This window comes from Humulus lupulus, chromosome X, assembly GCF_963169125.1.
Source record: "Humulus lupulus chromosome X, drHumLupu1.1, whole genome shotgun sequence".
In the NCBI taxonomy this organism is placed as follows: Eukaryota; Viridiplantae; Streptophyta; class Magnoliopsida; order Rosales; family Cannabaceae; genus Humulus; species Humulus lupulus.
Window position 1 is genome coordinate 227654600 of NC_084802.1, and position 72089 is coordinate 227726688.

The 72089-nt window shown below is 37.2% G+C and overlaps 1 long non-coding RNA gene across 3 annotated transcripts; it reads left to right on the forward strand.

The window, feature by feature from the left end:
- Positions 1–42022: 42022 nt before the first annotated feature.
- LOC133803978 (uncharacterized) lies at positions 42023–45565 on the forward strand. Of its 3 annotated transcripts, XR_009878242.1 has the most exons (5): positions 42023–42894; positions 43721–43799; positions 44424–44534; positions 45122–45213; positions 45295–45565. It is a non-coding gene; the product is annotated as an uncharacterized LOC133803978 (long non-coding RNA). The 3 variants fall into 3 exon arrangements; XR_009878241.1 differs by lacking the exon at positions 42023–42894 and having other exon boundaries at positions 43574–43799; XR_009878240.1 differs by lacking the exons at positions 42023–42894; positions 43721–43799 and having other exon boundaries at positions 44282–44534.
- The last annotated feature ends 26524 nt before the right edge of the window (positions 45566–72089 follow it).

The following is a 72089-nucleotide window of genomic DNA, read 5'->3' on the forward strand; positions in this document are numbered from 1 at the left end:
TTTTGAACAAGGGCTGGTAAGTAATTTGGTTGATCGCTTATTATTGTAAGATCGTTTGATTACTTCTATAGACACGAATTTGTCCCTATTTTATGAGAAATAATAGGCAATGTGTGAAACCTGTTATTCTTGCCAATTATTGTATTTTTTACAAGTGTTTTCTCATTACGTGTGTTGTTTTGCTATATTTTCATACCTTAATTATAAGTACACGAGCCATAAGGTTCGAATAGGTATTGGTCTATGGCAAGTGACCGAGCACCTTAAGCTACTCAATCACTTGGGGGGCATATAAGATACTAAGAAGCAAATAATATGATAATATGTAAACACACGAGAAAAATAAGGGAAATCATGAAACAACAAAAAATGCAACAACACTTAGACATTTTTCAAAATTTCTTAGATTCTGCACAAAAAGTATAAAGTGTTATGCTAAGTTTGGTCATAAGAGCAGATGTTATAATAACAGTTATAATATCAAAAAAGAGGTCTTTACACAGCGAGCAATACTGCTTGGATGTAAATGAGAAACTAGTATAAAAGTATCACTGCTTTGAGCAGTAAATTGTTTCGACACCACAAACAAGTTGATTTGGTGTTATAATTACAAAATAGAAAGAAAAAAAATAAATTCACTAAGAATGAGGGTTTTTTATGGGGCTGCTGGCCGACTGTCGCTCCAGCCTCCTCTTCTCCATCGATCGCTGTGGCCAAAGAAATCTCAAGAGATGCAAGAGCATTTTTCTCCTCCTCTAGTCGGGCAGTGCAATGAGCAAGCTTAGACTCCCTTATTTGTTTGGTAAGACAATCAAAATTTTCACCTTGATTGTTGTTCTAGAACATATAAAAGCAAGTGAAGGTTGCACCTTGAAACCTCTCCAAATCGCTCGCATTAATCTCCATGAGCTATTTCACCTTTTCCTCAAACTCATTTGCCTCCTTCTAACTAGCGACTAAATCACCCTGAAGCTTGACCACCTCATCATGGTTGGCCTTGGACACAGCCTTATATTTTCCTTTTTAAAGTTATGGCCTTGTCCAAGTCCTCCTTACTTTTTCTTATCTCCTCATTGAGGGACTTGTTCAGGTCCTCTACTGCTTTTCGCTCCTGGGCAAATTTGGAACCATCTTCTTCAGCATGGCACCACCGGTTATTCATGGTTAGGAGAGCATGCGGGCAACATAAAAGTGATGTTAGTAAATTTAAAATTTTAACCAGAATTACAAAAAAGTGAAGGTTGCACCTTGAAACCTCTCCAAGTTGCTCGTATTAATCTCTCGAGTTGTTTCACCTTTTCCTCAAACTAATTTGCTTCAATCTAACTAGCAACTATATCATCCTGAAGCTTGACCACCTCATCATGGTTGGCCTTGGACGCAGCCTTGTATTTTTCTTATAAAGTTATGGCCTTGTCCAAGTCCTCCTTAGTTTTTTCTTTTCTCCTCGTTCAGGGACTTGTTCTGGTCCTCTACTGCTTTTTGCTCCTGAGCAAATTTGGAGCCATCTTCTTCAGCACGACGCCACCCGTTATTCATTGTTAGGAGAGCATGCGAGCAACATAAAAGTGATGTTAGTAAATTTAAAAGTTTAACCAGAAATACAACAGTTAGAAAAGACTTACGATGCGCATTTCATTGAAATCACGACCAATGACCTGGTCGGTTCTTAATGAAGGAAGAGAGGCAAAGGCCTCTTTGCTGAGTCGATGTTTGGCCACTTTTTGCAACTTATCTATTGAGGAGCAGAAGGCGTTGGACAACATCTCATTCACAGAAAGATCTCCCATCTGCTCGATGGAAGATTCAGGTTGAGAGGATGGAGGAAGAGTAGTGGACATAGTAGGATGAGGATTCTTCGTTGATCGAGATTTCTTACTCAGAGGTGCCCTGCTAGTGCCTTTGACCTCTCTCTTGCTCAATTTCTTTGAGCCAGTGGTTTTGCCTCATGACGCGTAGATGTCAAAAGTGTTATTCACCTGCATAACTGGAAAAAGGGGTGAACAAATTAGTTAAAGTGTGCACAAGAATTTATAATGATCAACAAGGAAAAATTCTAAGTATTATAACCAAACTAAAGATATTGGTCACTACGTTATCTAAGGTATTACTGTTACAAACATTATCCTCTTCAAATTAATACAGATTAAAGCTACTTGTTGGAAAAATTAAGCTGCCATTCTTGTCGAACATACTACCAGGAATGGGAAATGTATTTAAAAGAGTTGAAAAATCCATACCATTTTTCATCCTCAGACGAATCATATACCCAATGAGGATGATCGTGTAATTTTTTTTTTCCCTTCCCGTGGGAAGGAGGAATAGGTTCTAGTTGAGGATTAGAGACTGGTTCCCTGATGGTGACACCCGTTGGACAACGCCTGGGGGATTGGGAAACATCCTATGGTTGGGAGACATCATGATTACCTTCTCGTGTGGCACTCCTAGTAGTTGTTTCTTTCACATATTGGTGAGGCTACAAAAGGCCGACCAGTCTTAAATTTTTTTCGGTTACCAGTTCCTTAACTCTATTTTCTACATAGGTCATGCTGGCCAGGGCAATGACCCTCTCTACCATGCCTTGGGTAGGCTCTAGTCGGAACCATGGGCCTATTTTGAGCAATGTAAACTAAGACAAAGGAGAAATAAACGACCAGAATTTTGAGCAAATTCAAGAAGAAAAATTACCTCCCCGAGTAAAGGACAAGTTGTCCGCTATAAGATTGGTTGTGAGGAAATACTCTTGGAATTATTTACCCACATTAGACTTGTAGGTTATATCGGTCAAGAATGTACGGGAAGACTCATGATGGCAGAAATGGAAAAACCCCGTGTTATTTTGGTTGGGGTTGGATTTAAGATTGAACAAATAGTTAATTTCATAGGGAGTGGGTACATGCCATTTCTTGTGGTGGTAAAGAATATAGAGCGCCAATAACACTCTATACCTGTTTGGTGTAATTTGGAATGGAGAAATGTCAAAAGAGTTTGTCACTCCTCAGGAAAAATCGTGTAGAGGCAAGGTTGCCCCAGCCTCAATGTGATACCTCGACCAGGCTCTATAAGCGCCACCAAGCACGTTTTCCCTCTAGTCAAGGGTTGGCTTGAATAAAGTAATCTTTGGGAGGCCATATTTCTTAGGATACTTGGCCACCATCCTGCTCGATATAATGCTAGGAGGGGCGATGTACCAAGGTACGTCATTTTTTATGACTTCTCTTACAAGAGCATGGGAAAGGAGAAGCTTGGGAGGCTGCTCAGTTGCTACGGGTTGGTTGATAGTCGGCATTGGCCGCATGCTGATCAATGTGAGGATTGTGGATCTTTTCCTTTCTCTAAGCAACATGCTTTACTTGTGCCATAGAAGGATTTGAATTGGGATGGCTGGTTGATGGTATTGGATGTATTGGATCTTGTGGAATAGGCAAAGTAGGTTGTTCGGAGTCTACAAACATCAAATTTAAAAGATCTTTGTCTATTTGCCTCTCACCTCCCTAGAGATAATGCATGAATATCTGAGAAGAAGAAGGGGAAGTGAGAATCTACGACCAATAGGGGGAGAATTAAGAAAATAACTACTGGTCATGGAAATTAATTAAGTATTTAGCAACAAACAGACTCTAAGATATGAGCAGGTGAACGTAACAAATCAAAAAGTAAAAGTAAAAAGGTTTTTCAAGAAAACTTTTCGATTTTGTCACAGGTGGGAAAAATCCCAGATTTTGTCCGAGGCCTAAAAATCACAATTTTACTTCGATTTTGTACCCAAAATCAGTAGTTATATCCTGATAAAGTCTATCTAAACATCTTTACACTCCTAAATATTACCTAAAACACTCATTAAAATCCACAATCATACACATTCTTACCTATAATCGATTATCTTTAAAAACATACCAAGAACTTCAATATGACATTTACGAAGAAAAGATTATTCCTAGTACAAATGCAAGAAAATTACCAAAAAATAGAAGGGAGTTTGACGAAAACTTACTTGAAGTGAAGATTGCTCAAGAAATTGTGTTGAAACTGCTTGGAAATGCCTGAAAATTCATCTCAGAACACTTGGGAGAGTGCTTGAAACTTTGAAGTTCTTGGAGAGTGAGAAAGTTAAGGTAAAAAATGATGGGAAAGGAAGAAGCCTATTTATACTGCTCAGGGTAGCTGAAAGGTTATTAGTGAAAAGAGGGTTTTGGAACATTGGAAAACGTAAAGCCGTCAATTCTTTCCTTGGAAATCGCGAAATCATGATTATTTACCTTTTCGAAGAAGTAAAAGTGCAGGTGGACGTGACAGGTCTGTGAATGCTGGTCGAGTAAGTTTATTTAATGTTGATCGCATCATAATAAACTTAGGGGGCAAATTTTTTCTAAAAATTTAGCATGATGGCGTGAAACACACATAAGGCACATGACGAGACATTTATAGAGAACTGGTAGACTCAAGACCAGACATGACAATAATTTATGCGGAGCTGCAGGAAAAGAAGTTGATGAAAGACATGCGACCAAAGCTGCTCGGTTAAATGCAGTTAAAGCTCAAAGTTAGTTTAATATTCTAATATTTGTGAGATATCTGTTATTTAAAATATAAAGTGTATTATTTACATATTATTTTATGTTTACTTGTTGCAAAAATTACGCAAGGCCCATGACCCATCTATGTACATTCTTAAGTCTATAAATAGAGGACTATGAATTCATTATTTTTTACGATGTAATTCTTTACTTTCAGAGAATTCTAAGAATCTAAGGCTATTATCCACGTTTTTGTATCCTCTCTCTCAGCTTGTGAAACTTGGTTGACTCTAGTCATCTGGTCGCAGGTTATGATAATTTACAAAAATACGAATATAAAGTGGACGTAAGTCATTACTGATCAGCAGGGTCGAACCACTAAAAATTTGTGCGTCGTTTGTTATTCTTAAGTTTAGTTCTTATTTGATATCGTAATTTTGACTCAGTGTCGTTGACCAAATCTCGGGTCAACACATATTAATTTCAATTCAACACAATAATTATACTAAATTATATTTTTCAAACATTATTATAAACCTAACATATTACATATTACATATTACCTATTCATATTACTAACATATTACATATTACCGACTCTCATTATAATATATTAGTTTCAATTCAACACAATAATTAAAATAAATGAATTTTTTAAAACTTTATAATAAACCTAACATATTACATATTACATGTTACCCCTATTCATATCACTAACCTATTACATATTACCTATTCATATTACAAATTGTCATTATAACATACTAATTTCAATTCAACACAATAATTAAAATAATTTATAGAAACATATTTTCTCACAAATTTAAAATTAATGTATACTCAAAATCCAACCCAAAATTTTACCTATTTCAACATTTTCATATTTTTTTTAAAACAAAATATGTAATTAATAAATATGATTATATATCTTAATATACAATTAAATCTAATGTAATCTAATTTAAACATAATAATAATAATAATAATTTTCAATTCTAACCATTTCCCTGTGTACTATAAATCTAATATATATAATTCAAGAAACCTAATATATCAACCAAATCTTAAAATATATCACATATTTAACAAAAACTAGCTAAAAATTTTGATATTTAACAAACATTAAAAAAAAATATGTGATACCTTATGGACAGGGTGGATACCAGTGGCAACAAGGTGGTGGGGGGGAACTGTACCATCAACCTCCAAAAACCTATAAAATGGTGGGAAATAAAAATCCCAAAAAATGAGAAAAAAATTTATGTGAAAAAACAAAAAATTATAGGAAATCAACGATATAGTTAAATCTAATCAAGAAAATGTGTTTTATTTGCACAAATTAACAAATAAACAAAAAAGAAAGGGGGAAAACGCCACCTGTGCTCGCTGGGTTCAGACTACACAGAGAAGAAAGAAGAAAGAAAAAAAAGAGGAGAAGGGTAGAAGAAAGGTTCTGGAAGCAGTTTTAATCTATTTCACTTTTGCTGCCGCTTTCCAGAGTGCCGAAAAAAGTAAATAATGCGCCAGTAAAAGATGGGTACAGGAAACCTAAAGTGAAACGATGCATTTTCCATTCATGTTCACTTTTGCCTGCACGCCCAATAGCAACAACAAAGGTATTTCCCCCCAAAAGTTTGGCACCAAATTTCCAAAGTTTTCACCAGGCGGGAGTTTTCCCACCAAAACCTTTGCCGACGCAAATTGGCGTCGGCAAAAGGTTAATTTCCCTCCAAACATTTCCCGAGTGTATGACTTCAAAATTTTCCAGTGCATTAGACCTATTACGCCACCATTGCACCCTTTTTTCAGCGCATATTTCCATTGGCAAAACATGGAAGTTTGCCAAAAAAAAACATCCTTTTGTCGGCGCTGGAATGCATGATGCGCGTAGAAATAAAAGCGTCGGCAAAAGGCTACTTTCTTGAAAATACCATTTTGGCCCATGTGTTGTGCAAAAGTTGCCGATCAAACCTTCTATTTTATTAAATGACAATTCAGACCCTGTGATTTGCAAAATGGAACAAAATAAAACCATAAGCCAGATTTTGGTCAAACTTTTTTTTTTGAATATGACCAAAATGCCCTCATAGTTTACTAATTAATTAATTAATAATAAATAAATAAAAAAAATTCACTACTACAAATATAGGCTCTTTCTGCGCTTTTTTTTTCAACCTTAGATAAAAAACGCAGAGAAAAGGTTTGAATGACTCTAAAATATCATATTTAATACACGCCTAAAAAAATACTATGTTATTGCGATTTAAAAAAAACGCAGTGTATATAGTATGTGTTGAGAAGCAGAGAATTCCCCATATACTCGATCACAACCCTTCACTCTTCTCATTTCCCTCATTCCAGTCCCACGTGAGAACGGAAAACCCATTGTCCCTAACCACGGTAATCACCATCTTCACCCTTTTTATGTGTTTTTTTTTATGTTCTTTCACATTAATGCTTTAAATCATGTATATATTCTTAAACATGATTTATTTTGAAGTATTAGGGCAAAAATGAAGAAATTTTGAGTAGGTTTAATGAGATTTTAATGTATGTTTATAGGTTGATTTTTTTTTTGTTGCAATTTTTAAACGTTTTTTAATGTTTTTGGAGGATTAGAAGACATTTTCATGCTTCAATACATGTATTGATATCTTAAACTTGACTTTGTTTTTTTTTTTTTAAATTTCAGATTTTGGGATATTAATACCTAATGTATTTGTTTTTTTAATAATGTCAATATTAATTATGTTAATTATTTACAATATGTTGTTTTTTACATAATTTTTTATATTATAATATTATCTTTTACATAACTTTTTATATTATTTACATAATGAATTTTTTTTTGAGTTTATTTTTGTTAATTATTTTAGGAATCCAAATTTATTATTAATTTATCACTAATTTTGTAATTATGGTTTAGTAAATTTAATTTTAGTGGTTTAACTAATTTATTAGAAAGTTACTAGTTAAAATTTGAGTTTAATTTTAAGTTAATAAGTAATTTTGAATACTCTAAATCATACCAATTACCATATTTACTAATCATTGTTTACACTTTTTTTTTTTGTAGTAAATACTTGTTTGAATTTTAAGTGTGTTGAAATTGTTGAAGATTAATTTTGAAGGTGAGTAATAATTGCTACTTAATATTTTATTTTTCTTTTTGATATTATACAAACTATTGTTAGATGAGTTTGAATATATTAGATATTCATCTGTAGTGAAGCAGGTTCTGAGATAAAATTGTGTGTTGCAGAGATAACAGAAGGTTGAGAACATGTGCGTCTTAGTGAAGTAGGTTCTGGGAATTCTTTGTGCTGTGGTGGTTTATGGACGAAATTATGCATGTTGATTGTTATGCTTGTTTGAATTGAATTTATAGGTAGTAATAATTTGAGATATGCTATAGAAAGAGAGGAAAGTCTACCCAATTATTTTTTAAGATTAATATATTGATTGAACATGTTTTATAGGTTAACATATGTAATAATTATGTTTGTTTATGTTGAAATTGTAAAACATATGAATTTTGGATATGTTATAGAAATAGAGGACACTCTGCCCATTTTATTTTAGAATTTGTTAATTGAACATATTTTTGTTCAATTACAATATTAATTTTATTTTCAATATTCACTTAGGAATTAGGTAGATATTATCATTATGGATAAATCATGGATGCTTGAGAATAGAGAAACACAACAATTCCATGACAGATGCAACCAAATTTTATAATTTTTCCAAACAAATTATAGTGATCCGGAAAGAATTCATTGTCCATGTATAGATTGTGATAATGGATAAAAAGTAAATATTACCATGATAAAGAATTATGTATTTTGTTGGGATTTGATACAAGTTATTGTACATGGTATTGGCATGGGGAATCATTGAAAAATAATAATCCATATCCATTCAGGAGGCGAGGAGTTGAGGATTTGGATTATAGTGATTTCCACGATCATCCTATGGAATTGCATAATGAAGCACAACACGAGTTTGTTGATGATCCTTCAAAATTTGATCAATTGGTTAGAGATGCAGATAAACCATTATTCAATGGTTGTCTAAAACAATGATTACCAATGATTGTTAAATTTTACAACATAAAATCAGAAAATGGAGTGAGAGATAAATGTTGAAGTCAATTTTTAGCTGCTATTAAGGAGATTTTGTCGTCCGATAATTGCTTTCCCGAGTCTACATATGAAGTGAAGAAAACTTTAAATTGCATAGGGTAGAAGTATGAGAAGATCCATGCATGTCCGAATGATTGTGTTTTATATCGTAAAGAGTATGCAAGCACAGACACTTGCCCATAATGTGATTTACCCTGCAACAAGCCTAACAAGAGCAAGGAGATTAGGAAACTTATTCCTCAAAAAGTGATGTGGTACTTGCCTTTGATTCCGTGGCTTAATCAATTATATCGAAGTACAAAAAAGTTTGAAAACTTAGTAGGGCATGAGACTAGGCAAGTGAAAGATAGTAAACTCCGACATCCTACAGATTCGGAAGCCTGGAAAAAGTAAATCACTTATATCTAGAATTTAAAACTGAAGTAATACATCTTCTTCTAGCTGTCGATGGAGTAAACCCGCATAAATCTCTAAGTAGTAGGTATAGTTTGTGGCTTGTCTTCCTTGTTATGTACAATCTTCCTTTGTGGTTAGTGATGAGAAGAAAGTTTTTGATGCTCACGTTAACGATTTCAGGCCCAAAACAACCGGGACATGATATAGATTTTTATTTTGTACCATTAATTGATGATTTGAAAGATTTGTATGAAATTGGTGTTGAGGCATATGATTGTTTTAAGAAAGAAGTCTTTAACTTAAAAGTTATGTTGTTGTGTACTGTTAATGATTTCTTGACATATGGTAATCTATCAGGGTTAAGCACAAAAGGTTACTAGGGATGTCCAATATGTTGCACTAACACATGCGCTCGTCGTCTGCCGAATGGGCACAAAATGTGCTATATGGGTCATAGACGATACTTGCCCCTAGATCATCGTTATAGGAAAAAAAAAATGCATTTGATGGTTTTACAAACAAGGTGTTTCTCCTTTGCCACTATCAAGGAAACAAGTTCTTAAAGAAGTAGAGAAATTTGATTTCAAGTATGAAAAATGAAAAAAAAAAACATAAGAATGCAAATGGATGTTTCCAACGGAAATCAATTTTTTTTCGTCTTCCTTAAAGATTTACTTGTTCGACATTGTTTGGATGTCATGCACATATAAAAAAATGAGTGTGAAATTATTATAAGTATATTACTTGATATTCTCGGTAAAACTGAGGATGGTCTAACTAGTCATTTAGATCTTGTTGAAATGGGTATAAGGACTAAGAGAAAGGTAAACACACAAATTTACCTATTTCTTATTTCACATTGTCCAGAGAATAGAAAAAAGTCGTATGTAAATCATTTGAGGGATGAAAGTGACTAATGGATATTAATCCAACATTCGAAACTTGGTATCCATGGGGGATTTGAAGTTAATGGGTATTAAATCACATGATATTGTCATATGTTAATGCAATAATTACTTTTGATTGCTATCCGGTCAAACTTACCAAAAAAGTTCGAGAATGTTTGACAAATGTTTGCATATTCTTCAATCATTTATGCGAAAAAGAATTAGAAATGAAAAAATTTGGATGCATTGCATGATAAGATAGTGGAAACTATATGCAACTTTGAAATTTTTTTCCGCCATCCTTCTTTGACATTATGATACATTTGATGGTTCATCTAGTAAGGGAAGCCAAGTTGTCTGGACCAGTTTGGGCGAGATGGATGTATCCATATGAAAGTAATATGAAGGTGTTGAAAGGTTATGCGTAATTACTATCATCTTGAAGCTAGTATGGTTGAATGTTATATATCGGAAGAGGCAGTGAAATTTTGCTAAGAATACATGTGTGGGGTTGAGACAATCAAAATCAGTAATCCACAAAATAACTCAGAAGAGATTGATAAAGGACTACGTGGGAATGGAACAGTGATCACTGTATCTAGGGCAGAATTAGATCAAGCACAATTAGTTGTGATGAAAAATAATCTCGAGATTCAATCATATATAATGTAAGTAATTTATTTTAAAGAGAATACCTTTCAATCATATATATTAGAGTAGTGATTTTATTTTTGTTGTTTAAACTTGTTTGTATTTTTTTTTTCTGTTTTAGTGATCACATGGAGTTATTATAATCAATGATTTCAAATAAGGTTAAAACTAAACAGAAATGAGTTATAGATGAGCATAATAAAACGATTTGGCGGTGGCTGAGGAATACAATTTTATCAAAGTTGGGAGAACAAAATCATTGAGTGTCAAGTGAGTTGAAGTGCATATCTCTTAGAGCAAGAATTGAAGTAATAATACACAAAGCTTACATTTTCAGAGGAAACGATTTCATACTAAGTCAAGAGATGCTGCTTGACTAGCTCAAAATTATGGAGTAAGAATAGTCACAAATGCCATACATTTTTCCAGTGCAAAAGATAATAACCCAATTTCAACCACATTGACATACTACAGGGTTGTTGAAGAAATATGGGAGCTAGATTATTCATTGTTTTGTATTCCTCTTCTTAAATGTTCTTGAGTCACCAATACTGGTGTAGAGTACCAGAATATTTACTTAGCTAGCTAGATGGCAGTAGCAGTTAGTATTAGTTTGTAGTATGTTAGTTACCGTGGATTTCGGTTTAAGACACGACTTAGTTGGAAACTCATAGCAACAGTTATGGATTTTATAAGTTTAACCTATAGTTTAAGAATATTAATTATAACATAAGGTTTGATTAAGATTGCTGGTCCTAGATATATTAATTAATATAACCTAAGGTTTAGATAGAACCATTAAGAGTATGACACTTGTCATAATCATGTTTATTATGGGATTAAGTATTTTGGTGAATAGTTTTTAATAAAAGAAAGATCAAGAAGCTCTATAATCTTCCATCAGCTGTTAGGATCATATTATGACCCAGTCAAAGCTATTTATCCAATTCAAATTATGCTGAAAAAGTGCAAATACGTGTTTGATATATCAATGTATGTCGATATATCGCAGCATAGGGGCCGATATATTGCCTATGGAAGATACGAAAAAACACGTTGACTTTAAACGAACGTACGAATGGGGCTCGGGATTAGAGTGGAGCTGATATATCACCCAGGGTAGGCGATATATTGCCCCTGGTGCTTCATTTTTGAAAAGCTCGGTTTTTAATTTTGAAAATTTCCCTTAACCATTTAGACCTACCTTTGAACGATTATGACCAAGTTCTGGGCGTCACTTGAACGAAAACTCAAATCTTTTTCATTTTAAAATCATTTATTTATTCAAATTAAAAGGGGTTAGTTTCACTTCTTGAAATCTATAAATAGGACTAGTACTCAGCCATTTTCTTCATTCTTCAAGCACTTGATCAGAGCCTCCAAGGTGCAAGTGTTACTATAGAGAGATACACTTGGGTTTGGGATAAACAGCTTTATCATTCTAAGCTTTTCTAAAACTTGGGAAGTGAAAAATAGTGTGATTTTGGTATTGAGGTTTAGAACAATCCATAAGATCATTCAAGGTATTCTTATCCCTAAGTTCAATTCTTTATGGTTCTATAGTTTTCTTTAATTTTCTTTTATTCAGATCCTAACTCTTGTTTATGATTCTTGATTAGGTATTTAAGTTCTTGAAATTTAAGGTTCTTCTTGGTAAGTTTCTTCTTGGATGGTTTAGTGTTCTTTTCATCTCTTTTTCGTTAGAAACTCACCATTTTACTGTTGGTTTATAGGAGTGTTCTAATCTCGTTCTTGTTCCCAAATATCCCGGCTTTTGGTAAGGAAAAATAGGATAGATTTTATGTGCTTATATGTTATGATATGTATATGTATAGTATTTCTTATATTCCTTGGGCATATGGCTTGTTTAGATAACAAGCCCCAAGAATATGTTTTATTGTCCTTGGACATATGACTTTTTTAGCTAGCAAGCCCCAAGAATTTATGGGCATATGACTTGCTTAGCTAGCAAGCCCCACAAATTTATGGGCATATGACTTGCTTAGCTAGTAAGCCCCAAGAATTTATAGTCATATGTTTATGAAATAGTGTTATGTTTATGATTTATGATGTATGTGGTTAGTAGATTTTCCTTGCTGGGCATTAGGCTCATTCCTTTATTTTTAGTGTGATACAAGAAAATGATTATGGAAGGCGGAAGGATTCATGGCAGCTAGGTTTATGTGTTAAGGATGAATGGATTGAATGGACTGCATGTCGATCGAGGATGACGTTATTTAGTCTTTTGAATTATGCTTCTTTTGTAATTCCGCAATTAGTATTTAAACAATTAAAGTTATGTTTTATTTTTTATAAACAATGGGATCGCATACCACATCACATTTTATTTTATACTTTTATGTTATTTTGTATTTGATAAAATACTTTTATGATTATTTCTTATGTAGGTTTTCTAAAAAATAGTAGCTATGTTTAGTAGTTTTAATGGTCCAAGGTCTTAGAAGTAGTTGGGTCATTACAGTTGGTATCAAAGCAACAGTTCATTTGCATGAAGTTCTCCTTGATACACACGCTCAAGCTCCGAATCTAATCGCCAATGTAAGTGTTTATGTTATAGATATTATGTTTATGTTATTAGCTAACGTTTTATCCCATATGTTTTCAGTTAGAATGGATGCAGCCTTGACCTATGAGGATATCCGAACCATTAAGGCATTGAAAAGAATTAGAGAGCCAAGGAATACAGTAGGAGTGTTAGAGAGAATCACTCAGAGATTACTCTTATTCCATAGGGAGATAGTTCACCTCTTAACAACTAAGCAAACCATGATGAGAGCAACAAAGCAATATGTTTTAGTAATTAGGCTTTTTAAAGATTATCCTTCTGTAATTGCAACTTTATAAGAAATATGGGAGACTATAGATGATGAAGATGAATTACCGATAGCTATTAGATATTATTTTCTCATACTTAGGTTCACCTCTAAGATGGAATTTCAATTCACTAATGAGCAAAAACATAGAATCTTTACAAATCTTCCTCGAGGGAATTTTGAGGCTCAAGATAATGATGATTATGAGGAGATAGATGATGATATGTTAGATGAAGGGTCAGATGTAGAAGTTCCTGATTTTTAGATTAGTTTATTTCTTTATGTATTTGTGTATTTATTTTTTTGCATTTATGATTGTACTTGGTGAAAACCTTTTTCCAAATGAATATTATTGTTATTTTTGAATGACATGTATGAGTTTGATTTTTATTTTACAATCATAATAAATAATGACCAAGTTCGGTGAGGGTGGATACAAATCAATGGACCAGGTTCTATATTGAAAATTAGGCGGCCATAGTATTGGGAACGATTTTACTGATCCCAACGCCCCCTCAATATGGTTAACTTTGGAACAATGACGAGTTTTGAGCATGAGAATTAAGTTATATAGGATGATTAGAAACAAACTTAGAAAATAATAAAGATGGCTTATTTTTCTAAGTATAGAAACCCACCTTAAAGAAAAAGAAGGCTTATATAATATTTCATAAGAAATCATAATTAGTAGGTCCGAGTTATGTTTGCTTAGATTAAGTTTTTGCCTTAGAGCCTATTAGGGTAAGTTCTCACATATTTTTCTTAACTGTTAGAACTCTACTGAAGATGTCGCTCAGAAGGTCTGCACCCACCAATGCCAATGCCTCTAGCATCGCTCAAGAGACAAATGTAGCCCCTCCAGTTCGCAGAAGGGGAGCGCGTGCTGCCACTGCTGCTGCTAACCTAAGTGCACCGCCGCTGCCAGTTGACAACACTGCAAAAATTTTCAGACTTCGACAACAAGTAGAAGAGTTGCTGCAACAACAGCGACAACAGGCACAGCCTCAAACTCAGACTCAGCCGCAACCGCAGCCTTAGCAAATGGCACCCCAACAAGTAGGTCCTTATGGGGGATGGCCAATGGAAAATTATGCGCCCTACCCAGCTCAGTACATGGAGCCAATCTACGAGCGGTTTCGTAAGCAGCACGCTCCAAACTTTGAAGGGAGAACCGACCCCTTCGAGGTAGAAGAATGGCTCAGAAATGTAGAGCCGATCCTAGTGCACAAGAATCTCAGCAACGTGGACCGCATATCCTACATTTTGTCTTTGCTAAAGAAGGATGCTAGAATATGGTGGGACCTAGTACAACAGACTCATGATGTCACAACCATGACATTGACAAGATTTGTGGAGCTATTCCATAAGAAGTACTACAACTCAGCAATCATCGCCACAAGAGTCAAGGAATTCATAAGTTTGATGCAAGGCAACTTAACGGTAGCAGAGTATGCTCGACAGTTCGACCGACTAGCTAAGTTTGCACCAGAGATGGTCCCAATCGATTTTCTGAGGGTTACCTAGTTCGTTAGAGGACTTAGACCAAAGATTGAGCTAGGGGTTAAGCTAGCAAACCCTAGTTCTACTACATGTGTCGATGTTTTAGAAACAACTATAGAAGTAGAAAGGCTTCAGACAAATGTTAGTAAGGAGGAAGCTAGTAAGCCTGAGCCTAGACAGCAGAGTCAACCTAAGAATGGTCGGAACAACCACCACAACAATCATTAGCCTAGCAACTATAATGGTCAGAAGAGAAGGCATCCTGACAATAAGCAGTCCAACAATGATAAAAGAGCACAGACAAACAATGGAGGTCGTAGGTCAGGTTATGTAGAATACCCGCAGTGCTCTAAGTGCCAAAAGAAACATCCTGGTGAGTGTCGTCCAAACACCAAAGGATGTTACAATTGTGGTCAGGAAGGTCACCGGAAGAGGGAATGACCCTAGCTCAAGCAAGAGGAGAAAAGCGACAACAAGATGGTTCCTGCCAGAGTCTTTGCCTTAACCCAGGGAGAAGCGGACGCTAGTAATAAAGTGGTCACAGGTCAGATTCCTATCCTCAATAATGTATGTTCAGTATTATTTGATTCAGGAGCCACTCATTCGTATATCTCGTTAGGAATGATAGAGAAATTAGACATACCTTGTGAACGATTTAGAACTAGGTTTGTGACAGAATTGCCTTCGGGCGAAGTAGTCCTATCATCATTGATAGTATGAGGCGTACTGATAAAAATTGAGGACGTAGAACTAGAAGGAGACCTGATAGAGGTAGAGATCAAAGACTTCGACGTAATACTGGGAATGGATTGGCTTGCAAGGCATGGCGCAACCATCGACTGTAGACGCAAGAAAGTGATGTTCGAGACTCCTGACGGTCGGAGACTATGCTTTTATGGGAAAAGTTTCAAGACTACGTACGCTGCTTATTTCATCTCTCAAAGCTCAGAGGATGATAGAAAAAGGATTTCATGCATTCTTAGCCAGCGTCACGGATGTGGTAAAGGAAGCGCCACTAATGGTTGGAGACATCCGCATTATAAAAGAATTCCCATAAGTATTTTCTGACGACTTACCAGGGTTGCCGCCAACTCGAAAAATTGACTTCATAATCAAACTAGTACCGAACACCGAGCCTATCTCAAAGGCACCATACCGGATGGCACCTACCGAACTCAAGGAGTTAAAGACATAGTTACAAGAACTCTTACACTTGGGTTTCATTAGATCGAGCCATTCTCCATGGGGAGCGCAGGTTCTATTTGGGAAGAAGATGGATGGAAGCATGCAAATTTGTATAGATTACCGCGAGCTGAATAAGGTGACAATTAATAATAAGTACCCGCTACCCCGGATTGATGACTTGTTTGATCAACTCCGAGGAGCGACCGTGTTTTCAAAGATTGATCTACGGTCCGGGTATCACCAGCTCAAGGTACGGGAAGAGGATATTCCCAAGACAGCTTTTAGAACTCATTATGGACATTACGGGTTTCTAGTTATGTCCTATGATGATACATTAGTGACACATATGGATGCAGCTAAAGAAGCCAAGGCCATAGATTTCTCAATATCAGGGCAGGGGTTCTTGAGATATAAGGATCGGGTATGCATACCAAATGATTAGAGGATTAAGATGAAGATTTTAGAAGAAGCGCACAATACCCCATACTCAGTTCACTCAGTGTAACGACCCAAAATCACTAATGTGGCTTAAGGGCCTTGGTTAGTGTGCCGGGAAGGCATAATTGGTTTATGTGTGAAAATTATTAAATTAACGTGTGATTATTTGATAAACATGTTTGTATGACGATATAAATATAAATGTGGTTGTATGTTATATTTGTGAGAACCACATTATTATGTGGGTAAATCTGCAGCATGCGACTCGAGGCGATCTTAGGGAGCTAGTTAGCGGGAAGTCACAATAGAGCTTAATGTTTGACTTGGGGCAAGTCAAGGGGTAATTCGGGTATTGGATGATTATTTGGGTTATCGGGTTATGGAAATAAATATATGGAGATATATTTGAGGTTAGGAAGCCTAGGCGGGAATACTGGGGAATTTTACCATTTTGCCCTCGGGGACGTTTCCGGTACCCCGAGCCTCGGGATTGACTTGACTGGCTAAGATTAGAATAAGTTAATAGAAAGCAGTAGAACAAAAGACACAAACCAACCCTTTTGACATTTCTTCTCCTCCTTCTCTCCTCTCTCTTTTCTCTCTTAAGAAAACTACAAAAATCTAAGGAAAAACTCAACTGGAAATTATGTGTTTGAGCTGAATTTATGAAGGATTAGCCTAGTTCTGACTAAGGGACACTCAACCAGGATCAAGGTAAGAATTGAATCTCATTCTTGAGCTTTAGAACTCTGAGTTTTGGAGTTTTGGCTGAGTATTAAAAGTGTTTATGGTTTTGATATTAAGGAGTGAACTAAAGCTGAGAAGCTTGGATTTTAGCTCAGGAACCAGTTAAGGAGGTGGTTCATCAAAGAAGGTAAGCTTCAATTCGTAGTTTAGAGCTTTAATCCTAAGTTTGCATGACTGGTTTTTGGGTTCTTTAGTTGCTGGGTTTAAGAAATCAAAATGGGTTTTTAAGCTGGATTTCTGTTGAATTATGCTGTTAGAGTCATGTTAAAAGTCTTGTGATTAATGGGTTTTGGAACTAGGATGCTTTGGGGTGGTTTTGAATGAGGTTAGGATGTTAGAAATGGTGGATTTTCTGGGCACGAAGGGTTGGGCCGCGGCTCTGTTCTAGAGCGTTGCGGCCCTGCGAAGCAAGGAAGAGCCAAGGGGGCTCTGCAGTGGGGAAGCGTCGTGGCACCTCAGGGAAGGGCCACGGCGTGCGTCTGTCTTTAGAGAGGCTTAGCCTCTATTTCAGGGGCGGTCCGTGGCTAGGTTTCAAGGACCGCAGCCCTGAAGAGCATTTTTTTGATCTTTTGGGAGTTTAAGAGCGAGAACCTAACCTAGGGTGCTCGGGATCAATTCCACCACCGTGATTGGTGGAATTTGATGTCCCGAAAGCTAGAACTTCACCCGAAAATATTAACACGATTATTAATGGTACTCCCTATCTTGGTTGTGACTAGGTGTTAAGCTAGAGTTCAGGAAGCGGATCGTGCTCGAGAGGCGTCGCTCGCAATCAGTGAACTTGGAAATTAAAGGTAAGAAAACTGCACCCGGTTGTGGATTTATAATGGGACTAAGGGTTCCCTATCTTGTATGCTTTGAAAGGATGGTATTATGCCATGTATACAGTAAACCAACGGCCTAAGAGTGTCAAAGTTTACACTAGCGCATAGGGCGCGACTCGGCCACTGGTGGCTGAGGACAACTTGTTATGCACTGAGCTCAGTTTAAGCGGGCCCGAGTCAGTGGGGTAAACAGAGGGTGCGACCATAAGTGTCGACCTTGACTATTATGTGATTTGTTTGTTATTATTGTTTGGTGAGTTGTTATGCTGTATAACTGAGTGATGATTAGCTGACTCTCTGGTTGAATCTCCATGCTTTATGAATATTGTGGTATGTTAAGTGTATGAACGTGCTTAGGGGTTACCCAAATTGTAACGACCCAATTTAGCTAATAAGGCTTAAGGGCCTTGATTAGCGTGCCAGGAGGGCATGATGGGATTTATGTGTGACTTTGATGAGTTAAAATGCATGATTATGATTTAAAGCATGTTATATGACTATTTGTTTATCTGAGATGCATGACTACGTATATTAGTATGCATGTAGGCCCGGATCGTGTTAGAAGGGCATAATTGTAATTTTGGCCATGTTGGGCATAACTGTATTGATATGTGATGATCGTTGAGACCACATTGTGATGTGGATGTGTCTGTGATTTGTGACTCGAGGCGATCCCAGTGAGCAGGCTAGCGAAAAAGTCATGACGGGAATTTATACCCGGCTCGGGGCGAGCCTGGGGGTATGAACAGGAATTCAGAGAATAGATTGAGATTTATTTTGATGATGGGGGATACTTATTTGGTGGTTTATCAGGTGTTGGAAGGTAGCGGGAAAATATTAGAGACACTTGAGGATTAGCGGGAATTGGGTAAAATGACTAAAATGGCCCTATTTGGGCAAAAGGATTTAGAGTTAATAGGAAGGGAATTTTGGTCATTTGGCTTTTAAAGATAGGTTTTTATAAGGCTTTATAGAGAGTGAGAATGCTGAAAGAAAAGAAAAGAGAGAAAATAGAGGGGTTCTCACAAGGGTCGGTTTATGCATTTTTGCACCATTTCGCTCCATTTTTCTTGGAGCAAAGCTTAGTGGAGAGCAATGGTAGGCTATGCATCAAGGATCTTGGGTTAGACTTGAAGATTTGGCAAGAACACATCAACTTTTGAGGTAAGTTTTAGAGATTTCAGTTTTAAAGGTTTTTGATGGTTTGAGCTGTGTTTTGAGCTGAGTTGATGGGAATTTTAGGGAATTTCTGAGCAAGCTTTGAGGAAGAGCAAGCTATGGAGGCATAGGGTTGAATCAAGGTCGAAATTTGCATCAATGGTAAGAATTCTAAGCCTTTAACATTGTTGTTGACTGAATTTTTGGGTTTAGGGTTGTTCATGGTGAATTTTGAGATTTGGGTTGAATGTGCTTGGGTTTTGAGTTCTTGGGATGCTTGGGATGAGTGTGAGATGTTTATAAGCTTGATTTTGGGTTTGGAAAAGGTTTGGACAAGTTTGGGGTTGATTTGGTTGAAGGAAATCGTAGAAATGCGATTTTGGGTTTTCTGGGCTGCAACTAGCGCTACAGCGCTAGTCAGTGGGCGCTGTAGCGCTAGCCCCTATTCTGGGGGGTGTGTTCTGCTTGTAGCGCTACAGCGCCCTCTTTTGAGCACTGTAGCGCTGCACTGTTCACAGAGGTGAATTTTTGGGCTTTTGATGAGGGATTTTGACCTAGGGTTCGGGGCTCGATTCCGCCTCTTTGTTTTGGGGATTTAGGACTTCCCGGGGGCTTGGGATTGGTCCCGAGGCTAGGTATTCGGACTTGGGGTTCGGTGTTGACTTTGACCTATGTTTGTGCCTAGGTGTGCGCTAAGGCTCGAGTGGGATCGTGCTCAAGGAGTCAGGTGATCTAAGCTTTCAAATCGACAGGTAAGAAAACTATAACACCCGTAGGATAGGGCATGGGCCCATAGTGTGATTGCGGGGCACGGCCCTATATTGCATATTGCATGATGAGATGATTTCCGGGCATGGCCTATATTGCATGACATGTTAGGATGCAGACTTAAATGAATTATTATTCGTTGGAATGTTGTTGTGTTATACTATATGTGTGATTATAATAAAATGAACGGCAAGGGCCGAGAGCGGCGTAGGCCGGGTGCGGCATCGGGGCCGGAAGTAACACTTAGCACATGGGATACTATAGTCAGGGCAGGGCCCGGTGGATACATGTGTTATCCTTACGGTGTGAACCGATACCCCAGGCTTCGGTAAGGCTTCTGGGGCGGCATGGCCGTGTTTGCTTAGTCTAATGGTTGACTTGTTTATCTGTGGACTATCTGATATGATTAACTGCATATTTGCATATGTTATGTTCTGCATGAGTTTTCTTGCTGGGCTTCGGCTCACGGGTGCTCCGTGTTGCAGGTAAGGGCAAAGACTGAGTCAACCAACCATGAGTACGGAGAGCGTGAAGCGACGCGTACATGTTTGGCCTGCCCGACTGCTTTGGTTGGGGGTTTATTTGAAAATGGCTGTAATAATCTATGATTTTTATAACTGATCAATTGTAAAATTATTTTAAGATGTAAATAGTCTTCAAACCTCATTTTGGGATCCCAAATGTTAAATACTAGAAGTTTTATTGAAACAAAGCATTTTTTCTAAGATTACAGCCTTAACTTTTAATTAGTCACACTTTTGTTTCAAAACCTCGGTTAGCGAGTTCATTGCACACTGTTTCGTCTTAAAACTCACTTGGTAACGGCTCTAAGGTAGTAGGGCGTTACACAAATATTACTGTGGCTTGTTATGTAATGAGATATGTTTTCTTGCTGGGCCTTGGCTCATGGGTGCTACGTGGTGCAGGTAAAGGCAAGGACAAGCTTAATCAGCCCTGATTTGGAGAGCTCTGAGAGCAGAATGTACATGATCAGCTGCTCAACTGCCACGGTTGAGGGGAGACAGGGACAGGGATGCCATAAACTTCTGTTTTGCCTTTAGAAAGGCTGGTGGTTGTCTGTACATTGGAAATTTTGTAATAGACTTTTAAACGCTATTTCTTTTGGGATCTCATATGTAAATATTTAATTATATGGTAAGTATCTTTTGAGACCAAAACCTTTTAACCCTAGCACTCTAATGACTTAGAATTCACGTTTATAACTGTTTGACTTGATTAGCAAGTCCTGCACCTTTATAAACACACAGTGTAGCGGTCTTGAAATTATACATATTTGGTACCCTAGACTCAAATTTAAACAATAAAATTTTATCAATATGACCAAACTATTATCAATTATATATAAATAACTAATTAAATTTTAATTTGAAACTCATATAATTGAACACAGTTTGGTCATATTGATAAAATTTAAGTTCGGGGTACCGAATATGTACGATTTCAAATTATAGGGTAACAAATTAATATTATTGAAAACATAAAGTACCAAATATGTATTTTGATAAAACACTATATATCAAATGAGTATTTAACCATAAATATATTCCCCATATATAGTTTTTTAAAAACGAAATATAATTGATTCAATTAGAAAATATAACAATGGCATGGACTCACTTATTTACTACGGAAGAAATTATTAAATACCTAAAGGTAGTGATTATTATTAATCTCTACTATAGTAGTTATTATGATTTACATTCGCTATTATCTATTTTTTTTTAACTCCTTATTATATATGTGACGAATCATACAATAATTTGGAGTATATAATGTAACACCTTTATTTTCTTGTAAATATAATACAACTTTAGATCCCACTTTATTGAATCTAATTCCTCCCATTTATTGAAAATAACATAGAGTAGAGGAGATCCTAGTTTTACAATAAAAAGATGTCTTTAAAACTAAAATACAGGAGCAGCCTCTTCTATCTAGCACGCTTTTATTTTTAGAAGAGTAAAAAAAATACCAGTAAGAAAAAAAATATAAGTCTTAGATCTTCCAGTAGCTATACGACCCTCACAAATACACAAGCAACTATCCAGGTCCAACTCGCCACCGGTCATCTATCCCTTTTACTTAGTTTAATATGCACAAGTATACTATAATGAGTGAGCTTCTAAGCCCAGTAAGAAAAATACAACCATAACAAGCATACAACAAAATTCATACATATCCCAAATTTTTAATTACTCAATACTAACATAAAAACTATATAATGCAATAATATTGCTATTGTACAAAGAGAATCATTAACATACCAGTCTATACAAATATAAATTCATAATCATAAACTTAATAACTGTCATAATCATAATAGTTATAAATGAATCAGTCAAGTATAGATAAAGTGCTTATAAAGTTTTGGGTATCCAAGCCCTCTAATCATCCTTTAGGTTCTTCATACAGTTTTGGACGTGCTTAGGTCCATAATAAAATCTTGGACATCACTTAGGTCCATATATGAGCTTCACATAGGCCCATCCACACTTGTCTTCTTTTACCTAAAACGTTAGCGTCTTAACATTTACTTAAGATCATAGTCTAATTCTATCTAATTTTTCTTACATTGATAATGGAGAAAATATGAGAATGATTGCGCTACAATCATAAGAGCTTTTAGAACTGCGATGCCAAAAATATACCATTGATCACAAAACCACAACACTTGAATTAGATCCTAAATAATGTATCTTAAAATGAATACTAAACCTTAACAAAACATACCTTAATACTTTTAAAATTTCCAACCCTAGCTAAGCCCACTTTGAGTAACCCAAGCCTTGTAGAAAGTTGGTGCTTGAAACTTGATCACTTTGGAAAATGGGATAGAGGTTTGAAAAGAAACACAATAGGGTCTACTAGCTTAAGGGTTTCTTCTCTGTGTAATTTGGAGAGATGAGATATAGTTTTGAAATCTATTTGGATCTTGAGAGTTTCGATCTTGTGTGGAAGTAAAGATGTATGGAACTTTCATAAGAGATGGGAGCTATTTCGAAGTTGTGAGAAAATGAAGAGCACAAAGAGTCAATTTATAGGATTAGAGTCACAACTTCTCTCCTAATTGTACTCCAACCACTTTCAATTTGAAATTCAAATAAAATAGAATCCTAATCTGTAGAGAGAATATCATTACATTATCTTATTAATATTATAATTAAATAATTGAGGAGTAATCTAACAATAAAACTAACTAGGAAAGAATCTCTCAACCTCTAACTACTTTTCTTTTCTCTCTCACTTCCACGTCATCTCCCTCTCTCTCTCTCTAAAATTCTAGAGATAGAAAGTTACCTTTCCAAGAAATCTCGTAACTTTGGATTATACTGGTACCGTTGGAAAGCAAATTCAATTATCTACAATTTCCTAACAATAGTATTTTTCCAAAATCGTAATATAATGGGTCAAAATTGGGTCCCAAGTTACAGAACCCTAAGGATAAAATATCAACCTAATCCACAAATATTTTAACCATTCATAACTAATAACCCATAGAGATAAAATAACAACCCAATCCACAAATATCTTAACCAACCATAACTAATAACCCATAAAGATAAAATAACATCCTAATCCTAATCCAAAAATATCTTAACTAACCATAACTAATAACAAACTCTAATTCTCTAGGCTGATTTCAAATTTACTAAGCCCGAAATCTTATTGAGCTCTATGTAGACTCGATCCATAATCATAACAATTTTTAATAATACTATAATTAATTTATTATTATGCAATCTGTAGCACACCAAATTTTTTTATTTTAATTAATTTTGTTCTTTATTTTATTTAAAATTCTTAAGTGTTAGGGATTTAATTTTAATTGTTTGGTAGAAATTATGTGAATTTAATTTGTTCATTGATTTATTTAAATATTTTAATTTGTAAGTTCATGAGTTTTGGTTGTGTGCACCAAGGTGCATGGTTATAAGTGATGCACTTGAGCACTTGTGTGTGTGCATGTGCATGTGCATGGTGAGCATGCACTAGTTATCTATGCATATTGTATTTTTCTTTTTATTTATTTATTGTTATTATAAAAAGAGAAAATAAGAAAATATGAAGGAGTAAGTTATTAGTAGCTTTGCGCCCATTTTTTGGAAGTTGGAAAAATGGGAATGAGTGTGAATTGCCTCTCATGGCCGAGTAAGAGAGAGAGTGAGAGGGAGAGAGGTGGTCGACTAGGAGAGTGGAAAAGGAGGGATTTTTTATTCCCATTTAGATTTTAAAATTAAATAGATTAATAAGATGATTTTAGCTAAATTGGATAAGTAAATGATTGACATCTCTTTCATTTATTTATTCCTTTTAATATGAGAAAAATCAAGAAAATAAAGGAAATTGGGTACCTTTTCCCATTGGTTTAGTGGTTAACTCCTTAGGGTTAGGCTTTGGGAGATAAAAGGAAAGAGGAGCCTTTTCCTTGCCCATTGTGTGTGCGGATCGCTCCATAGAGAGAGAGAGAGAGAGAGAGAGAGAGAGAGGAAGAGAGGCTTGTGAGGCTTAGAGAGAGAAGGAGAGAAAGAATGAAAGAAAGAGAGAATGAGAGAGAGAGAGAGAGAGAGAGAGAGAGGGATTGTGAAGAAGAAGAAGGTAAAGAAGAAGAGGAGGGGTTCAAAAGTCTTGATGGGTATGGCCTTGACTTGGTTTTTGATTTGGGTTTGATTTCTTAAGATTAGTCCTCTTCTCATCACTAAGTTTTCTTTTTCTTCTTTGTGATTTTCGAAATCGTCAGGGGTGTGTTCAATGGTGGGGGCCACTTTAAGTTTTGATTTCTATCAAAGGAGGTAGTGAATCTAGACTTATTGTCATTGTTGTGATATTGATTCTAGTTTATGATTGTTGATTTATTGATGATTGATGTCTTGGTTATTGTCTCTTATATTAGTTGGTGGTTGTTTTACCATATCTTTGTTTCTTCTTCAAGTTCATCACAACATGCTTGGGTTGTGTGTGTGGCTCATTTTTTTTTTCATGAATGAATGCATTTATGAACTTATATGTACACGTGTATGGGCGTATGATGTTTTTGGGTAGGTATGTATGAGTATTTAGGCAACCAGGAAGAAAATGTTTGACTTACATGATGTATGAGGTTAACGAGATCTTACAGTTATGTTTCTATAATTTATTTGGTTCTAATGATTTATGTAAAAGCATGCAAGGATGATGGTAGATGCATGTTAGGGTTTTGGTTTTAGTCTACTAATATATGTTGATGATTGTCTTTTATATTTTTAAGCATGAAATAGATTTGTTGTTTTAGGACTATGTAGGTTTTGGCCTAAGGACATTTTTAGCATGTTTGGTTCATTTTTTTATTTTTATTTTTTATGTTTTGCTGTCACTTATAATCTTAGAAACACGTTAGGTTATTTTTAAGATTGAATTTGGTATTGTATATATAGATTTGATTCTTGAAGCTTAAACTAAATTTTATTCTTGGAATGCATGAGATGGTAGAAACATGTTAGGAATGGTATGAACATGATTAAGATGTATTTTTACATGAGTATTACGTGCTGTTTTTTTTTTTTATTTATGTTGTGGGAATTGATTTAGGAATTTAAAATATCCAAGTTTTGCCCAAAATAGTATTTTATAACCAATGTAATCAAAAGGTAATTTTTCTATCATTTTAATGGGACTTTTTAACTAATTAAAAACATGCAGTTTTTTTTTTTTTTTTTGTATTTTATTAAAGAAAATATGGTTTATAATTCAAGTATGTGATTTCAATTAAATAAAATGCTTGCTGAAATTTTTGCTTATTAAGAGAAAATATCATTTTAATTAAGATAAGTAAGACATACACTCCAATAAATTAAGTCTTAGATTTTATATATGAAAAATATAATTTTTCCACATTTATTTATGTATTTTCACACTTGTTAATATGCAGTTTTCTTTTATGACAATTAAAAATTATTTTTGTGAAAGCAATCAAGAAATTCATTTAGTCATTATAAGTAACTACAAAATTTGTCACAATCTTTTAATTGTTATTTAAATAATAAATGAGATTATTATTTGATGAGAAATTAAAAGGATAAATGAATTATTTTAGGAAATTAAATTTTGTAATAAAGTTTTGAATGACAAATATGTGGTTTAAGAAATGATGAAGTAGTAACTAAGTGGTAAATAAATTATGCTTGCTAAATATTTAAGAAAATGTAATGATATAAGCATGTAGACATTATCGACTTAAAACGTTAAATTTTAAGAATACTCCCACGAATGCATGTTACATGCTAGTGTATTTTTACGTTAAAAAATACGCTTATTTTTCAAACATATGATTTTTATTTTGTAACCATGAAGGATTGATGAGTAGAATTAGCATTATTCTTTTATGATTATATGTGAAATTATTGTATGTTTGTAATTGTAATGCAACTTGTGCCACGTGTGTATGACCCATGCATGTGTGGCGTATGTATGTTGGGCATAAGTATTCTTACGTGATTTTGAGGTCAAACGTTTGATTAGGATTATAGGCTCGTTGTGACATTTTGACACTTTATCTTGCTTGGACCTAAGGTAAGGAAGTTAGATAGAATTGTGTATGTTTTGTGCTATGCAAAGTGTAAGTTCTATATTTTGATATGTCATGATAAGGCAAGCATTATGAAAGGTGAAATTCTATGTTTGACATGTTATGATAAGACAAGTGCTATGAAATGTGTAATTTCTATGTTTTGATGTGAACTGTCACGCGGTTACCCAAACCTATCCATGGAATTTCTCTATAAATACTGGGAATATTGGACAGGAAAAGAGGGGGCGATTATTCTCTAATACTGAAACTCTGCCAAAATAAAGAGAAAACAACAATAATATAGACTCGTGGACTAGGTGGATTTTAACCACTGAACCACGTAAAAGATTTGTGTTCTTGTGAATTCATTTCATTTTCCATTATGGTTTATAACTAAGCACTAATCTTCCTTACTATTTCTTAATACACCGTTGGATAAAAACCACGTCAATAGTTTGGTGCTTTCATTGAGAGGGAAATTAGTGCTTCATCAAAATCCCACCCCAACTTCATCATAGTTCTCACTCGTTCAATGCACAATAATGAAATAGAACAACCTGGTGGGCAGGAGGCCCATCATACCGCTGTTCCGAACGAGCATGGTCCTGAAGTCCAGCAACGTCTGGGAAAACAACCGGTGGGTCATGGCGACACTGGGAGTTCGACATCATTGCCACCAAATCCAAACTCAGACTACTTAACTGTCGTTGAGATGGAAAATATGCTGTTAAGAAGCCATCTCGCGAAGGAAAACTTGCAAATTGAGGAGGTTTTGGCTCAATTACCCCCTCTCGCAACCGACGTTAATGTCAGAAAGAGGCAGAGTGGGTCTCACAAGTCCCACATGAATAACCAATCCAAACCAAGTCGTTCAGTCAGAACCACAACCCTAAGTTCTGTGCCTACAGGGCGAGACCGCTAGAATGCTCATCCCAGTGGCCCTCATAGGGGTCATCAACATATCAGTCGATCGGTTAGAACCGCAACCCCAAGTTCAGTGCCTCCTTCACAAGCACCTAGGAATGCCCATGGAAACCCACGAGGAGGGGCTGGGATAGGCTCACAGAGACAAAATGTTCTAGCAAACCCTCTTACATCATGATCAGATTGTCAGGTGCAGAGAGTTAGAAATAATGGGGCAGAACAAAGGCGGGCTAATCTAGTTCGCCCTGATGGGACAAGGATTACCTTGCCAATAAGGCATCCCCCGTCACCTATAATACATCCAACACCACCTCGTCCTACGTGGGACATTCCAGTTTATGGAGACAGTAGGAGAAACCCTCCTCCATCTGCCCATACCTACGTCCCACGGATGCGTGGTGAAAATCTAGATCCTCGACCTCAACCACGAGCTGTAAGCTTCGCAAATGGAAGTTACTGGACTGAAAGTCGTTGAAGTGGAAGGTTCGAGGGCGATCTGAGCAATCAACTGAGTTCGACACAGAGTACTCGATACGATTCACAACTTGATTTGCGTGATCGTCTGAAATCGCAGAGAAGGAATCCAGCTCGGAATGAAGATATTAGTTATACTCAACAAGAGGGAGGTCCTTCCATAGTACGTGATAATGAGAATGCCCCACAAAACCAAGCTCGAGCTTGGAGGGACAATAACCCATCAAACGTGAGCGATAGGATGGGAGCTGTTGAACAGCCCCCAGATTACCTAGGGACCAGAGATAAAACCCTCAAGAGGCTAGCTCTGATGGAAGAGAAAATGAAGAGGCTTTTATCTGGAAAAGATAAGGACGATTGCGACTCAGAAGATGAGCTCGAGCCTTTTGCTTCAAGTATTGCGGTGGCCACATATCCGATAGGCTTCAAAATGCCACACTTGTCAAAGTTTGATGGAGATGGAGATCCGTCAGACCACCTCGAGATGTTTAACACCATGATGATGGCCCACAATGTCGTGCTCGACCTAAGGTGCATTTTGTTCCCTTCAACTCTGATCAGGCCAGCTAGGTAGTGGTTTAAGCAATATAAGAGTCATTCATTAAGTTCGTGGAAGAAGTTTTCTTCTGACTTCAAAAAAGCGTTCCGGGCTTCCCAGACAGCTCGAGTTAATGCTGATTCATTAGCCAATGTAAAGCAGCAACTTGGCGAAACGTTGAAGGCATATCTAAGTAGATTTGCCAATGTCGTTGCACGAGCTACGAATGCCGATGACAGCTCCAAACTCATGGCAATGAGGACAAGAATCCTTGTTGAGGGAAACTTGTGGCAAGAATTACAGAGAAAAGGAGTTAACAGTGTGGATGAGTTCTTGGTACGAGCTCAAGGATGGATTAACCTGGAAGAGGTGCAAGCTTTCGTCGCAGGAACCAGCCAAATCCCTGTCCAACCTGTTGGAGCGGTAACGGATGTTGCAGCTATGACTCAAACCGTTGCCCAGAATAACCAAGGGGGAATAACAAAAGGAAGGGAAATGGTGAAGGCGAACAGGGTGGAACAAAGAAAAATAAGTCAGGGGAGAAATTCAAGCCTGTTTATGCCACTTATACCGACCTCACGGATAGTAGGGAGCGCATCTTCCTGGAAAACTCTACTCGCCTTCCATGGAAGAAGCCAGAACCATTGAAAAACCAAAGAGTGAAGAGAGATCCTTCGAAGTTCTGCTGATTTCATAATGATATTGGTCATAACACCGATGACTGTCGACAGCTAAAGAATGAGATTGAAACTCTCATTAGAGCGGGACCTTTGGCCTAGTACTCCTGGAATCGGGTGGTCCCTAATCAGCCCATTGGACCAAATCCTCCATCAGCCCCCAAAGGTCCAGTAAGTCAAACTAGAGCTCAAGCGAATCATGACGATCCTCCTTCGATAATAGGGGGAGATATAGCCACCATTTCGAGAGGACCTCATCTAGTAGGCATGAGCAGAGGGGCCTAGAAAAGGTACATTAACGAACTGAAATCCCATAACGAAGTAGAGTTTGTCCCGTAATAGCGGTTATCGAAACAACAGTGATTGGAAAGACAACCAATCATTTTTACAGAAGAGGATGCTAGCCACGTCCAATTCCCACATAACGATCCCTTGATCATAACCGTCTAGCTCGCCAACCAGAGGGTCCGGAGGACACTAGTAGATAACAGGAGTTCTGTGAATCTACTTTTTAGGTCCACCTTGGAAAAGATGGGGTTGTCAGTTACCGAATTGAAGGAGACCTCAATGACTCTGTACGAATTTTCTGGCGAGGGCCAGCAGCCATCGGAACGATAAAATTAGAGATAACATTAGGAGAAGGTTCATGAACTGTCTCCGAGCTACTTGAGTTTGTGGTAATCGACTATCCAGCTGTGTATAATGCGATTTTCGGCAGACCTGCACTGATGGCATTCGAAGCCATAACCTCTATCCGCCACCTAGCAATAAAATTCCCCTCAGCTGTGGGAATATGCATCATCAGAGATGTTCAGCTCGCCGCTAGAGAATGGTATAGCATTTTTATGAAGGGAAAATCACAACCTGGGCATCAAGCTATGGTCATAAATGACGGAGGTGAGAAGTCCTAGGGAGTGGAGTTACTTGTGGGATGGAAGAACCTCAAGAAGCAGAGGATAGCGATGTCTCCCCATGTGATGACATTGACCGACGAATAGGCGAAGACAGGTCAGAGCTCGAAGCTATTGAAGAGCTCGAGGAAGTAAACATTGATCCCAATGAAGCTTCAAAAGTCATGAAGATTGGGAAGAATCTAAATGATAAAAGGAAGACGGACCTGATCAAGTTCTTACAAGAGAATCTGGATGTTTTCGCCTGGTCACATGAAGACATGGTGGGAATAAGCCCGAATGTAATCATGCAAACTCTAAATGTGGACAAGAACGTGCCTATAAAATCCCAAAAACAGAGACGCTTGGGAACAGTCCGAGCTGAAGCTCTTGAGAAAGAAGTGGCTCGACTATTAAAGTGTGAGTTTATTCGTAAAGCAAAATACCCGATCTGGGTTGCCAATCTCATGTTGGTTCCAAAGCCAAACAGGAAATGGAGGACCTACATCGACTTCTCTGACCTGAACAAATCTTGTCCCAAGGATTGCTTTCCACTACCAAGGATTGATCAGTTGGTAGATGCCACAGCAAGTCACGAGCTCATGTCCTTCATGGATGCGTACTCTGGATATAACCAGATCACGATGAATCCTGCAGACCAGGAACATACTAGCTTCATGACCCCAAATAACGTACATTGTTATAAAGTCATGCCCTTCAGGCTAAAGAATGCTGGAGCTACATATCAACGCTTAGTCAACAAAATGTTCGCTAATCAGATCGGGAGAAATATAGAAGTGTATGTCGATGATATGCTTGTCAAATCCAAGACTACCGATAACCATGTATCTGATTTGAAAGAATGTTTTGAAATCTTAAGGAGGTATGACATGAGGCTAAATCCCCAGAAGTGTACTTTCGGAGTAGCATCGGGAAAATTTATGGGATTCAGAGTCAATACGAGGGGGATAGAGGCGAATCCTGATAAAATCAGGTCGTTGTTAGAAATGCCCTCACCCAGGTCGCGTAAAGAGGTTCAACCTGACTGGAAAGGTGGTAGCTTTGACTCGTTTTAATTCAAAATACATTGACAATTGCCTGCCATTCTACAACTTGCTCAGAGGAAACAAAAAATTTGAATGGACTGAGGAGTACGAGCAGGCATTCCTCGACCTAAAAACGCACTTAGCCGAGCCCCCAGTATTGTCTAAGCCTATCTCTGGAGAACCTCTATTCCTTTATTTGGTCATGACAGAAAATGCAGTCAGTGCCCTGTTAGTTCGAGAAGAAGACCGTGCTAAAAAACTAGTGTATTATATAAGCAAGAGACTTCTCAGAGTTGAATCACGATATCCACTGATAGAAAAGCTGGCATTCTGTTTGATATTGGCTTCCAGGAAGCTCTGGTCATATTTCTAGTCCCATTCAATCAACGTCATGACCGACCAACCTTTAAGGCAGGTGTTGGAAAAACCTGAAACGTTGGGACGTCTTTTAAAATGGGCAATCGAACTCAGCCAGTTCGAGATATTGTACGTGCCACGGACCTCAATCAAAAGTCAGACCCTTGCTGATTTTGTGGCTGAATGCACTGAATTTCAAGAGGAGCTTTTGAAGGAACCGGTGCAGGAGTTGTGGAAGATATTCGTAGATGGATCATCGAATGAGAACGGATCAGGAGCAAGGATCATACTAATCTCCCCAGAAGGGTATCGATTCCATATAGCTCTGAGATTTGGATTTGAAGCATCCAACAACGAAGCCGAATATGAAGCCTTACTAGCTAGGCTGAGAGTGGCAAGGGAGTTCAAAGAAAAGGTTGTTCAGTGCTATAGCGATTCTCAGCTCGTGGTTAACCATGTGTTGGGATAATATCAAGCTCGAGGTACCAAGATAGCGGCCTACCTAGCTAAGGTGAAGGGAGAGCTGTCCAAATTTGAGTACAGTACTGTTGAACAGATACCTCGCAAGTAGAACTCTAATGCTGACGCTTTGGCAAGGCTTGCCACCACCAAGGAAGCTGAGACCTTGAATGTAGTGCTAGTGGAGTTCTTGGAGAGTCCAAGCGTGATAGAAGAAATGGTAGATGTCAAGATGATCGACACAAGATCGACCTGGATGACACCCATAATGGAATACCTCACAACAGGAAGGCTACCTGAGGATAGAAATGATGCATGAAAAATACTAGATCAAGCTCTGAGGTATGTGATAGTGGATGGGAAGTTGTACTGATGTGGTCATTCATTGCCTCTCCTACGATGTGTTCTGGCCGAGGAAGCTAAAATCATATTGTAAGAAGTGCACGAAGGTTTTTGTGGAGATCATGCTGGGGGATAAAACCTAGCACTAAAAATACTGAGGCAGGGCTATATTTGGCCCACTTTAACAAAATACTCGATCTCGTATGTTTAGAATTGTGACAAATGCCGGCGTTTTTCCATAGTTTCCCAAGCTGCTCCAGTCAAGCTAACGATGATCTCATCCCCGTGGCCATTTGCGGTATGGAGAATTGACCTAGAAGGGTCCCTACCTATGGGAAAGGGAGGAGTTCATTACGCGGTGGTGCGATCAACTATTTCATGAAGTGGGTAGAAGCCGAACCTCTGGCAACAATCACTTCAAAGAGAGTCCTAGACTCTGTGGTTAAGAGTATTATATGTCGGTTGGGCTTCCTAAAAAGATCGTGTCAGACAATGGGACACAGTTCGACAGTGATCTCTTCACTGACTTCTGTGAAAAATACGGCATTATTAATAGTTTCTCCTCAGTAGCGTATCCACAGGCCAATGGACAGGTCGAGGCTGTAAACAAAACTCTAAAGGCAAGCCTGAAGAAGAGGTTAGATGAGGCCAAAGTATTACGGCCCGAACAACTCTCGAAAGTACTTTGGGCACACCGGACTTCTCACAGAACCTCCACGGGACATACTCCTTTTTCCCTAACTTTTGCAAGCGAGGCCGTCCTTCTAATTGAAGCCATGGTAGACACTCATAGGAAAAATACATTCAGCCAGGAACAGAATGATGAACTACTTAATGCACTCTCAACCTGATTGAAGATAAAAGAGAGGACTCCCAGTTACAACTCGCCCATTATCAACAAAAAATCACTCATTACTTTAATTCTAAAGTCAAAAGGCGTAGATTTGGATCGGGCGACCTGGTTCTCTGAAGGGTCTTTCTGGCGAATAAGGATTCCAGGGTGGTGTCTTAGGCCTGAACTGGGAGGGACCATATCAGGTCGTTGAAGTTTTCCGTGAAAGAACTTTCAAGATAGCTCAGTTGAATGGGGAGATAGTCCCGCAGACCTAGAATGCCTTACATTTGAAAAAGTATTATCAGTAGTACCATCATCCATGCCCTAATTTAAGCACGATTTCCTTCACTCAGCTCGGGTACAGTGGGAAAATAAATAAACGGAGAAAGAGCCAAGGAAGATGTTTATTTATTATCCACGTATGCAGCTCGACTTGCAAAGTGGTCATACGAGCTAGGGATGCAGAAGTTGTGAAGTGCGAGCTCAAAATATTCAAAAAACTGTCGAAGTACGAGCTTGGAGGGTATATCCAGCTCGTGGTTATCCTAGTATATTGCATACTCAAGGATCCCTGGGGACTCGGAATCCCATTATACAGTTGTTTATGACAAGGCTGCCATATTTTTTGTCCGAGATAACAGGAACCTGTTTATTCTATTATCAATTCATATCCCAATATAAATGGGAATTGTTTGTATTAAATGTAATAAATATGTATATGCGTGATTGACTCATGCGGTTACCCAAACCTATCCATGTAATTTCTCTATAAATACTGGGAATATTGGACAGGAAAAGAGGGGACGATTATTCTGTAATACTGAAACTCTGCCAAAATAGAGAGAAAACAACAATAATATAGACTCGTGGACTAGGTGGACTTTAACCACTGAACCATGTAAAAGATTTGTGTTCTTGTGAATTCATTTCATTTTCCATTACAATTTATAACTAAGCACTAATCTACCTTACTATTTCTTAATACACTGTTGGCGAAAAACCGCGTCAACAGACACATTATTTCATTTTTTTCAACTATTGGGCCCAGTATGCATGTTTTTACTAAGGCCCCATTAATATTTTCCTTAAAATGGTATTTTTCTATTAACTAAGAGTTGAGTGACGTTTTATAAAAGAATAGAATTATGGCGCGCTTTATAAATGGTATCAAAGTCGGTCGTAAGTACTTGCTTTAATTATTATTTGTTTTCTCTGTTTCAAATTTTAACTTTTGTGATTGCAGTATAGAAAGATGTCCCCTACCATTAGGACCACTAAGAAACAACTACTTAAGGAGATCCACGCTATACCTAAAGTGCAACTCGATGAGGAGAACAATGATTGGAGGATCGTTGTACTTAAGACGACTACAGCAGTGTGCGAGTGTATTAAGGGAATGATTAACAAGAGAGGAGCATAGCTTTGTCCCATTGACCATTACTGGGTGCTAAGGGAATCACTGTCAATATATCCCGAGGCTCTCCTTCAGTTGACCCTAGTGTGGCACGACGTCGTCTAGGACATTATTTATGACCTCGTGGACAATTACAATATTTATCGTTTAGAGGTGGTTCTAGTTAAGAAGGACGATGGAAAGATGGAGGAATGTTATGAGATGATACATGACATGGAATGGGAAAGGGCACGTTAGGAAACAATACGCGCCATACAAAAAGTGAGCTTCAGGACGACGGCGATGGGTAGCGCCCTTGACTACTTCCACATCTCGAAAAACATTTTCGATTACGATTCAGGGGACGAGTCTACAATCGAGGATTAGAATCCATCTCAAAAAAATTTCCATCAATAAATCTTATTTAAATAAAATGAGACTTATTTTAAAAGCCCTTAAAAACATATGGATTCTTATTATGGTTTTTATTTGGACACTTTGTTGGATGTTTGATTCTAGGGAAATTCTGAGAATTTTTTTTGGATATTATCATTTTATATTTCTTTCTCACATACAAACTCTAAATGTTGTGTGGATATGAGTATGTATGAAAACTTTTATGATTGGCTTTAAGTAACCAAAAACACTATGTGTTTTATCTCCTCATATGATTTTCTTTTGGTGACTTAGAATTTCATAATGTCATCAAGAGTAAGAGGAACAAAAGTTGGAAGGGGAAGAGGTCGAGGAAGATGTGCCTCCAAAAATCTGAATGCTTTAGAAATCCCTGACCTAAGAATGCCACTAGCTCAACCAGCAGCCCCAGCTGCACCATCTAATGATTTGGCTCCAGAAATAGCTAGATTGAGGTAGCAGTTAAGGCAAAGAGATAAGGAGTTAGCCAAAGCCAGACAAGTACCCCAAGCGTCCCAAGTACCATTGGCACAACCTGAGCCTCCAGTACCTCCACCATCACCTTTACCAATACCCTACAGTTTCGAGCCAGTCTACAAATGCTTTAGGAAGCAATCCCCACCTAGTTTTGAGGGGACAGCCACCCCTATTGTGGTGAAAGATTGGCTAAAGTCAATGGAAGCTATTTTTAACAACATGGAGCTAAACAACCATCAAAGGGTGTCGTGTGATGCTCACCTACTCAAAATGGATGCAAGGATTTGGTGGGATGTGCTGAAAAAGACTCGTGACTTAAACACTATGACCTAGGCAAATTTCATTCAAACATCTGGCAAAAAGTACTATAGTGCAGCAGTATTGGCAACCATAGTGGATGAGTTCTTGACCTTAGCTCAAGGGTACCTTTTTGTTACTGATTATGCTCAAAAGTTTGACAGGCTGGCAAGGTTTGTACCAGAAATAGTACCAACTAAGGCCATGCGGGTCCAAAGGTTTATGAGGGGACTTAAGCCTATGATTCTATAGATGTCAAGATGACCAGTGCTAAGGTGGTTAGTTATACTGAAGTTTTGGATAAGGCACTTGAAGCAGAGTACTTGGAGGACCGCATATGGAAGAACACTGCTGCAAGAAAAGAGGCCAACAGAAACAAGGGCTTCCATGAGGGCAACAAGAGGAAGGCCCATGAAGGACAAAGCAGTGGCAATGACAAGAGCCCTAGACTCCTGGCCACGAATGGAAAGAATCACAACAATCATAACCACCACAACAGCTGTAACAACATCAACAATGATCGTAACCGCAGAAATCACCAAAACAACAAAGTTGAGCACCCCAGCTACACTAAATTCCCGCATTGACATGTGGGAGAATGTCAGGCCGGCATAACCTAGTGTTACATGTGCGGTCAGACAGGCCATCTAAAGAAGGGTCGCCCACAGTGGAAAGCAAGGTAGAGGAGTAACAACAATCTAGTGCCAACAAGAGTCTTTGTATTGACCCAAAAGGAAGTTGCTAAAAGTAACACTGTGGTCAAAGGTCAGCGCCCTATTTCTGGTATGATACGTATAGTCCTCATTGATTATAGAGTAACCCACTCTTATGTTGCTATGAATATAATTGATAAACTAGGTATGCCTTGTAAAACGTTTTAGCGTAGTTTTAGTACAATGTAACCATCAAGAGACTTTATGTCATCAACTAGGTGGTTACAGTTAGCCTCTGTAATAGTTGAGGGCAGAGAGTGCGCAGCAAACCTCATAGAGTTATACATACCAGACTATGACGCCATACTTGTCATGGATTGGTAAGCCAAATATGGAGCAACGATAGACTGTTGGCAAAAGACCGTAGAGTTCAGAATGAAGGAAGGAGAACTCTTTTCTTTTAAGGGAGAGGTGGCAGGATTTCGTACACCCATTATATCAACATTGGAAGCTCGGAACATGATTTAGCATGGGTGTTCAACATATTTAGAAAATGTGTTGGATAAATCTATGGACACAGAGTTGAAACTAGAAAAGGTCCACATTGTTTGTGAGTTTCCAGAAGAGTTTCTCGAGGATTTACCAAGTTTTCCCTTGGACAGAGAAACAGAATTCGTGATCAAAATTGCACCATAAATAACACCAATATCTAAAGTGCCCTACCGAATGGCACCTTTAGAGTTGAAGGAACTCAACACCCAACTATAGTAATTGTTGGACAAGGGGTTCATATGACCTAGTCATTCACCATAGGGAGCACCAACCCTGTTTGTGAAAAGAAGGATGGAAGTATGAGAATGTGCATCAATTACCGAGAACTCAATAAGATCATAATTAAGAAAAAATATCCTTTTCCTAGGATAGATGACCTTTTTGATCAACTGCAAGGGGCAGCAGTGTTCTGAAAGATTGGTTTGTGATCTAAGTACCATCAGTTGAAAGTGAAGGAATGAGACATTCGTAAAATAGCTTTCTGAACTCGCTACGGACATTATGAGTTTCTAGTGATGTCTTTTGGACTCACTAATGCCTCATCGACATTCATGGACATGATGATCAGAGTATTTAAGGACTACTTGGATAAATTCGTAGTGGTGTTTATAGACGACATCCTTTTCTACTCAAAGACTGAGGAAGAGCATGAGGAACACCTGAGGTTGACTCTCAATAGACTACGAGAGCATCAACTATATGCCAAGTTCTCTATGTGTGAATTTTGGTTGGAACAAGTGACATTCCTAGGGCATATAATGTCCAAGAATGGAGTAGCAGAGGTTCCAGCAAAGATTGAGGCCATTAGAGATTGGCCTCAACCAAAGAATGCCTCAAAGGTTCCTAGCTTCTTAGGGTAAGTGGGTTATTACAGGAAGTTTTTCGAGGGCTTTTCTAAGATTGCCACACCCTTGACCAACTTAACCTGCGAACACAAAAAGTTCACATGGACGGAAACGTGTGAAGAAAGCTTTCAGACTATAAAAGATAAATTAATCTCTGCCCCTATCCTTTGTGTTCCAACAGAGGCCAGAAAGTTTGTGGTGTATTGTGACACATCTGAGAATGGTTTAGGTTGCGTGTTGATGTAGAATGGGAAGGTGGTAGCCTATGCCTCAAGGACTATGAACATAGATATCCCACACGTGATCTTGAGTTTGCAGCAATGGTGTTCACGCTGAAAATATGGAGACATCTCCTTTATGGGGATAAGTATGAAATTTACACTGGTCACAAAAGTCAGAAGTACTTCTTCACTCAGAAATAGTTGAATATGAGACATCGGAGGTGGTTAGAATTAGTAGAGGACTATGATTGCGAAATTCTATACCACCCAGACAAGGCCAATGTGGTGGGAGGTGCATTGAGTAGGCAAGGATATGGGAGTGTCTCAGCTCTCTGCACAATAGAGACACCTTTGCAAAAAGATATTATAAACACAGTAATAGAGTTAAATATAGGAGGCCTGGCAAACCTCACTCTATAGTCCTCCCTATTGGAACAGATTAGAGAAGGGAAGAAGGTTGATAAATCCCTAATGAAGCAAGAGACTTTGGTATAGGAAAGTGGTGGCGGTGACTTCACGATGTCCAACTGTGGGTTGCAACGATATAAAAATAGGATCTGTGTGCCTAATAATGATGTGATTAAGGAAAGTATTATGAAAGAGGCGCATACAACACCCTATTCCTTACATCCAGGATCAACAAAGATTTACCAAGACCTTAAAGCATTGTATTGATGGCCTGGAATGAAGAAAGATGTTGCTGAGTTTGTTGCCAGGTGTTTAACATGTCTGCAAGTCAAAGAAGAACACCAAAGGCCAGCTGGGCTACTTCAGCCTCTCTATGTTCTTGAATGGAAATGGGAAGACATAGCGATGGATTTTGTGGTAGGGTTACCTAGGACCACAAAACAACATGATTCTGCCTGGGTTATAGTGGACAAGCTCGCTAAATCTGCCCATTTTATCCCATTTAAGACCACCTAATAGGCAGATCAATATGCAGAGTTGCATGCACTACAACAATTTTTAGTATATATTACATTAAAAAATGACAGATATTTAAAAGTGTTATTAATAAGCAATTAAACAAAAACACGGATCCCATATGTGAAAAATTATTTGGCGCCATATGAAATGTAACTAGGTGCCAAATGAAAATAAGACACACGGAAAACTTGTCTCAGCCTCCGAACCCCTAAGCCTCCATTGAATCCCTAAACCTAATTTTAGGTTTCACCTCTCTGCCTCTCTTTCTTACACTCAGCTTCTAGACAACCACGTTATTCTCTTCCACTCACTCTCGTCTACACAACCACGTATCTACACTAATTTCTGGTTTCGTCTCGTCATTCCCTGCCTCACGCGAGTCTCCAGAGCACACAACGTCGGTGAGAGCTTCCACTGTTTCTCTCTCACACTCAGTAACTCTCTCTTGCTCTATCTTTCTCTCTGAGCTACTCTCTCGTTCAATCTTTCTTTCTTTCTCTCTGTTTGCTGGAGGTGTGTAACAAGGTGATGGGGGCCCACGGCTTGGGTCGTATGACAGGGAGGCTCGACTCGTGGGTCTACGGTGTGGCTCGCTCGTGGGTGCGACGGTGCTTGCAGCGGTGGGTCTACAGCGTGGGTACAACGGTGCTTGAGCTCACGATCTCCGAGTAATATATATGTGCTCTTTTGGTGGCTGACCTTGCCATTCATGGTGGACGTAGTCTTCGTATGAGGGTATCAATCTTTTTACAGTGTTTAATTTTCATATGTTGTTTACCACATTATATGTTTGTTCTTGAATCTAGGTATATCTTCTTTTTGAATCTTGTTATTATCTATGGATTTCTTGAATCTGAGTGTTGTATATTGAGGCAATCTTTGATTGGAATGGTGCTAAACCCTCTTCATTATATATTATTGCTTCCGTAAAATTTTAATATTCATTATATATATATTGAAGTATTGGGTGTTGATGATGTTGTGATGATATGTGTATGCGTGTATATAATCTGAATGTGGGGTACACAGAAAATAGCATCTGTATGGTCTAAACTACTCTTTCAAAGTTTTCTTGGTTCTCATTTTCAAGCTTATACACAATTAGGTTTTTTAATCTTATATTAAAGATTTGTTTGACATTGCTGATTGTATTGTGAATTACTGGATGCTTGGGCTTTTGTATTTTGTTAAACTGCAGGCCTTGAATTAGGGGATTACTTGATTTTTAGTTGTCATGTTGTGCGATTATTAATGAAAAACAAAAAACTATAATCAGTTTTAAGTATATAATTATTCTATTGAATTGACTACAATGAAGGTCATTTTGTATTTTTGACAAATGACTGAGTTGCTGCTTTGAACTGTGAAGTTTTAGATTTTTTGACAAATTACTAAGTTGTTGTTTTAATGATGTTCAATTTTATCAACATCTGGACTTCAGTTGAGAAGAAGGTCAATTGAGCCAGTTTTTTAATGATGAGAATTCAAGAAAGCAATTCTTACTTGAAGCTGCTCACCAGTGTCAGGAAGCTAGATTATATGACAAGGTAATGCTTGCATGTTTTTTTTTTTTTTTTTGCAGCAATGCTTAAATGTAATTTTCATACTTATTTCTCTTATGTTTTTGCCTCTATGATATTCAATTTTATCAACATCTGGACTTCAGTTGAGTTGTTTGAAAAGAAATATATCTTTCTGATTGTTTTACTTTTTCAACTACTTGGTCCTCCTTTTGGTGTATTGGTTATTCGAGTAAGTTTTATTGATTATATAGGTCGACTTGTCTTGATGTTTGTTCTCTTAGCTTTGTGCATTGAAATGGTGAGTATTTCAGCGGTCCTCGTTGTATTGTTGTTGGTCTAATACTCACAGTACTAACTAATTTGAGTTATTGGGCTTAGTGTATCAATTAGCATGATGTTTAATAAAATGGCCAAATAAGTATGTATTTCTGATTGTTTGTTTTGGATTTAGACAGAGTTGGAAGTTTTACAATAGGTTTTCTTTCGTTTGTAAATCAGGTGTTCTTGATTTTCTTAGTTGTTCGAAGCTTTTTTTTCTGATTTTGTTTCTTGTTAATTAGGAATATTTTAGTTGATTTGTTTTTTGAAATTGATTTGATAATCTGATATGGGTAAATCATTTGCTTTGAGCCTTAGTTATGTATTAGTATTAGTATTTTGTTTGTTTGTTACTTTAACTTTTTGTTTTGCTTTTTTGATTTATTCATATTTTTCTTTCAAAGCTCCAGTTTCCCCTTCCTCTGTTTTTTCGTTTCCTTCTATTTTTTTCTGTTGACTGTTTTTTATTTTTTTCTTTAACATCTTTGGTGCATTTTGCTACTGGTTTAATGGCATAGAATATGTAGTTTTCTATTGGCTTTGGTGTATTTTGTTACTGGTTTGTGTTGTTTTTTTACTGCTACTGTTGGTCTATTTTTGTAAATTTGGTAATTTAATCATGCCACAATTACATAGGTCTAATTACTTTAACAATTTCCTTGTTTCCTAGTAGTGCATACAATGGAATAATACCAAATTCTTATTATATTACTAAGTTATTGGGAATTCAGTAGGAATATGCTTGCTCTTATATTATAATACAATGACAGGGACTAAGTTAAACAGGAGAGAATTATATTATAATTGTTCGTTTAATTTGTGTTTTGAGTCATTTAATATGTCTAATTTTCTATGAAGGAGTGGCTGTTTCATATTGAGTTATAGAAAAAAGTGTATAAATTGACTTTGAAGTCTTGATCTTTGCTCCTGGTGTAAATTTATTGTTTAATTTGTTCTCTATGCTTAATCTATCTCTGTTTTGAATTTTCTCTCTCTCCACTCTTTTGTCTACCTAACTCCCTTCCTAGACTTTCTCTCCTCTTTAAATTAGTTTAAGTATACATAGGGTGCAATGATATAAACTTGCCCAAGTCTTGTCAGTAGATTGTAAGTTATTGTAATAACAAATTCTTTTCCTACCATATGATATAAACTTGCCCAAATTGCAAATTCTTTAACTTACAGCAATATATGCTCGTAATTTTATATATATATGTGAATTAATAAGTTCTAAATGTGTATAAAGTAAATAATAATAATAAAATTAGATATGAATACTTGGAATCCAAAAATAAGTAAATAACTCCATGATATACTAGTTCGGAACTCTATTTCAATGCAGAGTATGTTAGCAAATGTTTCCACACTTAAAAAATCTATTGTTACTGCGTACCTTGTTTTTAATCCATTTATGTATACGTATAAGAATATAAATATAGATGCTTTTAGGGCTATATATTCCAGCAGAATGTAAAGGTTCAAAATCATAATCCATGTAATTTGATCTTTAGTGTAGAGATTACAATAAGTAATAAGCTTGTTGTTGGTTATTGGTTCCAGTCAGCTTAGTTGACTTAACCGTTTTCTGTTAAGTTTAGTTTTTTTTTTTCAGTTATGATCTCTTTTTGTATATATAAGTCTCTTGTTTAAGTTTTGAGACTTAAGAAATCCATTCTACTATTTTGTACAGACTGAAACTTGTAAAGAGAGTTTGAAAGTTGTAAGAGAGAGAAATTGAAGAAGTAATAAGATTGACTGCCAGTGGAGTAGGCCAGAGATACTTTGTCTCTGTGTTCAAACCACGTATATCTTGATGTTCTGTTTTTGTTTTCGGTTCTGTGTTTAATTCTTATCTTGTGTTGGATAAAGGCTTGTGTTCTTGACAGTAAGTTCTCTGCACAACAAAGCTAAACAATATTGCTGCAGTCACTTGAATAAAACAGAACAGAGAGAAAAACTTAGGGAGAACTAAAGCAAACAAACCAACCCTTTCTTTGTTATATTAGTAGTTAGTATTTAGTATTTTGTCCAAATTATTTTTGAAGTTTCTAATACTTATGGTCGTTCCACAGCTTGTATGTTTAATTCGTGAACAAAGTAATGTCCTTGCTAGACAGGTAAATATCATAAACCTTTTTTTTTATTCGCATAAAGATGTTGATACTCTTTTTTGTTGATATGAGTATTTTTTTGATAGTGATGATAGTATACTTTATAAACTTGTTCTTTTTTGTTGAATTAGCTATTGTGATTTGTGTCAAGTTGCAGGTTTGTTTTCTTAAGTATCAAGTTCTATATATTGTGATTGTGTCAAGTAACTTAAAGGAATTCCTGTTTGCTTAACTAAACATTCCCCTTCACCCTTTTTCTTTTTTTCATACTTCACATTGAACCTAACTGCAATGACATCCTCAATACATAGGAGTTAAAAACGTGATTTGATCCATGTTTTGACTTTTGTGTAGTCAATATTCATGGTGATGTATGTTTCTTTGATCTGTACCAAATGTGTTATTCATTTTATCTTATTTTCTTTCTGTTCTGATGTATCCATCTTTAATATGTAACTATCTAATGCATATATTTCATTTTGAAGTTTCTTAACTTGAAGCATGTAGTACAAAGTAGAAACAGAACACAATTACAAGAACTAGAAACAAATCTCAATAGTTTAGCAAGAAGAAAAACAGAACACAAAGGAAGATGCACCAAACCAGAAAACTAGTTTTTGAATAGTCACTTTTTTTATCTTGTATTCACTACAACATTTTTTAGCACCAAATCAATTCAAGTCTTGCTGAATGCCTTGAATGAACTTCGATTATGTTATGTCACATATAGATCTTATTGTGTACAATCCAAGTAAGGAAATACTAAGGTTTATTATATTATATTATTTTATACAGTTTCTTATTTATTTGTTGAAATTTCTGTTGTTTTGAGGTTGTTGAGTATTCTACTCACAATGCATACATCTTCTGGAAAGGCTACAATGTCATTGTCGACTTCTTTATGGAAGAAGGTAATTTTTCATGCGAATATGCTAATGCAACACTTTTTTTTGGTTGGTTTTGCTTTTTTCTTTGGAACTAGCTACAACAACAATTTGGCCTTCAGTTTTGTTTAATGCATTAATATTCTAAGTTCATGATGTGGCTTTTAGTTTCTGTTACTTCATACATCCTTCATCCTTGGTTTTTCCTGTGTGGAGTTGAAGACCACATCTTTGATTGACCTATTAAATGTAAAGCAGGCAAAGAATAGTCATTTGCATCTAGCCTCTAAGTAGATTTTATTCTCTTTATATTTTTAACCATTTACCATACTTCTTGTAAACTTTAGTTGTCTTTACTCAGAAAATATAGGTATACATGGGTTCTTATAGAACAAGGGCTATAGACACCAACAGGTAACTAGTACAAGATTAGAAAACTAAGGCATATTTACAATAGTGAGTAATACTATGTACAACAATTAATAAAAACACATTCAGTAATATTATTAGACATACATGGGTTCATGAAATAACCATGTACTCATGGTTGTCCCTTTTTTTTTTCTTTTTCTTAGGGGTGATATCATTATCAGCTGACCTCTCTAGTGTAGTATTTACCATCTGTCTTTTTGGTCATCAATTATTTTGCAGTATGAGGCTGCTTGGCATGCTGGAAACTGGAATTTTTCCTTGCTTTACATGGGAGATAATTCACAGAGTGAGCAAAACTAAAAGTGGCCATTTCAATGAAAATCTGCACAGGTACAATGATGAGTTAAGATTTCTTTTTTACTTCAGTATAATTCTACCATCTATATAGTAGAACTTCTGGGGCATAGTTTATCTCTACTACAAGTACTTTCTCCACTATATAACTGAGATGGTCATACTGGACTTGAGGCTGTTTATTGTTACAGAAATATTTCTTTCTTTTTTTAAAACAAAACTGCCTTGTATTTCTTGTAGAATAAAACATAATACAACCATTACATATATATAGGGTTTATACAACTAATACTCTTAATTACAGAATAAAATTTAATAAACATAATTAACTACAAACCCTATAAAAAAGGAAATAACATCTATAATCCTTAATTTCCTCTTACTTCTTTCCAAGGATACTTTGGTAACATGCTATTATCTGGCTCTCAAAGTCAGCTAGAAACCTTTTGCCTGTTATTGTCTTTTATATCTGGCTATCAAAGTCAGTCAGTTACCTTTTGCTTGTTATTATCTTTTATGTTATATACTGCTGAAATTGTATGATTTTTAGTTGAAAGGATTACACATGACATTGTCATTGTTGTAATTGTTATTCCTCAAGAAACTAACAAGTGTGCTTACAGATATTTCGACTGGTTTCCCTGTGGTTCACTCTATCAGATAGACAAGATATCATAACTAACATTGCATGGCCGGCTGATAAAGTCATAATTAGGTAATTAACTTTTTTTTATGTACTCTTTTAGTTTACTATTAATTTTAAGTTGAAGCATTAATTATTTAAATTTTGTTGTAGCTAAGAAAATGGACTCACAACAAAGGCAAGTGCACAAAGGATGATGAATTGAAGGATGGAGCAAGTTTCATGCATGGTTTACTTTTGTGTATCTTGTAATGTTTCTGTTTTTCATTTTTGAAGTAAAAAATTTTCAAGATTATAAAATTTTATTATGTTATGCTTTCAAACTTAAGTTAGAACTAAGATCTCATGAAGTAGACACATTCATGGTTTGAATTAGTTATTGTTTAATGTAATACTTATGGTTTATCAATCTATTGAGAATTACATTTTATGATTAATTTTGATTTTTTTTTTATCAAAATAAAATAATGAAATCTTTTAATTAAAAAAAAACCTTATAAGTATCCTTATCATAATAAAATTTAAAATATATTATCCTGAATAAAGTAACAAAATTTTATTACTGGACTTTTAATATGTTATGATTTCGAAACATATTATAAGCGTAACAAATCGTTATGATTTATATAATATAACAAATTAAAAATGCTATCAAAATAATCAAATGTAACAGTTAAAAAGTGTTATGCATAAAGTATAAGATTAAATTTCAAATTTATAACCAAATACTCTAACTAAATGTTATAATTTGAATATAATAGCAACTAAAAATGTGTTATAGAAAAGACAGGACTTTTAATAACAAGGGCTATGTTAGCATTTTCAAAAGCATTATCAATACTCCCGGTTAGCAGTTTTTAAGTGTTATGAATACTGTTTTTTCTTGTAGTGATGTGAGAAAGATAGTGAGACTTCATGGGGTTTCAAAGTCAATTATTTATGATCAAGGGTCAGTGTTCATATCGAACTTTTGGGAGGGATTGCAGAAAGCTAAGGATACAAGGTTGAAGTTTGGTACCACTTTTCATCTCCAAATCGATGGGCAGTCTGAGAGGAGTATTCAGATCCTAGAAGATATGTTGAGATGTTGTGTGTTGGACTTTTCGGAGTCTTGGAGTCGATATCTACCCTTAGTGGAGTTCTCCTGTAATAATAGCTATCAGTCCACGATTGGGATGGCTCCCTATGAGATGATTTATGGGCGCAAATGTAAATCTCCCCTGCACTGGGATGAGGTTGGAGAGAAGCAAATTTTAGGCAATGAGGCAGTTAGGGAAGCTAGCGAGGAGATTGAGAAAATTCGCCAAAGGATGCTTACCGCTCAAAGTAGGCAAAATAGCTACGCCGACCTTAAGAGAAGGGACATCGAGTTTTCAATGGGCGAGTTTGTGTTCTTTAAAGTCTCATCAATGAAGGGTGTTATGCATTTTGGGAAGAAAGAGAAATTGGGCCTGAGATTTATAGGTCCATTTGAGATTTTGGATAGGGTTAGGCAAGTTGCATACCGTTTAGCACTTCCCCTAGCATTAGCATAAATGTATAACGTCTTTCATATCTCGATGTTGCGTAAGTACATGTCAGATCCCTCTCATTTTCTGAGTTAGGAGCCGTTACAATTGAAGTAAGACCTGATTTATGATGAACAACCAGAGCATATCATCGAAAAGGGAATCAAGTAACTAAGATAAAAAAAGGATTCCATTAGTTAAGGACCTATGGAAGAATAGCAAGGAAAGAGAAGCACATGGGAGCAGGAGGAAGACATGAGAGAAAGATACTCTGAGTTATTTGGTAAGAAATAATTTCAGGACGAAATTTCTTTTAAGGAGGTATATTGTTGCACACCAATTTTTTTATTTTAGATAATTTTGAGCTTTATTTTATTTTAATTGTTAAGTGTTAGGGATTTATTTTTAATAGTTTGGTAGAAATTATGTGAATTTAATTTGTTAATTGTTTTATTTAAATATTTTAATTTGAAAGTTCATGAGTTTTGGTTGTATGCACCAAGGTGCATGGTTAGTAGTGATGCACTGGAGCACTTGTTAGGAAAATATGTATTTGCCTCAATGGAAATAAGTAAGAATAATTACAACTCTATGCAAAATATTACAATCGACAAGGGTTGATTAAATAAAGTGTTACAACTCTATAACTGAAAATACAAATGAACAAAAGAAGAAGAAGAAGAAGAAGAAGAGAATAGTAAAATACAACTCTAAGCAAAAGATTACAAACAAAGTAAAGTGTTTGAAACAAAAGAAAAGAAAAGATTACAACTCTTAAATAAGAAATACAAGTAAATAGAGAAGAAGAATATAAAGATGAAAAGCAATAGAATGAAAGAAAGGAATAAGAAACAAAAGATAAACAACTCTCACTCACACTACCAAAGTGAAGAGTGTTGGGGATCACCAACTTGAACAAGGTTTGAAACCTTTGTCCAAAAGCTTATTTACCCCTAACTCAAGCACTAAGGGATCTCTCATAGATATAGGAAATGCTTTCTGGAATTATCAAGCCTCAAGGCGTTTCTAGCCAAGTGCTCTAATGGATAGAAAATGTTATGTCTTTCAAGTGAGTTATAGGCTCCTATTTATAGAGTTTAGAGAAACCCTTTGAATTTTAAATTCCACCAACCCCCATGGATGTTACCAATGTTTAATTGGATTAATATGGAATTAAAAATGAGATTTGGGAGTTATTTGGGTTTTTGGAACCGTTTAACACATTTGGAAAAAACTGAAAAAATGGCCTGAAATGCACCTGTGGTCGTGACCAAGCACATCAGTGGCCGCTGTCATTGCTCTCTGTCCCCCAGCCCACGGCCACCATTATTCAGTGGCCGTGGCCACCGCCCAGTTTCGGCACTTGAAAATGTGATGTTTTTCCAAACTGTTCCAAACCCTCCCAAATGATTTTGTAACTCCCAAAACACATTATTGGGGTTAAAATCATATCTCTAACAGCCATTTCACACATGGTTTTATGAAATTCATCTCAATATTGTGTAACACCAAATTTACACAATAAAGGGTAATATTTGGAAGTTACAAATTTGTAACACCAAATATGTTACATTATTTGGATATATCTCATATTTCTAAATATTGTAACTCTCTATTATATGTTACAATATGTGACACTCTTTGTCACATTTATTTAATCTAAAACATTATATTTTATAATATAATATTACATTATATTATAAAATAATATAACATTCCCACTCTAGATTAAATAGTAGTCTATTGTAACACTTATTTAATCAATCATTATATTTTAAAATATAACATATCCCCCACTTGATTAAATAAGAACTCTCTCTTATAGGAGTCACTGCATTAGTGCATAAAGCAAAGTGTTTTTCTACTTGAACTTTACTATAGTGTAATTATCACAAAATTTGTCGAAAATTTGTTTGCACTAGGCGTTGAACCATCTTTTCATGATAACAAATCGGTGATAACACACACACCTTTGTGATGTTCACTTGAGACCTCTATCTCTCGCTTTGCACCGTTAATGGCCATGTGCACTTTCCATTCATGGACGTTCTTGAGAATACTCCCAATTCTCATGAGAGGCGGCACCACCCCTAGGTCCATATAGGTAGAATTCTTACAGTATTTTGTTACCAAAAATACTTGTCTTCACAAGATTGAATTCTATTAAAAAACCTTTCGGTTTTAACCCTCAACTTGGTAACACACAAGTACTCAATATCTCAGATGGGACATGTTTTAAGTACAACTAATATTCACTTGATTGACTTGTTGTTACCTATTGAACCTAACACTAGTTGAACAACTAGTGTTAAGATAGGTTACCATCAATCGTGAATCTCTTTAGGGAGTTTAAGTCCCATCCCTCGAGATCATGCAACCACTAAATCCCTCGTTAGTGGCTTAGTGAAAGGATCCGCCAGATTTTCACTTGTTCTCACATAGGATATTGAGATGACTCCTCTTTGAATCAATTTTCTTACATATCCATGTCTTAGACTAATGTGTCTAGACTTCCCATTATACACTCCGTTGTATGCTCTAGCCAATGTCGCTTCGCTATCACAATGTATCGATATAGTAGATACATTATCTTTGATTAGCGGAATCTCTATCAACAGATCCCTTAACCATTCGGCCTCTTTACTAGTAGCAGCTAGAGCTATAAACTCTGCTTCCATAGTGGAATGAGATATACAGGTTTGTTTCTTGGAACCCCAAGAAATTGTACCTCCACCAAGTGTAAATAACCAACCAGTTGTGGACAAGTTGTCCCCAAGATTGGATATCCAACTTGCATCTGTATATCCTTCTAAAATTGAAGGAAATTGGAGTAGTGAAGGCTTAGTCCTTTGGTTTTCTTGAGATAACCTAGGACTCTTCCAATTGCCTTCCAGTGATCCACACTTAGATTACTTGTAAACCTACTAAGTTTACTTACCGCAAATGCTATATCAGGTCTAGTACAATGGGCAGCGTACATTAGACTCCCTATAGCACTAGCGTACTCCAATTCAGCCACCGCTCTTCCTTCATTCTTCTCTAGTTTTACACTAAGATCGAATGGAGTATTGGCATCTTTAACCTTGAGATGGTTAAATTTGTTCAATACTTTCTCAACATAGTGGGTTTGCCCTAACGCAAAACCCCCCACTATGTTCCTTTACTTTGATACCGAGTATGGTATCAACTTCTCCAAGATCTTTCATCTTGAAGGTTGATGATAGAAACCTCTTTGTTTCTTCTATCCCTTTCATGCTATTACTTAGAATAAGCATGTCATCCACATATAAGAAAACAATGATCACATACCCCTTACAAGTTTTGGAATACAAACACTTGTCTCCATTGTTATGTCTAAACCCATGAGACATGATGGCTTGATCAAATTTCTCATGCCATTGCTTAGGAGCTTGTTTCAATCCATATAAGGATTTTACAAGTCTACAAACTTTATGTCCATATTTTGGTAGGGCAAACCCTTCGGGCCGTTCCATATAGACCTCCTCATTGAGGTCACCATTAAGGAATGTCGTTTTGACATCCATTTGATGAACATACAAGTTGTGTATAGAGGCTAAAGCGAACAAAATTCTTATAGAAGTTGTTCTTGCAACAGGCGCATAGGTATCGAAATAATCAATACCCTCTTTTTGACTAAACTATTTAGCTACTAATCTAGCTTTAAAGGTTTGGATAGTGCCGTCAGTGTGGTATTTTCTCCTAAATACCCACTTACACCCAATTGGCTTAGACCCGGGTGGGAGGTCTACCAATTCCCAAGTGTTATTGGAAAGAATGGAATCCATTTCATCATTGATGGCTTCTTTCCAAAATGCACTATCTCTCGATTGCATAGCTTCTCTATAAGTCTTAGGATCATCCTCAAAGAGAAGTACAATAGGAATTTTCCTAATAACTTCCTCTCTATTTCCTTCTACCATGTAGAACGAAATTCGTTGAGAATCTAACTCATCCACTACTAGAATTTTATGATTTTTAAGCCTTTGACTTCTTCTAGGTTCAAAGGGTTGCTTTACATCCTTTTGAGAATTCTCCTCTTGAGAATCAACTTTGGATGTAGAAGCTTGAGAATTGTTCTCATATAACAAATTCTCCTTTAAAGATGTTGAAGCTTGAGAGTTGTTGTCACATAACATATTCTAAAAAAATTCAACTTCTCTAGATTCAATCACAATAATAGACTCTAAGTCTAATAGCCTATAAGCTTTACTATTGTTGGCATAACCAACAAAAGCACACTTTATGGCTCTTGAACCTAACTTTGTTCTATTAGGTTCGTTTTTCTTGCAATATGCAAGACACCCCCACACTTCGAAGTACCCTATGTTGGGTTTTCTTCCTTTCCATAACTCATACGGAGATATCTCATTTTTCTTCATCGGTATTCGATTAAGAATGTGACAAGCGGTTAAAAGTGCTTCACCCCATAAGTTGAAGTTCAACTTAGAAAGCACCAATATAGAATTTATCATCTCAAGATAAGTCCTATTTTTCCTTTCGGGAACACCATTGTGTTGTGGTGTATAAGGTCCAGTGCACTCATGAATTATACCATTTTCTTCACAAAATGTATTGAATTCATTAGAGAAGTACTCTCCTCCTCCATCACTTCTTAGCACCTTAATCTTTTTATTTAGTTGATTTTCAACTTCTAATTTATACAATTTAAAAGCATCAAAAGTTTCATCTTTATGCTTTAAAAGAAACACATAGGTATATCTACTAAAATCATCTATAAAAGTAAGAAAATATCTTCTACCACCTCTAGTTAAAACACCATTTAATTCACAAAGATCACTATGGATTAAATCTAGTAAATTATATTCTCTTTCTACACTAGGAAATGGTTTCTTAATCATTTTTGCCTTAACACATGTTTCACATTTACCATAGTTTTTAATATCGCATGCAATCATACCACATTTTACTACTCTTTTCATGGTTGAAAAACCTATATGCAATAGTCTAAGATGCCACAAAAATAAAGAATCATACTCAACAATATAGGCGGAATTAGCATTTTTGTTGATAGCATTGAAAGTTACATCATTGGTGCACAATTTAACCATACCCTCACAAGAGTACCTCTTTCCCAAAATACATTTGATTTGGTAAGTATAAGTTTACCGGACTCAAAAACGGCTTTAATGCCGGGCTTGCCAAGAAAATCTCCACTTACCAAGTTTCTACTCATTTCGGGAACATAAAGTACATTCACTAATGTAACTTTCTTCCGGAGGTGAAAAGGACTTCAATGGTACCTTTGCAAAGTACCTTGGATTTGCCCTCATTGCCCATTTGAATCTCATGGTTGCCCTTTGACTCTTCAAAGGTCTTGAACAATGATTTGTCATAAGTGACATGGACGATGGCACATGTATCATACCACCACCCTTTCACCTTGCCTTGGACCGCATTCACCTCACTAAGGGTAGAACTATGTTTTCCTCTTGAGTTGCGTTCACCTTAGGTCCTTGTTGGTCTTTTCTATGCCTATACTCTCTAGCGTAGTGGCCCTTTTTCCCACACACAAAGCAAGGACCTTTCTTTCCCTTAAACTTGTTTGGGTTGGTTTTTGGACCCAAAGGTTTCTCGTTACCCTTTTTCCCTTTGTTTTTGGGATGTTTTGGTTGTGACACCGCATTTGCTTTGGAAGTCTCTCCATTAGACCCCTCCACAAGTTTATCTCTACATATTGATTCCTCTTCGATTCGAATATGCTTTTGGATTTCCTCCAAAGAATAATCCTCATTTTTATGAAGGATTCTTTTCCAATAGCTCTTCCAAATTGGTGGCAATTTAGCACTATAGCACCAACTTGAAAGGACTCGGGAAGCTCAATCTTTAAAACTTTCAGTTTGTTAACAATTATTTGCAATTCATGAATTTGAGGAAAAATAGGTTTATCACCAAAAAATTTGAAGTTGAAGTACTGATATATCAAAAACTTTTTGGTGCCTTCCTCTTCCGCCTTGAACTTTTTCTCAAGTGCATCCCATATCTCCTTGGCTGATTTGGTCTTGGTGTAGAGTTCATAGAGCCTATCGGATAGGGCGTTGAGGATATGACCCCTACAAAGGAGATTGTCCTCCTCCCTCTTCCTTCTTTTCTCCGCCTCCTTGGGAGTGTCCTTGTCGGATGATGTTGGGAGAGGTTCTAGAGTGGATTCTAGAATGTAGGCAATTTTGAGAGTGGTCAAAAGGAATCTCACCTTGTCTTGCCACCTAGTGAAATTGGACCCATCAAACCTATCCAACCTCACTAGGTCTTGATTCATGATTTTGATGGTCTCACCTTCCATTGAAACAAACAAAGGGATAAGCTTTTGAATGTTAGGAAAATATGTATTTGCCTCAATAGAAATAAGTAAGAATAATTACAACTCTATGCAAAATATTACAATATTCAAGGATTGATTAAATAAAGTGTTACAACTCTATAACTGAAAATACAAATGAACAAAAGAAGAAGAAGAAGAAGAAGAGAATAGTAAAATACAACTCTAAGCATAAGATTACAAATAAAGTAAAGTGTTTGAAACAAAAGAAAGGAAAAGATTACAACTCTTAAACAATAAATACAAGTAAATAGAGAAGAAGAATATAAAGATGAAAAGCAATAGAATGAAAGAAAGGAACAAGAAACAAAAGATAAACAACTCTCACTCACACTACCAAAGTGAAGAGTGTTGGGGATCACCAACTTGAACAAGGTTTGAAACCATTGTCCAAAAGATTATTTCCCCCTAACTCAAGAACTAAGGGATCTCTCATAGATTATAGGAAATGCTTTCTGGAATTATCAAGCCTCAAGGTGTTTCTAGCCAATTGCCCTAATGGATAGAAAATGTTGTGTCTTTCAAGTGAGTTATAGGCTCCTATTTATAGAGTTTAGAGACACCCTTTGAATTTCAAATTCCACCAACCCCCATGGTTGTTACCAATGTTTAATTGGATTAATATGGAATTAAAAATGAGATTTGGGAGTTATTTGGGTTTTTGGAACCGTTTAACACATTTGGAAAAAACTACAAAAATGGCATGAAATGCACCTGTGGCTGCGGCCAGGGACATCAGTGGCCGCGACCACTGCTCTCTATCCCCCAGGCCATGGCCACCATCATTCAGTGGCCGTGACCACAACCCAGTTTCAGCACTTGAAAATGTGTTGTTTTTCCAAACGGTTCAAAACCCACCCAAATGATTTTTTAACTCCCAAAACACATTATTGGGGGTAAACTCAAATCTTTAACAGCCATTTCACATATGGCTTTATGAAATTCATCTCAATATTGTGTAACACCAAATTTACACAATAAAGGGTAATATTTGGAAGTTACAAATTTGTAACACCAAATATGTTACATTATTTGGATATATCTCATATATCTAAATATTGTAACTCTCTATTATATGTTACAATATGTGACACTCTTTGTCACATTTATTTAATCTATAACATTATATTATAAAATAATACAATATAATATTACATTATATTATAAAATAATATAACAACACTTGTGTGTGTGCATGTGCATGGTTGCATGGTGAGCAAGCACGAGTTATCTATGCATATTGTATTTTTCTTTTTATTTATTTATTGTTGTTATAAAAAGAGAAAATAAGAAAATATAAAGGGGTAAGTTATTAGTAGATTTGTACCCATTTTTTGGAAGTTGGGAAAATGGGAATGAGTGTGAATAGTCTCTCATGGCCGACTAAGAGAGAGAGAGTGAGTGAGAGGGAGAGAGGTGGTCGACTAGGAGAGTGGAAAAGGAGAGATTTTTTTTCCCATTTAGATTTTTAAATTCAATAAATTAATTAGATGATTTTAGCTAAATTTGGTAAGTAAATTGTTGACTCCTCTTTCATTTATTTATTCCTTTAATTCTATAAAAATCAAGAAGATAAAGGAAATTAGGATTTGGGACTTACCTTTTCCCATTGGTTTAGTGGTTAACTCCTTAAGGTTAGGCTTTGGGAGATAAAAGGAAAGAGGAGCCTTTTCCTTGCCTTTTGTGTGTGTGCCCACTTCACCATAGAGAGAGGGAAAGGAAGAGAGGCTCGTGAGGCTTAGAGAAAGAAGGAGAGAAAGAAATAAAGAAAGAGAGAAAGAGAGAGCGACAGGGATCGTGAAGAAGAAGAAGGGAAAGAAGAAAGGAGGGGTTCAGAACTCTTGATACGTAAGGCCTTGACTTGGCTTTTAATTTGGGCTTGATTTCTTAATATTAGTCCTCTTCTCATCACCAAGTTTTCTTTTTCTTATTTGTGATTTTTGAAATCGTTAGGGGTGTGTTAAAAGGTGGTGGAAATTTTGATTTTTGATTTCTATCAACGGAGGTAGTGAATCTAGCCTTATTGTCATTGTTGTGATATTGATTCTAGTTTATGAATGTTTATTTATTGATGATTTATGTCTTGGTTATTGTCTCTTATATTAGTTGGTGGTTGTTTTACCATATCTTTGTATCTTGTTCAAGTTCATAACAACATGCTAGGGTTGCGTGTGTGGTTCATTTTTGTTTTTTATGAATGAATGCATTTATGGACATATATGTATATGTGTATGGGCGTGTGATGTTTTGGTTAGGCGTGTTTGAGTATTTAGGCAAGAACGAAGAAAACTTTGGGCTTACATGATGTATGAGGTTAATGAAATCTTATGGTTATGTTTCTATGATTTATTTGGTTCTAATGATTTATGTAAAAGCATGCAAAGATGATGGTGGATGCATGTTAGGGTTTTGGTTTTAGTCTGCTAATATATGTTGATAATTATCTTTTACATTTTTAAGCATGAAAAAGATTTGTTGTTTTGGGGCTATGTATGTTTCGGCGTATGGACATTTTTAGCATGTTCGGTTTATTTTTTTTATGTTTTGTTGTCACTTATAATCTTGGAAACATGTTAGGTTATTTTTAAGATTGAATTTGATATTAAGTTCTTTACAAATGTTAATTTGGTCTTGTATATATTGTTTTGATTCTTGTAGCTTAAGCTATGTTTTATTCTTGGAATGCATGAGATGGTAGAAACATGCTAGGGAATGGTGTCAACATGATTAAGATGTACTTTTACATAAGTATTACTGGCTGTTTTTTTTATTTATGTTGTGGTAATTGATTTAGAAATTTAAAATATACATGTTTTGTCCAAATTAATATTTTATAACTGTTTACCGAGTTTTTCGGAAACGAATACAAACAAAATAATAAGAAGATAAGAACTGTAGAAGTGCAGAAATATAAATAGACAAATAGGTTTTTTACGTGTTTCAGGCGTTAACGAGCCCTAGTCCACGAGTCGGTGTTATTATACTTGTAGAGAATTACAGTAAAATGGCTGGTGTACAAGAACCTCACAAACTCACAATGTTTCTCTCGGGTTCTCTTGAAGAAGATGAAGCTAGAGAGATTTTGGCAGAATTCTTGCTCTTTAATCTGTTGGCCTCCCATCCTATCGTAAAATGAGGAGGTCTTTATAGCTAGGGTTTTGGATTAAGGTTTTACTCTGCCCTCATGAGTCTTAATTACACCAGTCGTAAATAGGGAATACAATTACCGTCGTAGCATGGCTACCAGGCTCTACGCAGGTATAATTACATGAAAATATGGGGAGTGACAAAAGGCAGCCGTCTTTTCCAGGCTGTCAGCGGAACAGTAGGCGAAAAGGCACTTTTAGGCGTGCTGGGATGTGTGCGGCCTCGACCTGTCGGGCGGGATCCTGTGTCAGGTGAGTATCATTCCAACTATGCCTCCTCCATGACTCGACCGCTTGGTCTTCTTCCGTGCGAGGCACGGAACTGTATCCGCGAAGGTAACCTGAAGAGCTTCTCTTGGAAGGACCTTCCCCGAAGGATATCCCTTTGGGAGTCCGGGAGAATTGACGAGCTTCCGGATCGCGGTTGCTTAAAAGAGTGTGCTGGACACTAAACGGGTGAGGCGAAGCCTTTCTGTCCATCCGCGAGCCCTGGTCATTCTTCGTGAAAGACTTTGATAATTCTGCTTCCCCGAGGCTATCCATCTAAACGCTGTCCGGAAATCTGGATAACAATAACCAATGTAATCAGAAGATAATTTTTCTATCAGTTTTTTTTTTTTGTATTTTACGAAAGAAAATATGGTTTATAATTGAAGTATGTGATTTTAATTAAATAAAATACTTGCAGAAATTTTTGGTTATTATTGTTAGAGAATATATTATATCCATTGGGAATAGAGAAACCAAAATACAACTCTATGCAAAAGGTAACAATAGACAAGATGATAGATAAACAAGTGTTACAACTTTATTACTCAAAATACAAGTAAATGGAATGATGTAGAAGAAGAAGATCACAAACTCAAAACAACAATAATACAAGTAAATAAGAACAAGAATAAATTAGAATAATACAAATTCTCACACAACCAAAGTGTAGAGTAGTGGGGATCACCTACTTGAACAAGGTTCAAAACATTTGTCCAAAAGCTTATTTCTCCATATTCTCTAAGCACTAATGGATCTCTCAAGAAAATAGCTCTTTGGAATTATCAAGTCACTATGAGGTATTTTCTAGCCAAGTACTTTGTGGATAGAAAATTGTGTGTCTTACACATGAGCATTAGGCTCCTATTTATAGAGTTTGAGATACCCCTTGAATTTCAAATTCCACAAACCCCCATGGTTGTTACCAATGTTTAATTGGATGTTTATGGAATTAAAATGAAGATTTAGGATGTTAGTGTTAGGAAACTTATACAGGATCATTATTTATTTTCATGTAGATCTAATATTAAACAAATTAATATGGGACAACCAAGAACATGTTTCTAAAATTGAATTCAAAGAGAAATAATGATAAGAATACTTACCTTATACGCAGCGGAATGAATGAGTCATTTGTTCAGTTTCTCTAACCCTTGTATCCTTTCTGTCGCAGAGTATTATCAAGAGACTGAACCGATCTTCAATTTTCTTCACAACCTACCAAAGTATCCTTAGAATCTCCTATACTAGGGTGGGAAATTCTAAACACATGAGATAGATACAGAGAGAAGAAGAGAAAAGAGCAACAAGGCTTAGAAAAGGACTTATGCAGTAGAGAGAATCTAAAACCTAATAGATCTTATGATCTTCTCAGAAACTTGTTTCTGTCATCTTTTTTCAACTCTCACTAAGCATTCCTTTTATAGACTCAATTATGTCATTTATTTAATAAAAAAAATCCATAAAGTAAAATCCAATTAACAGCCCTAGGTTGAAATTATCATTGGCTTTAGGCCCGTGAATTTTCCCATTTGATTAGAAGCCTGTTGGACTTAAAATCAAGGCCTGTATTATTTTCTATTGATTTAATTATTTAAATACTTTATCAAATTAATTATTTATAATTTGAACCTTGATTTAAACTTATTTATTAATTTAGATACCAATTTATCTTAATTAATAAATCTGCCCTAATTTCTCTTTTCTTCTCTAAATTACACAACTCTGTGAAACTATCCAATATTGACATGGTCAACTTTGATAATTCTAATTGATAATTAAATCAATTAATTGAGACTATCTAGATGATTTTATCCAAGGTACGGTAGGGACCATAGGCCTATGAAATCAAACTCCAATAAGTTATCATAAATCTAACAAATAAATTTACTAACTTATTAATTGTTCGTGACTCCACTAAACACTCGGAATTGCACTCTTGAATTCATAGAACGCTTTATAAGTAATATAAATACGTTATTAATTATCCATTTTTACATCCATAATTGTCACTCAATCCTTTATAGACGGTCTACAATGAGATGGGACTAAAATACAATTTTACCCCTCATTGTATTTTATCCTTAAAACACTTAGTTCCTTGTAAAAGATATTTCAGTAAACTAATATTAATTATTGAAATGAGATCTCTATCATTTAGCACCATGAAACATACTAAAAGGAAACCATCGTTTCACTTCTTCATCAGAAGTAATAGATGTTCATATCAATGATTAACACTCCTACTCAATTATACTACCGAGTTCCCAAGATGTAAGTATGGGCTAGTTCGTAGGGTAATCTAGTAACTAACAAGTCAAAGAACTCAAATAATACAACCAGTTAGAATACTAACCACTCAGAATTGAGATTGAATTGACCTATGGTCAACTATATGATATGACTAGAATAGATAATAACGGTATGTTTACTTATCCTATATACTGTCAATATCGATCCAATCTGATGCAACAAATACATCCAATCTTATCTACTTTGCTAATGTTCTGGAAAGAACATGACACTATGATGTGTAAGTAGAACATATCATAGATTGGCAAGTCAGTGTAAATCTTATGCGCTTACTAATCTTAGGACTAACTTATATTTGAACATATAATCATATTTATATTCCACTGTGATTACGTCACTATAAATATGAGTAGCTATATGCTCGAGATTTAATAGAATTTTATATTAAAAAAAATAATCATGAAAATAAAACATGTGTGCAAAGTGATTGACCAAGTCAAAAAAATGATTTATATTCTTTTATTGATAATAAATGAGATTGCAAAGAAATTGGGTTTTAATTAGGGCATAAACCCCAACAAACTCCCACATGCACTAATTGAAACTGATGCCTTAATTTTACTAATCTCATTTCTTTGATATGCTTATCAAACGTAGCTTCTGGTAGTGTCTTTGTAACTTTGAGGTTCTTTTGAATTGGCTATCGCTCCTGTATTGTCACAAAACAACACAAGCGATTTATCCATTTATGGAATAACACCAAGATCCGAATAGAACTTCATTAGCCAAACTATTTCCTTAGCTTCTTCTGACGTGTCTATGTACTCAGCCTCCATGGTGGAATTTGAGATAGTAGACTGCTTTATGCTTCTCCATATCACAGCCCCACCACCAAGAGTAAACACCATTCCAGAAGTAGAGTTCCTGTCATCGACATCAGTCTGAAAATCTGAATTGGTGTAGCCTACAAGGTTTAGAACACCACCCTTGTAGACTAACATATAATCCCTAGTCCACCTTAAATACTTCAGGATATGCTTAACTGCTATCCAATGTTCCGGTCCAAGGTTTGACGAATACCTGCTCACTACTCCCACTGCATAGCAGATATCTGGTCTAGTACACAACATAGCATACATCAAACTTCCAACAACAAATGCGTAAGGAACTTTTCTCATTGCATCTTCCTCTTCAGGAGTCTAGGGAGACTACTTCTTTGAAGGATGAATTCCATGGCGGGACGGTAAACGTCCTTTCTTGGAATTTGTCATTAAGAAACGTTCCAGCACTTTATCTATGTAAGCTGCTTGAGATAGAGCTAAAAGTTCGTTCTTTCTATCCCTAATGACTGGATACCTAGAACATAACTTGATTCACCCAAATCCTTCATCTGGAATGGAGTGTTCAGCCAATTCTTCACATCTGACAATTTCTTAACACTATTTCCAATGAGTAAGAAATCATCTACACAAAGAACCAGGAATACCACTATTTAATTTGCCTTCAGTTGATAAACACAAGGCGCACCAATATTTTGTTCAAAGCCATAGGTTTTGATTATTTCATCAAACCTAAGGTTCCAGGAACGAGAAGCTTGCTTAAGTCCATGAATGGACCTATTCAACTTGCAAACTTTTCCTTATGTTCCACCCACTTTAAATCATTCTAGATGATCCATATAAATGACTTCGTCAAGCTTTCCATTAAGAAAAGTTGTCTTGATGTCCATTTGCCAGATCTCATAGTCGAGAGCATCTGCTATGGATAAGAGGATGCGAATGGACTTGAGCATGGCTACCATACTAAAAGTTCCTCATAGTTCACACCTTCTCTTTGGGTATAACCCTTTGCCACTAATCGAGCTTTATAAGTCTCTATATTTCCATCAACACCTCGTTTCTTCTTGTCGATCAACTTGCACCCAATGGCCCTAAAGTCACTATGCTTCCACAAAATCCTAGATGAAATTTGAGTACATGGACTCCATTTCCTGTTTCATGGCTTCGAGCCATAGTTCCTTTTCAGGGCTAGCCATTGCCTGTTTGAAAGAAAACGTATCATCATCACTAGTGTCACCAACAACCATATTGGTTTCACCATCCAAACCATAGCGAACTGGGTTCCTAGAAACCCCCCCACTACGACGAGGCTCTGTGACTGTTTGCCCAGGAAAAGAGGTACTCTCTTTATTTAAATCGACTTGCGTCGGTTGGACATGAAGAGTGGGAATTTCTTCAACAACTTGCATTGATAATGATGGAACATTGGTTAGAGTTAATTCTTTATCCATCTCCTTTAAAAGAACTTTGATGTGTGGTTTGAAGTTTTGGACATAGTCATTTTCCACAAAAGTAGCATTCGTAGAAGTAATCCCCTTTTTTTTAGAATGACTATAGAAAATTCCACCCCGATTACCTTTAGGATAGCCAACAAATATGAAAAATTCAGTTTGTGGTTCTAGCTTTCCTTCCTTTTTCCTCAGGACATGGGCGGGACACCCCCAAATTCTATAATGGCGTAAACTAGGTTCATGACCATTCCAGAGTTCTAAAGGTGTTTTGCAGAATGATTTAGATGGCACGACATTGAGAATGTCGTTCACGATTTCAATTGCATGTTCCCAGAACGAAGTTGGTAGAGTTGAGTAACTAAGCATGCATCTAACCATTTCCAATAAAGTTATGTTCTAGCGTTCCGCTACACCATTTTGTTGCGGAGTACCCGGGGCAGTAAGTTGTGATAAAATCCCATGTTCAGTTAAATGAACTTGGAAGTGCATATCCAAATATTCTCCACCATTATCAGATCGCAAGATCATTAACATTTTACCTAATTGGTTCTGAGCCATTGCTAGGAATTTTTTAAACTTTAAAAATGTTTCTGATTTCCTATGCATTAGGTAAAGACATGAGTATCTAGAGTAATCGTCAATGAAAGTGACAAAATACTCAAAACACCCCTGGCTTGTACATTCAAAGGTCCACAGACATGTGAATGCACAAGTCCAAGTGGTTCTTTGGCCCTAACACCCTTTGCAGAGAATGGACGCTTGGTTAGTTTGCCTTCTAGACAAGATTCACAGATAGGTAATTCACCTATGGTGAGTTCCCTCAAAGGACTGTCTTTTATAAGTCTTTGAATCCTATCATAGCCAATGTGACCTAGTCTCAAGTGCCATAAATATGTCATATTATCATTATCGATCTTTTGACGTTTATTGGTCCTAGGTTTAGATACTTTGAATAAATCATTGTTAAGAGCGAGGGGTTCGTTAGTCGTAGAATATAAAGCTCATTTTCCAAACATGCAATACACAATTGAGATCCATTGAAGGAAATAGGTATATTAGAATTTGTGAAAGTCATAACAAATTGTTCTAACTGCAACATGAAAACTGAAATTAAATTTCTACTAAAATCCAGAATAAAAAATACATCATTTAAAATTAAGTATTTATTTCTGAACTTCAGATGAGCTCTTCCTCTAGCTTGGACCGCAACGAACACTTCGTTCCCAACTCTAAGCTTTAAGCCGCCTTCGTCCTCTTTCTCCCACGATTCAAGAAGCTGTAAAGAGTTACAAACATGGTTAGTAGATCCAGAATCAATAATCAAAATAGATTTATCATTCTCTAAAATACATGTTTTTGAGATATATGAACTATAATCATTACCTTTGTTTTTAGCTGCTAGACACTTAGGGCAATCCTATTTCCAATACCCTTTCTCTTTGCAGTGAAAACACTTACCTTTACCTTTCTTGTTCTTCCCCGTAGACGTCTGTGCACTTGGTTGTGCACTCATCTTTGCAGCCTTTGCAGGCTTGGGGTTGTTGTTTTGTCCACCCTTCCTCTTATTTCTAGCTTTCGAAGATGAAACTTGGTTAGCTTCAGCCTTAGCTGGATTAGCAGCAATAGTAGTAGTTGTCTTCTTTTCTCCTGTCTTACTTGGTCCACCCATGATAGAGTCAAAAGTCTGAAGCTCATTCATGAGCCGCATCAGACCATAGTTGAGTTTATCCAACACATAGTTGGTGGTGAACTGCAGGAAAGCTGGAGAGAGACTGTTGAGGATTAAGCCAATTTGAATTTCCTCATCTATTGTTGCTCCATGCAGTTCAATTTCCTGAAAGTAGTTTGTCATTTTGATCAGATGATCGCCTTGGCATATTTCTTGGTGGCCTCAAAACGATTATGTGCTGACTTGACACCAAACATGTCTTGGAGCTGATCCATGATTTTGTAGGCCGTCTCGACATCCTCCATCTTTGTCTTGAGAGTGTCGACCATACTAGTCAACATGTAGTACTGCGCCTTGTTGTTAGCCGCCGGCCAATGCTCATACTTATCCTTCACAGACTTGGTAACCCCTTCAACTGGAACTTCTGGGGATTCCTCAGTCATGATGAACTTGGAATTCTCACCACTCAACACAATGTTGATGTTTTGCTTCCATTTAAGGAAGTTTTTGTAACATCCCAGAATGAACAAATAAGGCTTAGGGCCTTGATTAGGGACCCGTGATGGAAATATATGGAATTACGTGTTTAATTGTTGTATTAATTGTGAATTATGCGATAATATGATTAAATGCGCATATTTAGGGGTATTAAGTATGCATGTGGACCCGCTTCTTATCAGAAGGGCAATTTTGGTAATTTGGCCCGTTGCAGGCATAATTGTATATTTATGTGCATATATGTGATATATGTGAGAGACCACATTATTATGTGGGTTTATTTGGGTTACTCGGCACGAGGCAATCCTAGGGAGCAAGCTAGCGGGAAGGTCACAACGGGACCCAATACATGACTCGGGGCAAGTCAAGGGGTATTTTGTGTAATAGTCATTTAATTGGGTTATCGGGCTATGGAAATAAATATTAGGAGATATATTTGGAGTTAGAGTGTTTAGGAGGGAATATTGGGGAAATTTACCATTTTTCCCTCGGGGACGTTTTTGGTACCCCAGGCCTTGGGACTAACTTAAGTGATTTAAGTTAGAAAAAAAAAGACAAAACAATAGAAACACTTGGAAGCTGCGTAAACTGACCTCCTTCCTTTCTCTCTCTCCTTCTCCAAGATTTCTTTGAGTTTTTCATTAAAACTAAGGAGAATTTTGGGCTAGGATCACTTGAATTGAAGCTAATGATTTGGGAATTAACTCAGTAGCAAGTTGGGAGATTTAATCTTTATCAGAGGTAAGCTTTAAATTAAGATTTCTAGCATTTAAATTATGTGTTTCTTGGTTGGGTTTTAGTGTTCTTGAGCCTTTGAAGTTTAAAGATTGAATTTGAGTTTTGATCAGGTTTTAGGACTAAGTTATGTCTGGTTTTGCTATTCAGAACATATTAGAGTTATTGTATTGATTTAATTATGCTATTGGGATGATTTTGGGTTAAATTGGATGGGCATTGGCCGCTGAAAATGGAGATTTTTCTGGGTTCGAAGGGGTCAGGTCGTGGCCCTTTAGAGCTATTGGGAGCCAAGGTGGGCTCTGCTGCAAGGGCGGGTCACGGCGCCACCATGGCTGGGCCGCGGTGCGTGTTTGAAGGTTGGGGAGGCTGAGCCTCTGGTTGGAGGTGGGCCGCAGCATAAGGGCATGGGGCCGTGACTCTTAGGGGGGTTTTTGGACCCTAAGAAGATTTTGAGTGCAGGAACTCAACCTTAGGGGCTCATGATTATTTCCAATACCCGGTTTGGTGGAACCCGTGGCCTCGGAGGCTAGGTCTTGGTCTGGAAGCCTTTGATCACTCGATATTAATGGAATCCTATTTTATGGTTGTGACTTAGGGTATCGCTAAGGGCTCAGAACCGGGATCGTGTTCGAGGGTCGTTCTTATTTGCGCTTTCTTGGACCTAAGGTAAGAAAACTACACCCATAATGTGTTGTATGTGATTAGGGCTTGGCCCATCTATTGTATACTAATATGATTAGGGCTTGGGCCCCAAGATTTGTTATGTTAGGCTATTGTTCTAAGTGATTGTCGATAAATGCTTAAGTGCCAATATTCGTTACATGAATTCTATGATTAGGGCATGTGGCCCCGTTATATGAATATGTTAGTATTATGAAAATGGTTATTCTATGGGATTATATGATTAGCATGAATATGTGCTTATTATGTCGGGATGTGCGTATCCACATCCGTTTCTTATAAGTAAGATATGTAATCCTGAATCAGGGCTTGACTTATGAGTCAAGGACGACAAAAGCACGATGTGCGCTGGTCGAGAGGCATTGGCCTAAACCAGCAACGTACTATTACGTTGATCGACTCTAAGGTCGACGGTGAACCACGATGGTTGGGCTAGCTCTATGGCTAGTGAGACAGAGCCAAGGGCAAGGCCCCAGATGACTCTAGCTAGGGCATAGGCCCGGGGAGTTGGCTTAAAAGCCAACTGGATAGGGCAGCGGCCCCAGGTTGATCCAATGATCATGTGATTGAACTTAACTGATATTGGCTTTGAATTAATGTTTCTGAGTTTTATTGAAAGGTTATTTTAAAGTTATACTTTCTGTTGTTGCACGTTCTGTTTTCTTGCTGAGCCTCGGCTCGCGGGTGCTTTGTGGTGCAGGTAAGGGGATGGGAAAGCTTGACCATCCATGAGTTGGAGAGCTTCGGTGGTGGCGTGTACATATGCGGCTGCTCAGCCATCACAGCCGGGGGTATCTCAGAGGAACTAGGGTTTTAGCCCTATTTTGCCGCTTAGGCCGGCTGATGTAACTTTTGATATGTATCTATCATTTTTAACAGTTGAGTTGTAATATTTTAGGATCCCATGTTATATAACATTTTTGGATTAAAAGTCAATGGTTCTTTGACCAAAATTTTTAACCCTAACCCTTATCATTAAACTTAGTTACACACTTTAAGCCAAATGACCTGATTAGCATGTCTGACACAATTTTAAGCACACAGTGTAACGATCCTCAATTAGGAGGGCGTTACAACATGGTATGAATTCTTTATCTACATGCATGTTTAGGAAGCATGAGATTATCTGATAGGGCCTAGCCCTTGACTATTGCATGATTGTTAAAGAACGTGCTTATTAGCATCGTTACTGCTTGTGGATGCAAGGGAACCGCTTATTAGTGCTATTATTTGTATTTAGGCCAGGGGAAAATGTTTATTAGCATTGTTATTACTGGAAGGAATTAAAGAAACATGTTTATTAGCTATGTTGGGTTTGTGAAAATACTTGCATATGTTTATGTGTCTTGTTATTTGCTGATGGATATCAGGAGGTGCTTATTAGCACTATGAATGAATATATTGTGTGATGGCATTCTTATTAGCATTGCATATGCTTGTTATATGATGATCTTGGACTGTCAGGCGGCAAGTGGTATAGTTATGACTTACCTAATGGCCGATTTGATCTTTCTAGGGTGGATAGAGTGTCAGAATGAATCCACGAAGGTCAGAGAGGTTGGCTAGCCAAGAGTTACAGGCCGGTGAAGGGAATGCTCAGGGCCAGGCCCCACCGCCAGCTCTAGAGAACTGGCAACAAGTGCTTGCTGACATGCAAACCAGGTTAGAGAGGCAGGAAGAAGAGTTACACCTCCTGAGACAGCAACAAGTTCTAGCAAGGAACCTACAAGCCGCGGTACCGGAGTAGTACAGGCCACGGTATCAGCAGTGGTACAACCTAAGTTATCGACAGTTGTACAGCCCCAGACATGGGGAGATAGGTGGGAACCCCTATATGAGAGATTTAGGAAGCAACACCCTCTAGTTTTTTAGGATAGTTCTGATCCACTGAAGGTTGAGCAGCGGATGACTATGATAACCACTATCCTGGAATTTATGAGGGTAGGTGGTAGTGAGAGAGTGGCCTGCGCCACTTATATGTTTTGGGAGGATGCCCGAATATGGTGGGAGGTGGTATCCCAGACCAGGGTAGTTGCCACCATGGAGTGGGAAGAATTCATAACTTTGTTCAATGAGAAATATTACAATGATCCAGTTAAGGCTAAGGAGTTCAGCAGGTTACTTCAGGGTAACATGATAATGACTGATTATGCTCTAAAGTTTGACATATTGGCAAAGTTTGCCGGGGATCTGGTGCCCACTGATGGGACAAGAAGAGAGAGATTTCTGCAAGGGCTACAACCTATGATAGCCTGGGATATTCGTATTACTACTGTGGCGGGAGTGACTACCTATGCACAAGTTGTGGAGAAGGCGCTTATAGCTGAGAGCGCTAGGGTTAAGATCTGGCGTGATAATGCAACTAGAAGGGATTCTAGGAGGCCGGGACCTCCATTTCCAGGTTTTGATTAGGGTGGAGGCCCCAGTGATCAAAAAAGGAAGACCCCAGACACAGTTTCAGTTCCAGGGCCAGATAGGAGGAGCCGAAGAAAGTGGACAGCCTGACGACAGCTCGGGTGTTCACTTTGACCCAGACAGAGGCCGAGGCTAGTCTCTCGGTGGTTACAGGTCAGCTTTCTAGTGCTGGAACCTTTTACTAGTAGGATTATAAATGGGTTGTGTCGACCTTGTGATTTCTTTTTTGTGGGGTTTGGTACGGTCTTGCCTATTAGGAAGTTAGTGGTGTCCAGAAGATGGATTAGGTCACTACCGGTTACAATGGATGGCAGGGAGTTGTCAGTTAACTTGGTGGAGTTAGAGATGACTGATTTTGACATAATTCTTGGTATGGATTATCTAGAGAAGTATGGGGCATCGATAGACTGTAAGAAGAAGATGGTAACTTTTGAGCCAGTGCATGGACCCCGTATACCTATGATATCAATACTTAGAGCTAGAGACCTATTGTAGGGTGGATGCATTGGGTTCTTAGCTAGTGTGGTGGATACCACTCAGGTCGTGCCAGTGGGACCAGAACAGACTCAGTTAGTCTGTGAGATTCTGGATGTGTTTTCAGAGGACTTGCCAGGGTTACCCCCACACAGGGAGATTAAGTTTGTGATTGAGTTAGTGCCAGGGACAGAGCCAATGTCTAGGGCACCTTACATGATGGCTCCAGTAGAGGTGAAGGAATTGAAGGTTCAATTATAGAAGTTATTTGCTTGGGCTTTATCAGGCCCAGTTTATCGCCATGGGGCGCACTGGTTCTCTTTGTGAAGAAGAAGGACGGTTCTCTAAGGATGTGCATCGATTACAGGGAACTGAATAAGTTGACTATCAAGAACATATATCCTCTACCAAGGATTGATAATCTGTTTAATCAGTTGCATGGTAGAGTGATATTCTCTAAGATAGATCTTCGATTTGGTTATCACCAGCTGAGGATCAAGGAGGAAGATATACCGAAGATAGCTTTTTGCACCAGGTATGGGCATTATGAGTTTTTGGTGATGTCATTTGGATAGACTATTGCCCCGACAGCATTTATGGATCCAATGAACAGAGTGTTCAAGGACTACCTTGATCAGTTTGTGATCATCTTCATCGACGGTATCTTGATATACTCTCGGACGGAGACAGAGCATGAGCATCACCTCAGGTTGGCATTACAGAGGTTGAGAGAACACAAGCTGTATGGGAAGTTCAAGAAATGTGAGTTTTGGTTGCCATAGGTGACTTTCTTGGGTCACATAGTCAGTAAAGATGATATTAAGGTGGATCTAGCGAAGATTGAAGCGATCAGAGATTGGCCAAGACCAAAGAACGCTTCAGAGATCAGAAGTTTCTTGGGTTTGGCGGGTAATTGCAGGCCCTTTGTGGAAAGGTTCTCCAAGGTTGCGTCATCATTAACAGAATTGACACCAAAGAATTAGAAATTTGTTTGGTCGGACAAGTGTGAAGACAATTTCTAGAAGCTCAAGGAGAGTTTGATCACCGCACCAGTTTTGAGCCTTCCTACAGATCAAGGTAAGTTTGTGGTTTACTGTGATGCTTCTTGGCAACATCTAGGTTGTGTACTTATGCAGACAGGAAAGGTGATTGCCTATGCATCACGTCAGTTGAAGGATTATGAGAAGAGATATCCCACACATGATTTAGAGCTGGCAGTGGTAGTTTTTGCACTGAAGGTGTGGCGACATTACTTGTATGGTGAGAAGTGTGATATATACACTGACCACAAGAGCCTGAAGTACTTTTTCACTTAGAAAGATCTGAACATGAGGCAGAGACGTTGGTTGGAGCTGGTAAAGGATTATGATTGTGAGATCCTCTATCACCCTGGGAAGGCCAACGTGGTAACAGATGCCTTGAGCCGGAAGGGGTCGGGACAGTTATATAGTGCCAGAAAGATATTGAGGAAGTTGATTGATGAGATGACTCGAGCGGGGATAAAGTTAGTGGTGGGCTAGTTGGCCAATATCACTTTACAGTCTACTCTCCTGGAGAGAATCAACCAGAGACAATTAGATGATCCACAGTTGGGGCAGGTTAGAGATGACGTCCTAGCTGGAGTAGCTAAGGACTATTCGATGCCGAGTATGGGTTTATTGAGGTATAAGGGTCGGATTTGTGTTCCGATTGACACCAAGATCAGACGAGAGATTTTGGATGAGTCTCACACCACCTCGTATTCTCTTCATTCAGGCACCACGAAGATGTACCACGACCTAAGAGTTTTATATTGGTGGCCTGGGATGAAGAGGGATGTGATAGAGTATGTAGCGAGGTGCCTGACCTGTTAGCAGGTCAAGGCTGAGCATCTAAGGCCGCCAGGACTGTTACAGCCTCTGGATATCCCAGAGTGGAAATGGGAAGATACCACGATGGATTTCGTGGTAGGCTTGCCCATGACAGTGGGCCAGCAAGATTCTATTTGGGTCATTGTGGATCGGTACATGAAATCAGCTCATTTTCTACCAGTGGGACGAATTACACAGTTGACCAGTATGCAGATCTCTATGTGAGAGAGATAGTCTGTAACGACCCAAAATCACTAATATGGCCTAAGGGCCCTGATTAGTGTGTCGGGAAGGCATAATTGGCTTATGAGTGAATTTATTGATTTAATGCATGATTCTATGATAGGCATGCTTGTATGATTATATGAATGTAAATGTTGTTAAATGTTTTATCTGTGTGAACCACATTATTATGTGGGTAGATTTGCAGAGTGCGACTTGAGGCGATCCTAGGGAGCTAGATAGCGGGAAAAGTCACAACGGAGCTTAATATTTGACCTTGGATAAGTCAGTGGTATTTTAGGTATCGGGTAGTCATTTAGACTATCGGGTTATGGAAATAAATATATGGAGATATATTTGAGGATAGAAAGCTTAGGCGGGAATATTGGGGAAATTTACCGTTTTGCCCTCAGGGACATTTCCGGTACCCTGAGCCTTGGGATTGACTTAACTGGCTAGGATTAGACTAAGTTAATGAAAAACAAAGGAATAAAACACAAACCGACCCATGCTCTCTCTCCTCTTATCTTCTCTTTTCTCTCCCAAGAAACTACAGAAAACCTAAGGGAATCAGCTGGGAAAACTCTGTGTTTGAACTGAATTCATGAAGGATTAGCTTAGTTCAGACTAAGGGTCACTCAATCAAGAGTAAGGTAAGAGTTGAATTGTGTTTTTGGGTGTTAGAACACTAAGTTTTTGGCTGAATATTAAGGTGTTTATGATTTTGATGTTTAAGGGCTGAATTGGAGATAAGTGCTTGGGTTTTATCTCAGAGGTTGTCAAGGAAGTGGTTCAACAAAAGAGGTAAGCTTTAATTAGTAATTTAGAGGTTTAAATTTGAGTATTGCATGACTAGTTTTGGTGTTTGAGTTGCTAGGTTTCAGAAATAAAAAATGGAACTTTAGTAGGTTTTTAGGCTGAATTTCTATTGGATTATATTTTTAGAGTCATGATAAAAGTTTTGTGATTAATGGGGTTTGAGTTAGGGTGCTTTGGGATGGTTTTGGATGGGGTTAGGATGCTAGAAATGGTTGATTTTCTGGGCACGAAGGGAAGGGCCGTGACCTTGTTCTAGAGCGCTGCAGCCCTACGAAGCAAGAGAGCCAGGGAGGCTCGGCCAAGGGAGAGCGCCGCGGCGCCCTTGGGCAGGGCCGCGGCGCGTGTCTGCTTGCTGAGGGCCTTGGTCTCTATTTTAGGGGCAGGTCGTGGCTAGGTTTCAAGGGCCGCAGCCCTTAGGTACATTCTTGAACATTTAGGGATTTTAAGCGCGGGAATCTAGCCTAGGGTGCTCGGGATCGATTTCACCACCGTGCTTGGTGGAATTCGATGTCCCGGAAGCTAGTATTGTACCCGGAAACCTTTATTTGAATATTAATGGAATTCAAAACCTTGGTTGTGACTAGGTGTTAAAACTAGGGCTCGAGAACGGATCGTACTCAAGGAACGTCGCTCATAATCAGTGAACGCAGAAATTAAAGGTAACAAAACTGCACCCGGTTGTGTACTTGTAATGGGACTAAGGGTTCCCTAATATGTATGCTTGAAAGGTTGGTATTATGCCATGTAAACAGTGAACCAACGGCCTAAGAGTGCCAAGGGTTACACTAGCGCACAGGGTGCGGCTTGGCCACTGGTAGCCGAGGACAATTTATTATGCACTGAGCTCGGTTTAAGCGGGTCGGAGTCAGTGGGGTAAACAGAGGGTGTGGCCTAAGTTGTCGGCCTTGACTATTATGTGACCAAATTTTTAATTGTGATTAGTTGCATCATTGGTTATGTATAAGTGCTGAGTGGTTAATGTGGAGTATTAAGTGTTTGATCATGCTTAAAGAATTGATTATCTGCTATTGTTGTTTGTGTTGCATATTATGTTTTCTTGCTAGGCCTTAGCTCATGGGTGCTACGTGGTGCAGGTAAAGGCAAGGGCAAGCTCAACCAGCCCTGACTTGGAGAGCTCTGAGAGCTGAATGTACATGACCAGCTGCTCAGCCGCCACGGTTGGAGGAAAGGCAGGAACATGAGAACCAGAAATGTCTATTTTTCCTTAGTATGGCTGATAGTTGTCTGTATTTTGAAAATTCTGTAAACCAACTTTTAAACACTGTTTCTTTTTGGGATCCCATGTATAAAACTGTTAAATTATATTAAGTATAACTTTTGAGACCAAAACCTTTTTAACCCAAGCACTTTCATGGTTAGTGACACGTTTTTAACTAAATGACTTGATTAGCAAGTCCTGCACCTTATAAGTACACAGTGTAGCGATCTTGGCTATCCAGGGCGTTACATAGTCTGCCTTCATGGGACGCAGAGGTCTATCGTGTCTAATAGGGACCTTATCTTTACTTCCACATTTTGGGGGAATTTGCAGAGAGCACTGGGTACACAGCTGAAGTTCAGCACAGCTTATCATCCTCAGACAGATGGTCAATCTGAGAGGACTATCCAGATATTGGAGGACATGCTGAAAGCATGTGTGTTGGACTTTGAAGGGTCCTGGAGTAAATATTTGCCTCTGATAGAATTTTCTTATAACAACAGTTATCAGTCTACCATCGGAGTGGCACCTTATGAGATGT